Source organism: Pectinophora gossypiella, chromosome 23 (assembly GCF_024362695.1).
Source record: "Pectinophora gossypiella chromosome 23, ilPecGoss1.1, whole genome shotgun sequence".
Lineage (NCBI taxonomy): Eukaryota > Metazoa > Arthropoda > Insecta > Lepidoptera > Gelechiidae > Pectinophora > Pectinophora gossypiella.
The window spans coordinates 11,173,728-11,245,816 of record NC_065426.1 but is presented as its reverse complement, the minus strand read 5'-3'; the positions used below and the strand labels follow the sequence as shown (position 1 = coordinate 11,245,816).

General features: G+C 39.5%; 2 protein-coding genes and 1 long non-coding RNA gene across 5 annotated transcripts; all 3 read right to left on the bottom strand.

The window, feature by feature from the left end:
* Positions 1–3,244: 3,244 nt before the first annotated feature.
* Positions 3,245–3,830, bottom strand: LOC126377495 (uncharacterized). Of its 2 annotated transcripts, none has more exons than XR_007567865.1 (2): positions 3,746–3,830; positions 3,245–3,310 (listed from the first exon to the last, which is right to left on the bottom strand). It is a non-coding gene; the product is annotated as an uncharacterized LOC126377495 (long non-coding RNA). The 2 variants fall into 2 exon arrangements; XR_007567864.1 differs by having other exon boundaries at positions 3,245–3,467; positions 3,746–3,824.
* Positions 3,831–23,295: 19,465 nt separating this feature from the next.
* LOC126377486 (uncharacterized) lies at positions 23,296–28,465 on the bottom strand. Its single transcript, XM_050025218.1, has 4 exons — positions 28,408–28,465; positions 27,505–27,613; positions 23,855–24,063; positions 23,296–23,462 (listed from the first exon to the last, which is right to left on the bottom strand). Exons 1-4 carry the CDS (start codon positions 28,463–28,465, stop codon positions 23,296–23,298), a joined length of 543 nt encoding a protein of 180 aa, XP_049881175.1.
* Positions 28,466–50,461: 21,996 nt separating this feature from the next.
* Positions 50,462–71,382, bottom strand: LOC126377591 (retina and anterior neural fold homeobox protein 2). 2 transcript variants are annotated; one of them, XM_050025404.1, is made up of 6 exons: positions 70,876–71,382; positions 63,298–63,473; positions 62,446–62,586; positions 54,371–54,458; positions 52,125–52,323; positions 50,462–51,961 (listed from the first exon to the last, which is right to left on the bottom strand). In XM_050025404.1, the coding sequence occupies exons 1-6, from the start codon at positions 70,940–70,942 to the stop codon at positions 51,814–51,816; spliced, it is 819 nt and encodes a 272-aa protein (XP_049881361.1). In that variant the 5' UTR covers positions 70,943–71,382; the 3' UTR covers positions 50,462–51,813. The 2 variants fall into 2 exon arrangements, with proteins under 2 accessions (XP_049881361.1, XP_049881362.1); XM_050025405.1 differs by having other exon boundaries at positions 62,446–62,583.
* Positions 71,383–72,089: the final 707 nt, after the last annotated feature.

Here is a 72,089-nt window from a genome sequence, read left to right as displayed (position 1 = left end):
GTCACTCATGGTTAATACATTTACATAAATTTTATTTCCAAGTAGTAAGTTTGGCCTAAGAATGCTGTCGACTCCATCCACCAACCCTCATGAGTCGATGAAATATACAGTTTTCTAAGCGTTGCCACTCATGGTTAATACTTTTACATAAATTTTATTTCCAAGTAGTAAGTTTGGCCTAAGAATGCTGTCGACTCCTTCCACCAACCCTCATGAATCGATGAAATATATAGTTTTCTAAGCGTTGCCACTCATAGTCAATACATTTACATAAATTTTATTTCCAAGCAGTAAGTTTGGCCTAAGAATGCTGTCGACTCCTTCCACCAACCCTCATCAATCGATAAAAAATACAGTTTTCTAAGCGTTGCCACTCATAGTCAATACATTTACATAAATGTTATTTCGAAGCAGTAAGTTTGGCCTAAGAATGCTGTCGACTCCATCGACCAACCTTCATGAATCGATGTAATATACAGTTTTCTAAGCGTTGACACTCATGGTTAATACATTTGCATAAATTTTATCCCCAAGTAGTAAGTTTGGCCTAAGAATGCTGTCGACTCCTTCCACCAACCCTCATGAATCGATAAAATATACAGTTTTCTAAGCGTTGCCACTCATGGTTAATACTTTTACATACATTTTATTTCCAAGTAGTAAGTTTGGCCTAAGAATGCTGTCGACTCCTTCCACCAACCCTCATGAATCGATGAAATATACAGTTTTCTAAGCGTTGCCACTCATGGTTAATACATTTGCATAAATTTTATCCCCAAGTAGTAAGTTTGGCCTAAGAATGCTGTCGACTCCTTCCACCAACCCTCATGAATCGATGAAATATACAGTTTTCTAAGCGTTGCCACTCATGGTTAATACATTTGCATAATTTTTTTCCCCAAGTAGTAAGTTTGGCCTAAGAATGCTGTCGACTCCTTCCACCAACCCTCATGAATCGATGAAATATACAGTTTTCTAAGCGTTGCCACTCATAGTCAATACATTTACATAAATTTTATCCCCAAGTAGTAAGTTTGGCCTAAGAATGCTGTCGACTCCTTCCACCAACCTTCATGAATCGATGAAATATACAGTTTTCTAAGCGTTGCCATTCATGGTTAATACATTTGCATAAATTTTATCCCCAAGTAGTAAGTTTGGCCTAAGAATGCTGTCGACTCCTTCCACCAACCTTCATGAATCGTTGAAATATACAGTTTTCTAAGCGTTGCCATTCATGGTTAATACATTTGCATAAATTTTATTTCCAAGTAGTAAGTTTGGCCTAAGAATGCTGTCGACTCCTTCCACCAATCTTCATTGATCGATTAAATATACAGTTTTCTAAGCGTTGCCACTCATAGTCAATACATTTGCATTAATTGTACCCTTAAGTAGTAGGTTTGGCCTAAGAATGCTGTCGACTCCTTCGACCAACCTTCATGAATCGATGAAATATACAGTTTTCTAAGCGTTGCCACTCATAGTCAATACATTTGCATTAATTGTACCCCTAAGTAGTAGGTTTGGCCTAAGAATGCTGTCGACTCCTTCGAGCAACCTTCATGAATCGATGAAATATACAGTTTTCTAAGCGTTGCCACTCATAGTCAATACATTTGCATTAATTGTACCCCTAAGTAGTAGGTTTGGCCTAAGAATGCTGTCGACTCCTTCGACCAACCTTCATGAATCGATGAAATATACAGTTTTCTAAGCGTTGCCACTCATAGTCAATACATTTGCATTAATTGTACCCCTAAGTAGTAGGTTTGGCCTAAGAATGCTGTCGACTCCTTCGACCAACCTTCATGAATCGATGAAATATACAGTTTTCTAAGAGTTGCCTCCCAAAGTCAATAAATTTGCATAAATTTTATCCCCAAGTAGTAAGTTTGGTCTAAGAATGCTGTGGCCTAAGAAAGTTCGGTTGATATTCCCGTCTTTTCTTCAATGATTCACGTTACGAATGTTTACGCGATCGCTTGCAGTTTGTTGTTTTCCCTGCCGCCCGCTTCCCGCCCGCACGTCACCGAGCCGGCCAGCCGCTCATTATTGCGTCATCCGTGACACGAGTGAAATAATTAAAATACTCAAAAAAATATTAAAACAGTGCTGCATGTAAGAACAATGAGTGGGCGAAAAATATCAGGTGTTTGGACTTTCTTTTTAGAAGTAAATGAACCAAACAAAGTAAAATGTAGTTTGTATGCGAGTCACTAATATCTCGTGGTGGTAGTTATTCTGAGTTTTATTTAAATAATGCCATTGACTTTGAGTACCTACTCAAGAAAAAAATAATACCATAACACATTTACATAATTAATACATGAATAACTCTTTAATACATTTCACCTATCTAAACCTATAACCACTTGACAGTCCAGGCGCACTAGCAAATCTAGCCTCAACAGTCCAGGCATTTCGAACTTGCGCGGCGTTCGGTGGGCGATATCGTGGCGTGTTATAAATAGGCTTGTAACTCAAAAACTACTGTGGCTATAATAAAGAAAATTCAGAAACAGCAAGCCAGATGTGCAATGATTCTAATTAGATAAAAATAAAAAAGATCACATTATAAAATCTATCTCAAATCCAATTAGAATTGACAGAATCCGCTCATTTTTTCAGTTATCCCAGCCATGCCTGTTAATAGCATGTAAAGTATCATGTTCTAGGGACTGTAATAATTTTTATTTGAAAGCGCATTTCTTACACTTTTTACTAGTATTCAAATTATATTTTAATGTTATTTAGTTTAAACACAAGAAATATAAATATAACACCTGGTCACGACTTATTTGTAACACCGTATTCTTGCCAAGATGGCCGCCCTCGCTAAGTTTCTGTTCGCACTGAGCGTTTCTGCCTTTTTAAGTCGATGGTAACTATGGTTACCAATAACGGGTAAGATTAACATAGACATTTTGTGTGTGTGATTTCAGGAATTAAAGAAAACCAGTAGAAAAATTAAGGTTTATTAATATGAACTAAAACCAATTTATAATTGAATGCTTGTTTTATTTACATTTTTTACCAAGCACTTAACATTCGGACCTTAAAAATATATATTTTTTATTAGAATTTAAAATTACAGTCTTGCAATACAATATACTTGATTGCACAAAATGACGTACCAAACAAATAAATCGAGACACTAGAGACAAAAGGCGGCCTTATTGCTAAATCTAATTGCGCCTGCCGCTTTCTGTCCGTAAGCTCCTGTCGGACATCTACTGGCAGTTTAGTAATTCGTTTTTTTTTTTGTAATTACTCTCTGTGTCCTCTCTATAGCTGAACTATAGCATCTCTGAAAAAAAAGTCATTGTTTAGAACTGAAGTTAAAATAACGCTAGCGCTCCGTTTGTACGAACCCTTAAACCCAGATAAGTCGATGGTAGGTTTAGTTACCATGATGAAAGTTGACCAAATTTGGTGTACCGTGTAATCAATATCCTGGGCATCTGCTGAAATAATTGTTTATTTCGGTAAATAATGTGTTTCCACGAGTAACTAATAAGTAACGTGGTATATTTAAAACATTATAAAATATAATGCGTCGTGTAATATTCCGTAATTTGCCTCCATTTTAGTGTCAAGAGACGTTTTTTTTGATACGATATTTTTCTCTTAATGTTTTTGGAACAAAATCATGGCTTAAATGTTCAGGTTTTTGTAGAAAACGGTAGAGGATATATTCAAGATGTATGCTAATCAATAAAAATAATATATTTTATATACTTACGGCATATTTCTTGTCTAAAACACTCAATCGCAAACACAGTAGTTGACAGTAGACTCGACCAACACTCGTCTGACTTCGACAGTTGTTTTTTTAATGTTACCAACTCATAGGGAAGAGATGCAAATACCACCTAGTAAGGATTTTTATAGTACACAATACTAGTATAATTTTATAATCTATACTAGCTTGTAAAACTAGTTAATCCATAAAATTGGTCACCCTAACGGAACCCCGACTATTGGTAAGTATAGCTACCATCGACTCCTGAGGTGAATTTGGAATCGGTAGCTATAATTACCAACGACTGTAGAGTGGATAATCAAATTATGTAAATGAACATATTTATTTTTTATGAACGTCCTACCCTGCAAGGGATCTGGGCGTGACATGTATGAATGCTCGCTCGTCAACCTAATGACGAATTTCGGCCGAAGTTCAGTTTTGTGAACCGAATTTCGGCTTAATGACGAAATTCGGTTAAACCTGCCGAATTTCGGTTAAAACCGAATGTGAAACGAACTTCGGCCCATCCCTAATATTTATCAATTGATAAAAACAAAAAAATGCGCTTTTGAATGTGCATGTTGATGAAAAGTTCGCTCCTTTCATAATGGCATTAACAGCAAAAGCACATCCTTTTCCTAAATTCATGTTTGGAGAATCATTCAAAAGCACCTGCCCTTTATTGTGGTGGACTTCTGTGACTATAGAAGATGAAGAAAGATGGCCAGAAAAAGAAAGTTCATTAAATTATGTGAACAGTTATTAACCGCAACCGCTTCAACTGCGGCATTAGAAATTGTTTTTCAACATTCGGGCTAGTGCAGTCGAAGCTAAGGAACAGATCGGGCAATGAAAAGGCTGCAAAGCTTGTATTTTTGTTTAAATATTATAACCAAGACAACTAAACCAAGAAGCAAGATATAATTAAAGCACATAATAACGGGTTCTTACCGCGTTTAAATGGGGATACGAGACTCCCGATAAACTTAAAACAATGTATAAGCAAGATATAAGTTGGATTTTGGGAGAACAAATTAGTTGTACTTCAGCTACAGCAGTGCCCAGGCCAATGGAAATAGATTCATCAGCTATACTTAATGCATGTATGCATACAATAAAAAAATAATTGAATAATAATTATCAGATAATTATGATGATAATTTCGAACCCTGGTTGTATGTTAAGTTAATCCACATACCTACCACATAAAGACCGGCTGTTATGAGTTTTGATTACTTACTGATTTTTATATCGTACATGTACCTATGTATTCATTTAACTAAGAAGAGCGGTACCTACCTATATACATTTACACACATACCAATAGCTACAAAATGAAAAAAATTAATGGTAGGTAGGTACTTCTACTATTTGAGCTACATTCTTCCATTGTGACATAAGTTGGGTATTTTGTTTTGATAAAACAATTTAGAATAGATAAACTATTAAGCATAAGTAGTAGCACGGAAAGTTCAATCACCTTTGCATTTTTATTCCTCACATTTCGGCGGCGACGAAATCACTATTAGTTAACAAATAATGCGCAACCATTAATCCATCTATTTTAGGTAGATTATCCGATTGCCCTTTTTCGAATCCTTCATCCATTTTATTAATCGAATAATATTTACTATTATTAGGACGAAAACAACGAAATTCTGCGCAAACTTTTACACCTATTACTACCTATAACTGCTGGCGACTCTCGTTGACGTCACAAGCGGTCACGTGACAGATATTTTTCAAACTTTGAGTGACTATAAAATCAAAACTACTAAGTATTTTTGACTACAACAAAAACGAGTGTATTTCTATACATACAGGCTTTACTGAGACAATATTTCAAGCGATTTGCCATACCTAATAATATTCTTCGTTAGGTATTTAAGCGTTCATAATAGAATTTAATTATTTAAAAATTGCCAGTTTTTTATATTTTTCTTTGTATTTATCTAATTACCTATCTGCATACCAAATTTTAACTCTCTAGGTCATCTGGAACTGGGTTAGAGTTTTGATTTATAGGTCAGTCAGTCAATGATAAAAATGAGGATTTTTGGACATTAATATGAAACCCACATTCCCGAGAAATGCATTTTTTTCATACTCTTATTGTACATGTATCCCCAGCATCTCGTGTCGATGTTATCTCTGTCTACCCCGCTGGTAACAGTGTCCACTAACGTGGGAGAGATCACTATCTCCGGTGCTACTGCGGTTGTGTATCATACCATCTCATTTGCATGTAGATATAGCGATCAAAAAACATTTCATTCGTAACAATATTTATTTTTCTTTTTTATTAGAATTATAAGTAAGCTATCGTTTTATGTCTTACTGTATTTCATGAAATGTATTTTTTTTTAATATTAAAGTAATACAAAAAAATAATTTTAGTAGTGGCAAAAAGTCAAACAAACTAACATGAAAATTAAATAATGTATTTTTAACATAATATGATTCCACGCACAGATAAACAAATATATAAAAGCAAAGAATACCATAGGCGAGCTTATTGTAAGTATCAATCTCTTCCAGGCAACTATGATTATCAAACAAACCATTTCGATAAAATGCGATTCATTGCAGGTTTTAATTTCCTGATCCTCGTGATAAGGAACTAATTGCATCTAATTGGCGCAAGTAACACATTATACTTGGGGTCGTGACGTACCCGTTGGGACCAGGAGCGTGATGGACGCGTGCGGGTAGGGTTGAGAAAAATAAATACATACATACAATCACGCCTATTTCCCATTGGGGTAGGCAGAGACCACGGAATTCCACTTAGTACGATCCTGACACAACACTCGCACTTCGTTTGCGTTTTAAAAAAAATATTTTCGTTTTGTAGTTTTGAAAATGGCGGGAAATAAACCGCATGGACAATATTAAAAAAAAATAAGAGTTAACCTAGTGTCTTATGTAATTGCTTTCAATATTTAGCCTTCAAAAGTAATTTTCATTAAAAATGTAAAAATTGAGATACAGATATCTTGCTAATTGCATTTTCTAAAAAAGGTATTTTGGAATAATGCCGGATTAATTCAAATTAATTATACCAGCTTCGCATCTCTAGTAGTGCCGGTGCGTGCGGGATGCGTGCGGGACGCGTGCAGACGCGTGTGGTCGCGTGTCGGGCGCTATGCGCCGCACTAATTGACGATTTGCTGCCTATTGTGTGCACTCGTGGACAATTTGATGCGCCATTTTGTCACTGACTGCCAATAAATTGCCAAATTTGTAAACTAATTGAATTTTTACAATCGTATTTATTTAGGCTAGGTATTTCTTTCTCAACTATCGGCGAAGTGTTGCAATTTTACGCAACTGAAGAAAAATTATACCTGTTTGATTTAATTGTATCTCTTGTAATCTTCAGGTTAGGTAAGCGGACTTTGTTAAATAATGCGATAACGGTGATAACGCTCTTATTAACTCTAATATCGCGTAAAAGCAACATCACCCTCCGTAGCATGCTGTCCGCATAGTCCGCGGGCGCGATAATAATAATGTGGACGACTCTATTATCTACGCGATTATTTACCTACCGCCTGATCTGGCTACTACTGAAAACGACTACTGATAGTAATTAATGAATGAAAATAGCGCTTAATGTGTCTTGTACAGTGGTGACCCGCTCCCCGCTCCGCTCCCCGCCCCGCTGCCGCTCGTGCCGAGCAATGATAATACAATGTGTCCGCGTCGTCTGCGCCGCTAATTGTCATTGTTGCTCTTTTGATTTCACTCTCCCGGGCTACTGAGCGCATGACAGGCGAAAGACAAGTTCGTACTCGTATTATTAATAAATCTATAAAATAATTATATCTTAGTGTAGTCTATCGATATTATAAATAAATGTTGATGTATATTTTTTAATCTGACCCTCTCATGATGAACTATAATTATTTCATTTTTACCCGACCACAGCAAAGCAAAAAAGAGGATTAAGTGTTCGCCCGCAATGTAAAGTGTAATTTATGTCTGTTCCCAACAGCCCGACTACTCCTACGTAGAAATCGCGCTCTAAAAAGTGTGAATCAAGCAAAACTTTCTCCGAAATTCTTTCCTGCAAACAATAAATAATTTACAAATAATAAGTAGACAACTTATTATTTTTTATCTAAGTATTTTAATTACAATCTGTCCAAAGTTCGTTAACTACGGAATACGGCCGGCTATCATCAGATCCGAATATAGCTATATTCAATATTTATCTAAATTGACGCACGAACTTGGCTCTTTTTACTACCTAGTATTTTAATGGACCAGTTAGGATACTCACGAGATCATAAAGGGTGGCTTACACTAGCGAGGGGGAAGATATTAACTGCCGGATTGCTGGTGTACAAGGTTTATTAGCCCACTGCTGGCCGTGGGGGAGCCAATGTGTTTAATTTACTAATCATTATGGGATCGCTGTGATTTGCCAATTAAAATTAGGTATATTGTCGCTGCCGTTTGTAAGGTTGGTGATTGAATCACTGTTCGTAATATAAGTAACAATAGTTGTTACTGATTTGTAGGACTCTGTTGTCTACGTACATTAAGTATATCGATGTGCCCTCTCTAGTGGGGTCAATGACCGAATTCATCAACCCTGGTGTCAGCGTCAGGGTTGCTATTGAGCAGCCAATCAGTCGCTACCTATGAAACAATATTTGGCATAATACGTTGGACATCGTGACCACCTGTTACTTTTGACGTGACTTATTGTAGACTTGCTTCAGCTGGCATTAACTACTTGGCCGGACAAACGGATGCTTAGGGGTCTTCCCGGTACAAAAAAATAAAACAACAGGCCTGAGGTTGCCCAGCTGGGCGAAAATCTATGCTCAGAGAGGATTATATTTGAACGAATCAATTGACTCTAGTGGCCCGATAGCGATAAGCGCTTAATGAAGGAATTCGACGACCACGCCGGCGGGGTCGATATTGCGATCTCTATAGCTACATAGAACTACATGTCCCCTGCACAGGTTGAAATTGGTCTAGGTACTTCGATCAGCCTAATCGCGACTGGTACATCACTATGCTCACAACACTAGCTGTCGTACTTTGACAGATCAGACCTGTGTTTCACAAATAAATATTTTTGTATTTGTATTTGGACTAATTCTTACCGCGCATTGAAGCTATTGTAAAATGTTATATTTATTGAGATATAATCATTAATTGTGCTGAATTAATTTAACAGTAAAAAAAAAAGATTGTTGTTTAAAAGATTGACACAAAATCAGTTTCAATCAATCAATCAAGCCACACCTTAATAAAATGTTGTGGATTACATTCTGCACCGTATCCTCTACTTTTCTGGCGACAATTTTCTATTCTGTGGGTAAAAAAGTTACACTAATTTGATCCAACTGTAATTCCAACGCCCTAATACACGGTCGCTACTTATTAAGTAAACAAAGCATATAAATAACAATGAGTGACAGTTAATAAATGTGGATTAAATCAGCTGATCCCCCCTCCCCCCGCCCCTCGAGCTACAATAACATGACGTCATGTGGGAGTCGCCGACGACCAGAGAGTTTCAAATACTGGATAGCTTTTCTAAACTTTTATATAAGTAGTACATTCTTCTTAGGTTTTTGTTTTTATTTAAAATATTTTCTCGACTTTTACGACGGCATAATTGGAAATATTTGTTTTTAAACTACATAAGTTCATCCAAAAAAGTATATCACATTAGACAAAATGTGACCCATCAACATCCAACGTAGTATCACGTCTGTATTCCCGAAGCGGTTAGGCTGAGGTATAGAATAGTTCATACACTCCGCGTCAGCAACGTTTAAGTCCTAAAGGGCAAGCCTATTGTCATTAACCAGGCACAAATCCTGGAAACTACGTGATATTAATTAACATGAATTCAAACCCGTAACAACGACAAAAGTCACACGTTGTTTAATGGACATCTACAACGTATAACTTGCGCATCCAGTGCCAACAGCATGATAAACATCCTTGTACCCGGTCACAACAATCCGGGGACAACGTTTTGTTCCCGTGTTTACCTTCACATGGGATTTACTGCACTATGATTGTATCCGATCGACTGCATGTTGTCTGCCCTTATTGGATCTTACGTTATTCTTGTCTCAACGCGAGGAGACGTCGAAGATTAGACTTGATATAACATTCATACAAATATCGTAACAAGAAACATTTCAAATGTTACTTTATGTGGTCGTTGCATTCAAATACCAGCAAACAAGAACGCCACAATGCGATCACCAATAAAATATAAAGAAAATGTAAAAGTATATAATGTGTCAGAAGAACATAATATGCGTAATGCGTATATGTACATGCAGCGTAGTTCCCCGTATCGGCGCGTGCGCTCGCCGGCACAAATATTTCGCGCGCCTCCCACACGACACCAGCACATACCGCATACCGCGATCACACTCTCACCACATGTATAAGTATATTTGACAGGCTCTGTGACGAAAATACAAATATTTTCTTTCTCCAGGGTTTTCGTAATGGCCGTTGACCGCCTTCCATGATCCAGTTTCGTCAAATATACGAAGCAAAAAGGTATATTTCTGCCCTTACATCAGCCTCAAATGGCTTTCATTACTTGATCGCACTAATAAGGAGACTTACATAACATAACATAAACTCACGACTATATCCCAAATGGGGTAGTCGGAGGTACATCCATCGCAAAATGAACTATGTACCCACACCTCACCGAGCTTTCTGTTAGGCCAATGATAAGTGTAAGTAATGTAATGATCGAGCCAACTGTGTTAGTGACCGGCACTTAAGATAAATTAATAACTCATTCGGTGCAATTCCAGCGCTCCCCGACTGAGAGGCAAGCCGGTGAAACACACGACCTCACTCCGTCACTATCTTCTATTATTCTTCTAATTCTTGTCACTATAATGTATTACGTTTGATTATAACGCATCCATCGCAAAATGACCTAAGTGGAAGAAGTCGCAGCCGGTAAGAAATTGAAGACAACTTGTCAGTGTACATCACTACATAGTATAAAACAAAGTCGCTTTTTCTGTCCGTATATCCCTATGTAGGTACGCTTAAATCTTTAAAACTACGCAACGGATTTTAATGCGGTTTGTGATTCAAGAGGAAGGTTTATATGTATAATAACATACATGAAATAGTGAAGAAATACTGTTATTTTTGAGGTTTTTAATGTGATGTTGTAATTTCATTTTTCCTCAGCATTGCACCCGAGCGAAGCCGGGGCGGGTCGCTAGTAATATAATTAATAATAATATAATGAATCAGCGATACAGTGGGTAGGTATAGTATCTGTGTAATGTCCCGCGGCCGCGTGTGGGCGGCGACTTACTGACACACTGCTCCACGCCGGACACAAATATACTTTTTTTTTTTTTTTCAAATAATATAAACTCGCGTTTGCCCACAATTTCACCTGATGGTAAGTGACGATGTCGTCTAGGGTGGATCACGCTTACCTAACAATTGACTAAGTAAAAAATATATAAATAAATATGTAAGTACGTATACAATAAACCAGACACCAAATGAGAATGTTTTAAATCTCGGTGGACCTACTAGAATGTACTACTTTTAATATCAATGAGAATATTTGAAGCTCGTAGGCATTGCTTGCTTGCAGGGAAGAGAGGAAGGGGTAGACCTAGGATAACATTTATGAAACAAATAAAAGAGAAGGTGCAGGTCGTGTCGTATCGGGAGGTGAAGGTTTTGGCTACTCCACCGACAAGAGCGCAGCTCTTAAATAGAGAGAGAAAGGCATTGCTGGTGAAAATAATACAGGCAAAAGAAGTCAGACTCAATAGGTAGGTATTGTTATACTACAACAATGTAACTAGAGCACAGGTGACACAGGCGACAGGTGCTTATACCCTGTGACATACCGCACCAGGGTGGCACTCAGCGGGCCTGCCAACCGCCCGCCGCAAGGTGATTGGCACATTCTCTCGTGGCTATAATGTTTGTTATGGGTGTGGTGCTTCATTTAAACAATTGTTGTGTATGAGTCATGTCAGGGGCCTTTGGCGGCTCAATAGTAACCCACACGATAGAAGAAGATGCATTATTCTTAGGTAAGTCGGTTCGATCCCCGGTAAGGGTACTTTAAGATAAATTAAAAACACAGTTCAGTTTTACAAACGACGATACAAATACCTATCACTTCGATCTAATAAAGTTAAAGTACGAGTAGTTAGTTCATCATGCGATGGTTGACCTCTGCCTACTCCATTTGGGAATATAGTCGTGAGTTTCGTATATTGCAGGCATTTATAGTACACAGGTTGTCAGGTTAACAACCAGAAGTGGTATCACATCACATGCACCGTCTCTGCCAAATGCACGCCTCGACGGAACTCATCGAACACATTACACGAACACTAATGGGCAGTGACATTTGTCAACGACATTACGACACGATGTCGCGACACTCGTGACACTAGTGACGGAGGTGACGTGACACTTATTGTTGTGCATGCAGTTTATGACACTGGCAACATCGATGCCATCAACGTGTGGGTGATGAACGCAGGATGGACACGGTGATGAATCAGAGTACTGAAAAGGCTGTAATAATATATATAATTTAGGGTATAATTTATTTATAGGTCACTGTGTTTCAATGTATCACCGGCTAGCTTCTCAAACGCGCCAGTTGGAACCCCGGTACGGGACTTGCACCAATGAGTCATTATTTTATCTCGAGTGCAATTTTCGTTAACAGGTAGATAGCTCGGTATTATAGACGGCAATACGGCTCACCATCGATGAAGTTGGTCTAACAGAAAGCTCGGGAAGATGAACTAAGTGCCCACACTATATAATGCCGAGCTACCAGTTAGTGAAAATTGCACTAAAGATAAATGAATAACTCATAAACTCATTGGTGCAAGTCTGGCACCGGGCTTCGAACCGACGCGTTTGAGAAGCAAGCCGTCGCTCCTACTTTATTGACTTCCTTACTTTACTATATTTATTTTTCTACTTTATTACGTTATTGTGTTACCACAAAAGTGAAATCCACACATCAGTAATTTAAGAGCCACGCTCTTGTCGGTGTAGCATGATTGCTACTTTTTAGGGAAAAATAGGGCAGTGGTTCCCTCTTGCCTTCCGCCCAAAAAAAAAAAACAAGTCAATCCAAAGAACAATATTTTAACGACGAAGGAAGAACAAGAAACAATAGATTCCTGCTAAAATCTCGAAATCTTGAACATAATCTGTTATGTATACTTGCGGAGTATTGTCTGCAATACTCCGCAAGTAATAAGAGTGAAGTTCACGGCTGCGGACGGATTTAGAGGACGCGCAGCGTGTGCGCAGCGAGCGGACCATACCTTGCATTGTAGTACTCCATGTGGTGTACAATAAGCAGGCACGTGACGCAGTCAGTCCCGGCTACTATTTTACTTATTAAGTATGTAGTCGTTACATGAGCCACGTCAGGGGCCTTTGACGGCTCAATAGTAGCCGTGACCAGGGCTGATTGGGTCTCTTACTGACCTCACTACCCACACGAGAGAAGAAGAAGTCCGATATTATAGTATACCTAGGTTATTTATATTACGTTTCTAAGCAGTATTTTAGCAGGTGATAACTAGATAAAGCGAAATAGTGAAATTGGAAATTAGATCCAATGCGAATCGGTGATCTCCCATTGGATTGAATGGTTCTTCTCCCAATCCATTTATACTTCAAAATATTTTCCTGTTAAAGTTTAACTAGTAGAAAAATGTCTATATTAATGTTTTTGTTCGACTTTAATCCTTTTATCCCCTGTTAGGATGTAGGGCTCTAATGGCAGATTTCCACTCCTCGCGATCTTTTGCAGTCTCTGTAGCTTGCTCCCATGACATGCCAAGAGTTTTTAATTCCAGGTCAACCCGCGTCGCCAGGTCGCTTTGGGTCACCCCCTTCTGGGCTTTAGTTCTATATCTTAATTTTTGAAATTAGAAACATTGCAGAACTTGCCTCCAGCGTTCTCAGCAGTCACTATTTGACCAACCAAGTAGTGAATGTCGACACCTAAAACAAAATTCGCTGAAAGCATGTCCTAAGTATTTTAAAAGCGACCAGAAATAGCAGCCATAACTAAACCCTAATGTGACTCGATGCATCAGCTTGGCAGCCACGATCTGGGTCTACAACCAATCATTGTCTGTCTGCTAATGATGAATAGAATACATTATAAAATACCTTTCATTTGAATCATACTTAGTTTCTTATAATACCACGGATAGCAGAGACGACTAACGCCCTTGTTTGAAAAGAGTAGAACCACAATATACGGTCACACTTGGTATTGAAGATAAGTGAGAAGTTAAGAGTCCATCATCCATAAGAAAAGCAAAGTATCCCACCTATAGATACACTCAGTCCAATACAAAAATCCAGTTAACAAAGATCTTCAACAACAACATGAGGAGCCATAATCTCAACATGACGAATTGAAAGTTCCTACGTAAATAGTTATATTACCAGCCAAACCATCTTTCTAATTCTGGACAACATGCCAACAAGTGAAGTGACCAAAATAGTTCATATTCTATTCTCAGCCCTGCATCACAGAAGGTTGGAACTATTCTCACGTCGATGCAAAAAAACTAGTGTTTACAATCGTATAGGCGATGTAGAGGCTAAAGTGCCAAAACCGGTGACTCCACGGGTGAGGTATGTGATGTATGCTGTCGTCACCACAGCGGCCATACAAGATCTCACGTAAACTCTTACACAACCCGCAATATTTAGCATTGACTTAAACTGGACACGTGCTACCAACCACACTGCCAGACAGAGACGACTATACTTTACTACCAGCAACTGTTCAAGTGTGAGTGGGACACCACGAATGCATCGCACCACCATTTCTGGCGAAACTCCCGCCCGCACAACATTCAAAACAACACAACTCAATAACAAACCCACGTTGCAATATCTCCAATAATAACGCGACATAAGAACCACATTCGAACGCACGCGATCTGAAGAGTTATTCCTGGATTTACACAGAGTGGCAGAACAAATTTCATTTCAACGGTTAAAAGTTTAGAGTGCAATTTAAATATTGCGGCTGAGTCGGCGTAGCGAGCGGCGAACACAATTTAGACTGACTCCGTCGCGACGTACAGCAGAACATTCCCATACAAAACCTGACACGGTGTCCGGAATGTACGTAGAGCTACGGCATTGTTGGAAAACGCCAGTAGGCCTATGAGAAGCAATTTATAATAACAAGACAGGTAAAATAGAAGATCGAGGCGTGAACAGCTGTGGGCAGAGAGCTTTATTGTGGCGACATAGGGTTGAATGTCGCGTGGTCGGGGAGGATATTAATAGAGAGTTGCAGAATGCGCGGTCCCGGCTTATTTGGTGAGCGCGCGCGGCTGGCTCGCGGTGCGGTGTGGGAGCAACGAAGCAATATTAACTTTGATAATAGCAAGATTATTATACCAAAAACACATACATACATAAACTCACGCCCGTAATCCCTAATGGGGTGGGCAGAGCCACAAGTAATCAAAGACAACTTGCAGGCCACTGTTGATACGATGTCGTAAGCTGGATATGATGAACCTTATGGTGATAAGGGATTATACCAAAAAACTATTATGATGTTTATATAACTTAAGGACCATAAAGTATTACTTCGAACATACACGTCGATACAAAGGGCGACAAGCTGAAGGCCCGACCGATTATGCCGATTAAGTATAACTACCCGGTATTATTTACTTTAATGTACAACTATACAATACTACAGTAAGTACTACGATGACGTCAAGTGTAAGAGGGTGCTCCTAGCAATGTTCAGGTCACCACGGCTGAATAATAATGCTCACTCGTTTGTTGCTGATTTAATCAATTATGATTTTGTTCTGTTTTCATCTACATTCGATCTTTTCCGTGACGTAGGCTATCTTCATTTCTTCCTGTTTTGGGCAGTAAGTATCCAGATGCTGCCTTTTTGAACCTATTTCGCTCTACACCAAGACAAGTTATGACTATATACAGAGTTGACCCATTCCCACCTAAGCTTTATTGCCTTTTTATAGTATAAGAAATTATAATCATTTATTCAACGTAATTATCATGGATAAACCTTATTCAATCTACGTCATTTCGCAACGCTCAGGAATAATCAATATACTCTCGACTTTGCGCGACATCCGGCTAATCCCTCCAACAAGCATTGAGATCGTCACACCATCTTTTACGCGGTCTGCCTCGACTTCTATGCCCGCCTTGAGGTGCCCATTTTAGGTAAGAATTATTTATTTTACATAAAATTTGCTTATTATTATCGTTAATACTATAATTATAATAATTATTATTTTATTAAGTATACAGGGTGTTAGTGACATCGTAACGAATACTCAGGGGGATGATTCAGACCATGATTCTGAGTTAATATCAAGTGGAATTTTTCACACACACACACACAGGTACATACGGTAGCCATACCAGTAGGTATGGGTGTTAGTGACTCCGTAACTAATACTGAGGGGGATGGTTCAGACCATGATTCTGAGTTGATATCAAGTGGAAATTTCAGTCTGAATATTCCTGAAAATTTTTGTTTTTTTTTTAATTATTTTCAATTCCATACTTTTGCGACGGAAAATTCCACTTGATATCATCTCAGAATCATGGCCTCAATCACCCCTCAAAGTTTTCGTTACGATGTCACTAACACCCTGTATGTAATACCACAAAATATTACACCACAATTTTTTACCTTATACATATTGTACTTGGTTTATAACATTTTGAGCGGTTACTGCGTTAATTTTCGCTGTGGTCTTTTTAGGCCGCCATTGGCTATGTAGCTGTGAGATTTTCGCGACCGCACCGTTTGGCCTCGTAGATGCCATGCCAGTGTAAATCCTTTACTTGGACTTCCTCAGAATACCAAAAACGCATGCTACGGTCTTCCGTGGTTGAGATAAACGTCCGGGCCTCCATAGGCCCGAGATATGAAAAAGACATACAATAATAATAATAATAAAAAAGTTTATTAAGGTAAAATCTACGACACACATAAAATTGCAAGTTTAAAAAAAAACAGTTTAGTTTGTTTGTTTAGTTTAGTTTATTACTTTAACTTTTAATTGTTACTCCTTAACCAGACCGCGAGCCACTAAATCTCGTCGCTGATCGCTAAATAAGGCGCGTACGCTTCGCTACTACGACCACAACATCCGGTATATGCTGGTCTGCGATCCGGCACCAGCACTACTAGAAGACAGGTCAACTGATAGTGGTACTTTATTTGGCTCGTGAACACAACTACCAGAGAACGCTGATCTCTGATCCTGTAGAGATAATGTCGAAGCTCAGCTCAACTATATTGGTCAAATGTTTGGCTGTTAAACGCTACCAACGCGTGTGGGAGAGCCCCTGTAAAGCCGGTTGCACTGAAATCTATGAAAATTATTGGAGATTCTTGCGCTGTCTCTTATCTGCATCTGGATGTTCCGAAGCGGTAGCAAGTATTATGGTTGTAAAATAGAACAAAATGAAATACGAGAAATCTTCTACTCTAATAACCACAAGAAAAAAGATTACGTCTGTAGAGATGACATTCATCTTTATCTACTTAAAGAAGACTTTTTTCCATTCAAATAGGTTACTAATGGTAACTGAAGAGTGGTACACGGTGGTCTATTCTAACACTCTAGTTTTAGGAATCATTAAATTTCGATTTTAGGATGTAAAGAGATGAGAAACAGACTGCGGCAAGTCGTTCCAGTAGCCTGATAAGAATCCAACTAGAGTTAGGAAGTTAATCATCGTCGCTGCTACTGGGCCGCCGCCGCGGGCGCCGCTGCAGTGAGGCCGCGGCCGGCCGCCGCCAGTGCCGCCCCGGCCGCGCCGGCGCACGCCGCCATCTTTGTCTTTTCTTTACATCTTCCTCTGCTGCTCCTGAACAGCTCTTTTAAGGAGCCTGTGTATTGTTATTCTCGTCTAAATCATTGATGTATTTTCGTCTGAAGTCTGAAGGTTTTCTATTGTTTCTACGCGTAGAATTATTGGAACAAATGTTTAACTTGTATTAGTTCCTATGTGATTTTTGATAATATTAGATTTGATGGAGTTATCAGTTTCGTAGTAATCGTTAGATGTGGTTGAAACACACCTCGATATTTAGATCAGTGTCCGTGGGCAGATTTTGCGAGAGTCAGTTTAAGATATGAGCTGTTCTTAATCGTCATGTATTGTGGTTTCGTCGATAAACTAAAATGGTGAAGTAAGCATGGCTGAAGTGGAAGATTTGAGCTCTACGTATAGTGGGATGTACTGGTTTTATTCGATTTGTGCGTTACATTAAAGCTACCCGGTCATAGTTTAAGAGTTCCATCGTATTAGTGACATCTGCTTTACATTCATCTGTATTCATTACAGCATCAGTGTAGTTCAGGTTTACAGCTCATTAATTCGTTGCTGGGCCTGTGTGTTGTCAATCTGCCAGTAACCGCGGCGTGGCTGCTATGTGTGGCGTGTTGTGTCGTCAGGCGCTACATTTAGACACGTGTGTGAAAGGAATACGTTCTTGAATGGGTTCGGAATGTTTACGTTCGTGGATTGGAGTATTGTTCGTCATTGTTCTTATTTTGACGTGACCTATTGTAGATATGCACTAACCCGCTACTACTATTACATTTGTACAAAATGTTCCTGTACCTAAAGGTTGGCTGGAAGAAATTGCTGCATGAGCAATAAGGCCGCCTGTTATGCCTTTCTGTATCTGTTGTCCTTATTTCTGAATCTTGTGTTCATTGTGCTCGATAAAGTTAAAATACTTTATCTATATGCGTCGAAAGGCATTCAGAAACTCACTTCCGCATATAACGTGAGTGTAAGACTGAATCCATCGCCTAGCTATCTTTTGAAATTATTCAGTTTGTTTTTTTAGAAGTTTAAGGGATATTATTAACGTAATAAACGATATTTTATAGGCAATGACCAGTTTATTTACTTATTTTATAAGCTAATATATATTATAATATTTCTTAAACAGATGTGTAGTACCTATATCTTTGAGTTTCTTGATTACATACCTAAGTACGTCATCACACTAAACTTTCGCTATTTTGATCTCAGTTATTCTGATCAAGCGGACAACAAATTGTGTAAACAACACACCACCTAACTGTCCGTCTTCCTATCACCTACAGAGACACCACACCACACATGTCGAAATTGTCAGTACAAAGTGATCATTGCACCGCAAAAAGAGCAAGTTTAAATTCATTGAGCCCGCAAGCATCAATGGTGACAGAAAAACTGTCGTCGAGTAACTCGATACCACCAATATCAGTCAGATAATCTCCTTTTTGACGAATTGTGTCGTTTTTGCGATTTCCGATTCGTTTGCGAGTGTGTCCGTCGCAGCGGGCGACATCGATACACGTTCTTGCTCCACTTTTTTGTCTTCCCGTGTGAATGCGGTTTCTAGGTTATTTAGACTTAAAGTTTTTTCATCGTCTCCGTCAGCTGTATGTATCGCAACTCAATTGATGTGAATTTGATAATGTCCTTTTGTAAGTGCATTGGGAGTTGTTGAAGCGTGTTTATGAATCTCAAATTGAGGTCGATCAGTTTTCCATTTGTGATCTTCATTTTGTTGTGTCTATTCATAGAGTGCATGTGTTGGTTGTATAGCATTCATACAACTTTATTAAATGTTCTTTTGTCGGTCTCTGCGGAAATCATTATAAGATACTTTTTCAATTTGAACTATTACGTTATTGGTGTCGTTGTAAAAAATATGGGTACGAATGTGATGAATAATACCTCCCTATTAATGTTATAATATGAGGATAGTTATTTTAATACTAAGATGCGAGGAGAAAATTATGAATTAGGAATCCAAAAATAAACAATTTAACCTAGATGTTAACATAGACAATCCATGAAAATAATCATGGTTATAAAAATATAGGTAAGTAAGTTTGTGACTTTGCAATAAATTAATATGAATTAGAATAATTAATTCCTACTCTATAGAAGCAGCAGTTCCTTCTCATCAAAAGACAACTTGAAGCTAATGCCAACATTTGTTCACCTATATTTTTTATAATAATGAATATTTTCATGGATTGCCTATTCACCTAATTACTTATTTACTTTATTATCTTTATAGGTGTTCTTTTCGACATAGTTAATCCATTTTCCCGCAAGTTGTTCGCGTCATCAGACAATCAAGTATCAAGAAGGGAGACTTTCTAATGAACTTTTGAATACAATCAGTAGCAGCCACTCAAGACCCTTTCTTCGCCACATCGTTGAGAACCCATGCTCTATACAATAAGCATTTCATAATATTTTGGCTCGATCCCTTTGATGATCATCCGATAAAAAATATTAAATAATAGTGTAAATAAATATTACTCTTTAAGAGCTATGATTAGTAACGGGTTGCAGAACACAGCCGGTCCCACAGAGGGCGCCGAGTGTTGCATCAAAAGCGATGGTTTGTTATAACATTGTTGTGAGCTGCAACAACAATGGCGGCCCCCCCGCGCCCCGCGGCGCCGCTCGCATTATCCGTGCTCATACTGTGTACATTATGGCTATTTATCTCGAATGGGCGGTTATTAGCGGTTGTTACCGGTTATTACGCGGCTCCTCGGCAACCGCGCGCTAATGACTTGTAGGGTGGCCAGGGAGGAGCGAGACGGTGGATAATGTTGAAGATTTACTAACAGAGGTTTATACAAATGTGATTATGTCTTGAATAAGTAGTTTGTATGCATAAAATAATTTAATAAGCGTGTATATGTGTAACGTGTGAAATTCGCACTGTAAATTTATAGAGAGCTACCAAATGAATAGAGAAAGTGTTTTTATTTAATTTATTTCATATATGTTTGTTATGGTCAATAAACAACCCCAGTTAATTTCCATGGTATTAGGTACAATATTTTGGCGTTAAGTATTGTTTGTCCTATTTACAGTAATGTTAATATGGATCGTCGCGAGTATCACGCGCAGGCGCGGAGCGCAGCGGGCGGTACAGTATGGCATAGTGTACAATGGACAATATCCACAATGTTTGAGTATGATCCTGCGCAGGGCTTGCTGTTGTGCGCGGCCATTATGCGGGGGTTTAAATTATTTATGCAACCAGACAGACACTACACACGTCCGTGTAGGTATACATTAGTGGGCAGTGACACGTACGTATCATACGGTCACGACTACTAATATGTATACACTTTGAAACCATGTCATATTAACTTTTTTGACAAATGAAACCGTAAGTCTCATTAAATGTCAAATATGATAGTGCGACAGGGTTCTAAAGTGGGTGCATAATGTTGCTCATGCCTGTACGTATAATATACTCTCCTCGCCAGCTATAAGTATTTATGTATAATGTAATAACCGCGCACAAGTTCTAAAAACCACGTGATATCAATAGCTATGATCTAAACATGACTTCGAACTCATAAAGGCGAATTTAATGGGTTAAAGAACCAGGATTTGAACCCATGACACTACGATGGAGTTTATAATGATCGAAATAATCATCCTTTTCTGTTTTGTGGCTGGGCGTGACCCTTGTCGATGTTAATGTCACCCCCGGCAACTGGTGTTCTTCTTCTTCTATCGTGTGGGTTGTGAGGTGGAGTACCAGCCTCATCAACTCTGGTGTCAGGTTACTATTGAGCCGCCAAAGGCCCCTGACATGACTCATGTAACGACTACGTACTTACATCAGTAAGTAGTAACCGGGAACAACGGCTTAACGGCGGATAGGGGTGGTAATCTATTATAATTAAAATCAAGATTTTCTGCTCATTGTAGATAAGTGTGTTCCTAATGCTGTAACACCTTATACATTTGATATCAATACCAAAAGTGGCTGCAATTTGAAACACCCTCGGAAGACCGGCATTACCAGACACATCAGTAAAACAATATGCATTTTAAAAGGACAGCCTTACGACAAAAAGCATTTTTAACCGTGTTTTAAAGGATTATCCGTAGTTCATCTATCGACATTAAATACGCTACCGACTCCCACGGAAGCTAAACCATTTTTTTTCCTCAATTATAACTAAATAGTTTGCCACCCGCGTCGCTTTCACTTTGCTAATCCTCGTCGGTAAAATAACTCTAAATGTAGAGGTTATAAAGGCTAAGGATATAGGCAGGATATCCGAATGAGTGCGCCTATAATGCCAATGGTGTCAATATTTGCATCAAAGAGATGCGTGGTCCCGCGGTTCCGTGTCCGCAACACAATACTTCTTACTACAATAGTAACCAATACTACACACCAACTGACGATACTATTTATATTTTAAAAATATTTTGAAAGGTTTGTGTCCACTGATCTAAAATAGTTAACTTACTTATTTATAGGCTGAAACACTGTTACCAACTAGGATCCCGGTACCGACCCCGCCGAAAGCCTTCAACGCTCCCCATTTGTCTGGCCAAGTAGTTAATGCCATCTGCGGCAAATCTACAATAAGTCACGTCAAAAAAAAATTACCAATTCAATATACAGTTTGTAAGGGTGACTACAAGGCTTATAAAGAAAATGGAGATTTGGCGGGGAAACACGCAGACCCGAGTATAGCCAAAATAGTCCGTTTCCTGAATAGACACATCGGCCCCGGGACCTCTAGAGTTTACAAAGTTCTGTAGTTTAATGCTCAAAGTGTTATTATATATTTCACTGTAAAGTAATAATTTAAAACTAAAGCGTCATAAGTAGTATTTTATTATATTTTTATTTCCTTGTAACATTGTCGTAAGGCTTTACTAACAAACTGATCTGTTTTGTTTCCGAATAAAATGTTTTTATTTATTTACATAATTCATCGTGCAATGTGCGTATCAGTGGACGCGTACCTTTAGCTTTATTTCTCCATGCTATTGTGTTTGGTCGGGTAATATTAAAAGGCTTAAAGTAACCCGGAAGTGGTTCAGGTTGCGGCATCACAAACGGGCGCAAATAACAACCAGCCAATTAAAATAACATTTATTTCCTGACAATTTGTGGCTTACGAGCTAATTGTGTTGGTGGAGTTGAAAGACTGTAAAGTAAGTGACAATTTTACAAGCGTTTAGGATAAAAATGTGAGAAAAGGTCCGCCTGGGACGAATTCGTAACTATTACTAACAGTCAAGGTAGTGCCTGGGATGTTTTCAATAGAAACACGTGTATTTTAGTAGCGTAGTAGAACTGTCCATGTGATGGACAGAGTTTCTTATAGAACTCTCAGTCGGAGGTAAGTGTTTTCATACAATAGTGGCTTGTTTCGTCCAATTATTGCTTAGTGCAGACTCCTGAGAGTACGATTTATTAGCAATAGCGTGTTTAATAAATTATCTTGACGGAAATGAAATAAGTAGCAGTACGTTGTCACAATATTGATGCACTACCCTGAGAGTACGATATTATTATTACTATATTAATAAACTCTCTATCATTGTCGAAGATAAGTAGCAATATTGTGTCGTAGTCGAAGTATTAGTTACAATATTGATGCACTACCCTGAGAGTACAGTATACTATTATTAGGTGTCTAGTAAAACTCTCCGTCGGAGAGTTTGAGAGCGTAGATATGCAGCGAGCGGAACTCGCAGAACTGGTTGGTGCACCACCCTGAGTGGCCATCGGTGCAGCGGCACGAGTCGCACTCGTCCATGTACTTCTCTCCGGGGATACACTTGAAGAACGGGTTCTTTATCACTGCAATGCATACACGAAGGTTAATATTTATTAATAAATGAGAAGTGTGGGAAGTGAATGTGAAGTAGAGAGAAGCCTCTCCAAATGACGTATTAATTATTGCAATCTGCATAAGTTCGGCAAAATCTTGAGTCCTGCAATGATATCCCACCTAGATGTGGCTATAAACCTTTATTTACAATAGCCTTTATAACAAGCTGTACGTATTTATTATTCCAAAAAATGCCAGTAACTATGTCCACGGCTTGAGCCTATCAATACCTACACTCAATAGTGCGCTCTCATAGTGGACTTGCAATAGTCTCATGAAGACATGGCTCCTGAGTCTGCTACGAGAATAAGTAGCCGGCCTCGCAGATAATAAGTATAACAATAAACTTGTAAACACTCACCGGTACACCTCAAACATGGAGTACTTCGCTCACACAGCGCAGTCACAGTGGGCTCACAGTATACACAGGAGGGCATGGCCCGACACGCGCCTGAGTCCTGAGGCTCGCACAGCAGACAGTTCTTGTTCTCAGGGACAAGCGTCAGGGAGGTCTCTTCCTCCCAGTGCTGGTGCGGGGGCTTTGGATGTACGAACTGGGACACTACGTAGCTGGAGGGAAAATATTACATAGTGATAAACTTCATTCACGTACGTCTTATGGACCTAGGGAGAGATTGGTGACAGAAGTGATAGTGACACACGAGTTAACATGCGATAGAAACAGGTTGAGATGTAGGCCTAATAAACCCGCCAAGTATTGGGAATATTTACGGACTGTAAACACAAATATACAAATCAGAAATCAGAATCATTTATTCAACGTAATTATCATGGATAAACTTGTTGAAGGTCAATGTAACATTTTTGAATTTACGTCATTTCGCAAGGTGTTATGGCTGAGGAGAAGAAATGACAAGAAACTGCAACAGCAACACATCTTTTAAAAACCAATGAGGATATACATTACAAGTTATTTAATAACTAGAGGAACACATTCAATACCAGACATTTTTATCATTTAGGTAGTCATTAATCTTATAATAAGCTTTTTTACATAAAGTAAGCTTCACGTGAGCTTTAAATTTATTTTCTGACAAATTTAAAATATTATCTGGTATTTTATTGTAAAAACGTATACATAACCCCAAAAAAGATGAATTTAATTTACTTAATCTAGAATTTTGAATAGCAATTTTATGTTTATTTCTTGTATCATAAGTATGCCTTTCACAGTTTCTCGGAAGGAGAGATAAGTTTTTACGTACATACATAATGTTTTCATATATATATTGACTTGCGACCGTCAGTATATTTATTTCTTTAAACAGCTCCCTCAAAGAGTCCCGACAACGCAGCTTATAAATAGCGCGAACTGCTCTTTTTTGAATGATGAAAATAGTTTCTACATCAGCGGCTCGACCCCACAGCAAAATACCGTAAGACATTATGCTGTGGAAGTAGCTGAAGTAGACAAGTCTAGCAGTGGGTACATCTGTGAGTTGTCGGATCCTTCTGACGGCATATGCTGCTGAACTTAGCTTGCCCGCTAGTGATACAATATGTGGGCCCCATTGAAGTTTTGAATCTACAGTAATTCCTAAGAAAACTGTGTGTTCAACAAAATCTAGTTTCTCATCGTTAATTTTAATGTTATTATTTACTTTCTTTACGTTTGGTAGAACAAATTTAATACACTTCGTTTTCTTACCATTTAGAACTAGGTTATTTACTGTAAACCAACTTAGAACCTGCGACACAGCGCTGTTTGCTTCGTCAAATTCCTCTAACTTTCTGTCGATTTTAAATATAAGAGAAGTGTCATCCGCGAACAGCACAATGTCAGCTTGGTTCTGTACTACATAAGGTAAATCATTTATGTACACTAAAAAAAGAAACGGACCCAAAATGGATCCTTGAGGAACTCCCATTTGAACATGAGAGCCCGAAGAAGTTGTACTATTGATTTGTACCTTTTGTATCCTACCACCTAGATATGAATTTAACAAACTGAGAGCTCCATTATTTAGTCCATAGTGCCTCAATTTCAAAAGCAAGGTCTCGTGATCCACGCAGTCGAACGCCTTAGACAAGTCACAGAATACTCCTACGGCAATCCCCTGGTAGTTGCGGCTTCCGAATACATCCCGCTTAGGGACGGTACTGAAAAGTATCGGCGTCCGAAGGACGTAATATACGATCCCGACGACCCGATTACTCTAGCCATAGAGGCAGCCAATCAGCTCGCGACACCAAACACTTCAGGACCCCGATACCGACCCCGCCGGCGTGGTCGACGATTTCCCTCATTCAGCACTTATCGCTATCGACCCACTAGGGTCGATTAATTCCTTCAAATATTTTTCCTCTCAGACGACGCCCTGAGCCGAGGTTCGCGCCCAACTGGGCACCCTCAGGCCTGTTGTCTTAAACGTTGTACCGGGTGAGAGCCTTCAGCGCTCCCCATTTGTCCGGCCAAGTAGTTAATGCCATCTGCGGCAAATCTACAATAAGTCACGTCAAAAAAAAAAAAAAAAAAAAAAAAAAACTCCTACGGCATTCTGCGACTTCTCCCAAGCATCGAAAATGTGTCGAACAAATGTCACACTCGCGTCTGTTGTAGACCGACCCTTAGTAAAACCAAACTGCTGGCTGTGGAGTAAGTTATTTAAATTAAAATGACATAGCAGTTGGTCGAGAATAATTTTCTCGAAAATTTTACTAAGTACTGGTAGAATAGAAACCGGTCTATAATTCGTGGGGTCTGATTTTGTGCCCGATTTAAAAAGAGGAATAACTTTACTGATTTTCATTAAATTTGGAAAAGTGCCATTTTCAACACTCATATTAAAAATGTAAGCTAGATATGGTGCTAAGATATCAATAACAGAGCTCATCAATTTGACAGACAATCCCCATAAATCTTTCGAGGTTTTAAGTTTCAGCTTTTTGAATACTTTAACAATACTACTCGGATCAACGCGTTTAAAATCAAATAATTCAGTGCAAGCAGTAACATTACTTTTAATAATATATCAGCTTGAACAGGAGAGGACCTGAGAGATTCTGTAGTTTTTACAGATAAGCATGCATTCAAATAAGGTAACAGTTACATTTAAGTAGGTATGTTTCGGGACATTAATGTTATTTTACGGTTTCTGAAGCATTAATAAATTTATTTCTGCGCCTACCATATTATGCGTAGCAATGTTACCTACTCAACACACATAATCTATTAATAACAAAATTATGCGGCGGAGTGAATACGTTGTTTCGAAACGCCTGTTACATTATTTATAGCAACGCGCTACAGTTATTCTTACTAGGTAACCGAAGAATAATGGAAAAACAGCCTAGTACGTGTTTTACTTGCATAGCCAGAGATCTGTACATAATCATAAAATCAGTTAGATTTTCTGAAAGTAACACGAATGAGGACTACGGGAAGATATCCCTACTTAAACAACAAAAAAATAATTAACTGATTTTGATGAAAGGTACAGAGGCAGACTTTGTGAAAGGATATAAGATCATTTTTTTATTGAGGGGTAGAATAAAATTGCCGCGCGCGATAAACAAAATCCATGCGGACGGAGTCGCGAGCGGGAGCTTGTATGACCTTATTTCCGGTTAGCTGTTATAAAAACAGGGATAATAAGGTCGATTCTAAAGTCATCGGCCTCTGTGGTCCAGTGGTTGAGCGTTGGACTCACGATCCGGAGGCCCCGGGTTCGAATCCCGGTGGGGACATATCACAAAAATCACTTTGTGATCCCTAGTTTGGTTAGGACATTACAGGCTGATCACCTGATTGTACCAAAAGTAAGATGATCCGTGTTTCGGAAGGCACGTTAAGCTGTTGGTCCCAGTTACTATTTACTGATGTAAGTGAGTAATCGTTACATGAGCCATGTCAGGGGCCTTTGGCGGCTCAATCATAACCCTGACACCAGGGTTGATTGAGGCTGGTATTCCATCTCACAATCCACACGATAAGAAGATAATGTCGATAATGTCGACATGGTGTGCATAGTGCAAGTAGTGTGTACTCACGCCTGCGAGCCGGGCCGGTACACCGGCGGCGCCTCCTCGCCCTGGCCGCCCACCGAGCTGAGGGTGCCCGACATCGGGGCGCCGCGCATGCGCGACATGCGGGACGCGTCTGCGCAACATTCACATCAAGTTTATTACTACCAATTAAGGTAGATACACCCATCGCAAAATGAACTAAGTACCCACACTGAGTTTTCTGTTACTCCAACGTGATAGGTGGTGAGTTGAAAAACTTTAACAAGTTTATAAAAATAAATAAAGGTAACTATATTCCCAATTGGGGTAGTTAGATGTACAGCCATCGCATGATGAACCAAGTACTTACCTGCGTGCCAGCGGCCTTTGTTAGGCTGTTTATTTTGGGTAAATCTTTGGAAGTGCTTCTAAGTAAAGTTTAGTTTTTACACGTTTTCTCAAGTGTTCCACAGGGTCCGTTTACCTAACATGAAGACTCGACAGGTTTGTTTGTTTTTTACAGAAGCGACTGCCTGTGTGACCTTCCAACCCGACAATATGCTGGTTACCCTATTGTATGAACAACACAAAGTAATATTCGGTTCATCGTATCCAGCTCGGGACAAGAATCAGGTGTGGCTGCGGGTTATCTTAGTGTCTGCCCACCCCGATAAGGACGTTGTGCATGTACATATATATATTAAATATCTCCTCTATACAAAGGTTCTTCTCCTCAGTCATAACACCTTGCAAAATGACAAAATGAGTGCAAAATGATAAATTGACCTTCAAAGGGCGTTGAATAAATGATTCTGATTTATGTTGCCTGGAAAAGAGTGCTACTTAGCAATAAGGCCGTTTAATGTCCTCTCTATTTCTCTTTTGTTTTTGTATCTTGTTTTACCAGTGTGTGCAATGAAGTATTTGTTATGTGATTCATGGACTTACCATCGCCGTAAGCGCAGGCGATGACCCCGGCACACAGTGTAAGCAACAGCCGCAACATGTCTGCCCCGCAGGTGGTCAGGCGTGAAGTGCCGCCGGCCGCTTGATTGGCCGCCAATTACCGCCCAGTAGTTAGTCGCTGCAAATATATGTACAGGGAGCGACAGGTAGATAAATAATCAGTACTTGACCGGACAAATGGGGAGCGCTGGGGCTCTCACCCGGTATAATGATTGTGTGGCTGGAACCCACTGAACTAGGCATCAGGATTGTTTCTGTAGTACAGACTCCAATACGAAGAGTGGACGAAAGTTCCTTTCAGTAATTTGTGGCTCTGCCCACTCCGATAGGAATAACGGGCGTGAGTCATGTCTGTGGTTGATATTGTAGGTAAGTATTGTAGATTTTCCGTAGATGACACTAGTAGACTGGACCGGAATGGTGTAGCGAAGTCCAGTACAGTTAGTCTAACAGGCTACATTAAATCAATTTATCTAAAAAACAACATTGCAATTTGTCATTTGCGCATATGCGAATAAAAACAATGTCAACAAAACGTCAAAAAGCAATATTGCTTTAATAGAGAAATCGCTTCAATGAGGTCTTTAAAGCCTTATTGTGTAATTGCCCTGTCGTCATCACATTAGCTTTAGTACAGGGCTTGTAAGTTGAACTTCAGCTACATGAAAGTACAACTCCGATTAATAAATAGGATGTACGTACATAACCTGTTGTAAGCGAATCACTCTGTAGTGCACGGCGGTCAATTACGCGGTATCGGCTCGTTAGCGGCGCGACGAAATTGACGCGTAACGAGCTCTGTTACGCCTGCGGGGGCTGCACGGTTACGATGTCGCGCGCGACGCGACTAATATTACATACATCATCCTATTTGCCATTCAACGTTCGACTATTGGTCGAAACCCGCGGTATTATACATACATACATCTCAGGCACGTTGTAAAAACCGACAGCAGAATTGGGTAGTTTCCTAGATCAAGGTAATTTATGAAGTTCTGGTTACTAAATAAAAACAGATCTAAAGGTGACAAAAAACGTTTTATTTTTTCTATTTAACTTGAAAATTTAATGTAATATGATAAGTGCGACATTTTGTCACGTTTTTAAAGTTGCTTTTTCATACAAATTCCATGGTAATTTCGTGTTTTGAGGTTTAGTAAAAAGTAACTGATTTGACTAGTTGGAAACCACCCTATTGTATCCTTTCCAAGAAGATGGACTATACAGACAATGAGATATTACCTGTCATCATACCATTCATCATGTCCATCTTAGGACTTCGTAGGTATGCGAAATTTCTGCATGTATTGAAACCTCTGTCTACCCCTTCGGGTATATAGGTATGATGCTGTGTTATGTCGTTACTAAACAAGACAATGTTTTTCGTACCAAGTTATAACAAGCCACTATGTTTCCTGGTATCCGTTTCAATCCACATCTATTCCCGGTATCTTCATTAAAATGGTATTTAAAATACAAGTACCCATTAAAATACCATTCGGATATATTTTTCAATAGAAGAAGGACAATAAAAAAAGATAATCTCTGCGCTAATCGTTGCTGATCTATTTGAATGGGTGTTGCACGGGGCGTGGTGACGTCACCGCGCACCACCACAGCATGTTACATTATCGCACACATACAGTCATGAGTCATGAGCAATATAATGTACCCACTTTAGGACTCTGTCGCACTAACATTATTTGACATTTAGTGAGACTTACAGTTCAATTTGTCAAAAAAGTTAATGTGACATGGTACCAAAGTCTATACATATTAATGATCGTGACCGTGCGGGAGGCACACATACATAGATTTTTAATTTATTTATACATGAAAGACGTAAATGTACCATAAAAATATAAATATCCAACATCTATACCCAAAGGTTGCCTGGAAAAAATAGCTACCTAGGTGGCCTATTTTGTTACCATTTACCTACTTCATCAAATAGAGAAATAAAAACAAAAGAGTAATAGAAAGAGTACAATAGGTGGTCTTATTGCTAGTCAGCGATCTTTTCCAGGCAACCTTTGCGTATAATTGATCAGCCCATCGTTGGAATAGGTAGCCTATAATTTTGAGAAGGATATTTGTAACCACACTTTAACACTTAGAGTATCTACTTGTATGTACCACCCACGGTAGCCGAGGTACTCGTGATCTATATTAGTTGTTAATATAATTAACCTAGATAATATAACCATAGCTCAGCCATCGAGGGATGAAACACCTGAAACAACTACAGTTATCTCTAGTTATTGGAGTTGTGACCGATTGTATCGATAGCGTCGTTATATGTCGATTATACGTCGATAACGATCGCTAATAGTGGACACAGAGCATGGAATGTTACGCCCAGCCGATGCTAGAGGCGAAAGATGTAAAAAAAAATGTTGTAATAATTGTAAAACTACAACTTTAAACTTAAGCTTTGAAGAGTATTCGAATTATGACAAATTACTTTTATTTATTTTTTGCGTTTCACCACATTCTCAATTCGTCGCAAGTGAAGATGTGGCTTAAAATTTTGTGGCTAAATTCACCCTGTTTGAAGAAGAATGAATAGGCAGGGAAAAAGCAGTGGGGTGAGATATTACTTAAGAAGTCAGCCAAGCAATGAGTACACCAGGGCACTGGCATCGGCACCCATGCATAGTACAACTGCCCGGAACTCTTCCTCATAACAGCTTCTGAAAACATCACGAGTGTCGATCCGCGGGATGGGTTTATCTAGAGGGGGGTAACCAGCTACGACCAAAGCCTACCATCCGTAAACGTGTCGCATGATTAGCACCACCCAGAGGATAGGTAAGGTCTTGAGGGTATACTTACTGACGACAGCGACTCCAACCCCCACCTTGATCAACGCTCTTGATGATTCCGTACTTCGGAAGGCATGTTAAGCCATTAGTCCCGTTTACCATTTACTAAAGTATCTAAGCACATAGTCGATACGTTACTATCCTAACTTCAACGGTCGGATATGGCAGTGACTTTTGTAAAAAGGAGACGTGTCAAATTTTCAAGTTAGGTAAGTGGATCACGAAACAAAAGCGGGATAAAATGCTAGAGGGATGAAGTCTTTAATGTAACTGTTTCTCAGAAAGGCGCTTCTAGTAGTGGCTGAGCGTTTTTGTATTCCTTGCTCTATGTGTGTCGATTACCAGCTCCACGTAGTGTGGGGCGCGAAGGTAATCCATTTTGCATGATAATGTGAATGTAATAATGTGCAGTTTTGGCAATAAATTTGAATGATGAGCTGATAGCACAATTACGGTGCTGTCCTGGTTATTACTATCATTATCTCGTTAAGAATGACATATGTACAGTTAATTACATCCAAGATCTACTCGTTGAGACTTCTGAAATTTATTCAATAGAATATTAGAGGTGGAATCACCTGATTTTCCTAAAAAGTATGATGATTCCGTGCTTCGGAAAACTAAATCGTTGGTCCCAGTTGCGAGTCGAAACACCTCCACCGACTCGCAGTGGAGCAGCGTGGTGGAGTATGCTCCATACCCCCTCTTGAGAGGATAACCCTTGGATTGAGGAGGCCTGTGCCTAGCAGCGGGACGTATATTTTATAGGCTGTTTATGCATGTTTATTTATCCATGAGTGTAATTACAGATAGGTCAGGTGTTACAAACATTATTATCAATACATTTATTACATTATTATCACAATCCATCACCTGCTCGCTCACACAGAGCTTTATGATATTCAATATTGTGGGTAATCTTTATTTAATAGAAGTTTTATTGGCTCTATTGTTCAATATTGGTGTTTGTTCAGTCCAACCCCGTGGATACGGCGGGCTCGGTGAAGGGTGTGCTGTGGTGGAGCCAGTCAGCTGTGAGGTGTGCGCACAATATTGTGCATAATATTATTTAGTAGGTAGTGGAAGCACCGCGTGGGAACGTGGTTCGCGACGACTGAGTACCCTACTCACATACCTACACGCCCGTTATCCCTAACAGGGTGAGCAGAGCCACCAGTAACCAGAAGTTAATAATGTACTCTGTCATGTATCTATGTTTGTGTATTTAATTTTTATAAGCATGTACGAACGAAGATTCGAAACAAAGGTTGCCTGGAAGAGATTGCTACTTAGCAATAAGGCCGCCTATTGTTCTCTTCTATTTCTCTTTTGTTTGTAATTTTGTATTTCCTGTGTGCAATAAAGTAGGTATTTGTTATGTTATGTTTTTGAATTTTGAATTTTAAAGTTCTCAAGACGAATGACTTTTAAATATGCGTGTGGTTATTTAAATTAATTGAATTTGCCACCTGAGTGGTTGCGGGGTATTGACTTTACAAAACGAGTGCAGTGTAATTAAACAAATATAATGCAGTTAATTGCACTAACATAGCAGTTGCCATTAAATTGTTTTCGCACGACGAGCGCTCGCCGTTCTCACGAGACTGATGTTCACCCGGCTGGCACTGATGCAGCAGACTGCCAGGAGAGTTGCTTACCAGCATTTTGGAAACACACCCCTTAGGACCCGACGTACACACTAGGACACCATAACTGCGACAGCGGGGAATTATTCGTGGCATAGTTCCGTGGCAATGGCATTAACTACTTGGCCGGACAAAAGGGGAGCGCTGAAGGCTCTCACCCGGTACAAAAATTAAGATAACAGGCCTGAGGGTGCCTAGTTGGGCGCGAATTTGTGTAGCTACAAGCGCTGAATGAGGGAAATCGTTTGTTTGAAATGTTTGGTGTCGCGAGCTGATTGGCTGCCTCTATGGCTAGAGTAATCGGGTCGTCGGGATCGTATATTACGTTCTTCGGACGCTGATACTTTTCAGTACCGTCCCTAAGCGGGATGTATTCGGAAGCCGCAACTACCAGGGGATTTGAAACGACTTTCTTGCGTAACCTTAGCCAAGTTAGGGTTGACATGCCGCCTTAAGTCACCTCTCATTTTTGTCACTGACGATTGTCAACACCGTTTGGAACTTGGCTAAGGCCTCGAGGTGAGGTACACTTCATACAACTGTATACACTTTGTCGGTGGCGGGACTGTAGTGTCCTGGCTTTGAAAGGTAAATATCACGCGTATAAATAGTTAGTACATACATAAACTCACACCTATTGTATTCTGTCCGCTACGATCCGAATATACTTTATTCATCAATAGTTTCATACACGCGCGTCTATATACTAGCGCGTCTTGTCAGAATATATCATACTACACCCTGTTTTGGACATCCCCACATCTATAAATGTGCAATAAAAATAAAACACAACTCCTTAATGAAAGTTATTTTGCCGAGAATCGCTACAAAAGTAAATATTCGATTAGTGGTTGAATCATCGTCCGTCGGCAAACATCGAGCAAGTATGGCCGCCGGCGGCTGAGCGGCGGGATTTAATCAACTGACTTCCGTGTGTTTGCAGCCGAGCAATAATTTCGTCAAGCCATTATGTGGCGCGGGGGCGACAAATACGGTAAGTAATCCGGCCCGCGGGGGCGCCAGCGGGGGGGGGGGTTGCAGCGGGGGCGGCAATTGACCCAATAATAATGTTCGATGAAAGAAGATTCGGGCGACGCACACTGGGCGACGAGTTGCTTGTTTCAACTGAGTAATTGGGTTGACAACTGAGTCAAAGATAAATTGTAAAATGCTAATCCTCAGGCCTCCTAAAACCTCTATTCATTTTTGTATTTTCATTCGAATTCGAAAAAGGATTGTGACATTTTGTAAAAAGTAGATTATCATCTACCCTATGTCTTTTTTATAATTTGCAACAGGAAATAGCTGATTTCCACGCGTTATAAGAGTAACTATGCCGTTGTTTGCTTCCAACAAATTTACATAGTAGTCCAAGGAATCCTGCAGCTAATTCGTGTGGGTGAGTGTATTTGTCTGCAACAAGTTTACTGCTTTTCATAACATATTGAATTTCAACTTTTCCCAAAAGTACTTTAATCCGTCCGGGAGTGTGCGTCGGCGCCGCGGCGCGGGACGGTGTAAAGAAGGGTACAAATCGCTGTATAAACTTAATATCGGCACTCGCGGACCACCGGGGGGGAGGGGAGTGGTTCACGAGCGGGGGGGGGGGTTACAAACATCTGCCGGTGGCTGGTCGCGTATTGATTCCGATCATAACCTGTCCCTACACCAGATAGTGACACTGATTAAATTGCACTTTTGTAAGACTTAATACATTAAATTACCCCTTTATAGCGCCTTTACACCTCTAATTATAAAAACTGAAAGATAGAAGCTGAACGCATTCATTCGTTCACAGTCTAGCACAAGACATATCCCATTTGCAGAGAGAGTTATATCTTCAATACACCCCTTTAATAAACTTCAAAAACATTAACAATTATTTGAAGCTTCATTTAAGAGCGCGCTCAACAAATACGATTTCTTTATAATTAGAATCAAATTTCAAAAGCGTGTAAACAATAGTTGAGGGGCTGGTAATGAAGGTGTAGACTCGGAGACAATGCGGGAGTGCCGGTGACAGCGCTGCACGAGCCGCGGTGTACCGGCGGGGGAGCAGCAGGCTGGTATTACTTGTGGTTGCTCTTCACCATAGTATCAAGAGTAGCTGCAACATGTCTTCTGAATACTTGTTGACTACAAGAGTGAGTTTGTGTATATAGTGTGGTGTATTCATAGCATGGATACTGTAGTATATTTATTGTATGTGAAGGTACTGGTGAAATAAATCAGTCTGTATCGAGCTATCTGGTTGTTTACTTCATGGTGACCGCGGTGCGCGTATTTAATTGCTAAATCGTGGTAATTTCGAGACAATCAAGAGTAAAAGTGATCAGTGTTGTTCAATAAAGTGTTGTTTACAATGGAACGTGCACGCCAGCAGAGCTGGTTTTGGAAGGCGGACCGGCCAGTAGGGCCGATGCGTGGCGAAAAAGGTTACGTCAATTCCAAGTGTGTGTGTATGTGTGTGTGTGTGTGTGTGTGTGTGTGTACTTTATAACTAATTTATTTAGTTGTTTCCCGCCATTAAGTAAGTCAGCGGAATGCAAAAAAGCTCCTTTTTGGTGTTTTGGGCAATGTTCTATTTGGATTGTACGCTGATTATGTCAGTGGATCAATCCATCAGTAATTTTCTTTTAAGTATTTTATTCAGTAAACACTTATGTCATTTTTATTATAGAATAGAATCATTTATTTTAGGTATAAGTAGGTATTGGTACACAGTAGGACTGACAAAGTAATTAAAAACTTATTTCTAAAAAGGGACGTCAGCTCAGCCATATGTTGTGACACTCCGACATTGAGGGAGTGCCACAACGCTGATTTTCAGCTGTGCCCCAAAAACACTAAAACAAAATAATATAAATGCTTAAATCTAGATAATAATCAGAACAAATTTAAAATTAATGAACTGTGTTAATAAAGTGTGCAAGTAGAGGGTATATTTGCGTGTGTTTGTTAGGATGTGTGTTGTGTGCGTATGTTCGTTAAGAGGGTGTGTAAAAGTAAGTGTGTGTTTGTGTGAATAGGGTGTGTGTCAGTATGTGAAACGTATGGCCCGGATAGTTAGGATAACTATAGGTAAATTTTGGTCGCTTAAATAAATTGTTGCTGGTTGTCATACAATTATGAAACCAGTTAAATATAAAGATAAGGTTTTGCGTATACAGAGTAGGAGGTAAAATAACAATTAAAATTAAAATTAGAAGATAAGGGTATTTTTGGCAGAATGTTGAAACTGTATATTAATTACAAATGTCTTAATTTTATTTTTAAACGAGATAATAGATTTAGCGGTACGTAAGGGTGGAGGTAGGTTATTCCAAATTTTGGCTGCGGCATATTTGAAACTACCTCTGAAGGAATTGGACTTGTGTCTACCAATATGAAGGTTGTGTAGTCGCATTCGATTTGACCAATTAAGTTTTTTGTATAAATAATTTGGATTATGTGTTTTAATAACTCCAAAAAGTAGAGTAGCGAGATGAATGTGGCGTCTACTCGACATTTTGAGGATCTTTGAGGAATTATAGTACGGGGTTACGTGACTCCGTGGTGGAATTTTATAACAGAATCTCATGCAAGCATTTTGGACACGTTGAATTATTTTTTTAGTCTTCTCTAATAGCCGTGGACCATAAACTGTATCGCCATAATTAAACCTGGACAGTATTAAAGATTCTACGAGCCGTATACGAAGTTGTACATTAAGGAGGTCACGAATTTTGTATAAAATTTTTAAGCGATAGAAACAATTCCGTGCAATGTCTTTTATATGGGTTTCAAATCGAAGTAGAGCATCAAACGTTAGTCCTAAATTCCGCGTTTCCTCTGTGCGACAAATCAGGTTACCCTGCAACATTATAGTAGGTTTACTAGAGATAATTTTATCAACTTGCTGACGAGTTCCTAATACCATGAATTTCGACTTATCAGGGTTCAATACGAGGCAGTTACGTTGAGACCAATCGGATATACGTTCTAAATCTTCGTTAATATTTTTAACTGCTACATCAACGTCTTGAGGATGAAAATTTAAATATAATTGTAAGTCATCAGCGTATATGTGAAAGTTGCACTTTTTGATGTTTTTAGTTATATCCGCACTATAAAGAATGTAAAGAAGAGGACCTAGAATCGAACCTTGTGGCACACCTCTTCTAATAGTTTCAGGAGAAGAAGATGAAACTGAACCATCTGCTCTGTGGATCTCTACATATTGACGCCGTTCCATTAAATAACTTTCAAACCATTTTATTGTGGCTGCACTAAATCCATAATAAGCCATCTTAGCTAAAAGCAGTGTTAGATTCAGACAATCAAATGCACGGGAGAAGTCTAAAAGTACAAGAATAGTGCCCATACCTTTGTCCTGGGCTTCTAGGATATTACCTGTTACGTCTAAGAGAGCTGTGGATGTGCTGCGCCCCTTTCGGAAGCCAGATTGCAAGTCGGGAAGAATATTATTGTTCTCTAAGAAATCAACTAGTTGCAAATAAACAACTTTTTCGAGGATCTTTGAAAGACAAGGTAAGATGCTAATGGGTCTAAGATCTTTATGGGTTTGTGGGCTATCCTTGTTTGGGACAGGGTTAATTTTAGCAATCTTCCATGTATTGGGAAAGACAGAAGTAGAAATAGATCTATTTATTATTGAAAGAATAGAATTTAGTGTACAAGGTAGAGTCATAGTAATCATATCCAAACATATACTGTCATTACCAAGTGCATTTGATTTGAGAGATGAAATAATTTTACGTATATCATTACTAGTTGTACATTCAATATGAAACGTAGCTGTGCCAAATCTATTTGATAAATAATGAGACAAATCAAGATTGTTTACAAAGTTAGAACCGGGTAAAGTCAAAAACTGGTTATTAATTTCCACAGGATTTGATAGGTGGCTAGGAATTTCAAATTCGATCTTAGGAGGTAGAACATATTTTTTTAAGTTTTTCCAGAGGGATTTTGGGTCCCTAATGTGTTGATTAATATTTAAATTAAAATATGCAGCTTTTTCTTTGAAAAGAGCTTTGTGGGAACAAGGAAGACCGCACTGCACCCGATAAAAGGCTGAGGGAAACTACGCCACCGGACAAAAGTAAGAACGCTAAAAAGTTCATCCCCAACCCTAGGGTGGCGAGCCCATCACCGGGGACGCCAATAAGGAATCAGTTCAGTGTACTAACCGTTGACGATGATACCCCTGAACCTTTTCAAAATGCCACCAAAAGGAAGAAAGAAAATAATACTCCACCCATAATAATAGAAATGTCAGATAGTTGGACCCTTCAAAAGATAAAGGACAGTCTAGAAAAATATGCGAAGAACTTCCATATGACATGCAGAGGGCACAAACTAGTCCGCGTCCAGTGTTACTCCACAAAGAGCCATCAGCAAATGAGGGATGGGCTTCTCAAAGAAAACATCGCTTTTCATACGTTTACCAGAAGAGACGAAAAGCTTCCGAAGTCCGTAATTAAAGGGCTACCCAGGTTTGCAATCGAAAGCATCCCCGAAGAACTTAATACGCTAGGTTTTCCGGGAGCCACCGTAAACGAAATGAAGACTCTTCGACCATCCGAGTGTCCACCTGTACTCGTCCAATTACCAAGCGGTACCGATATGGGTAAATTTAAGCTACTTAAATATCTGTCCAATTGCAGCGTACGAGTTGAGCGTTTCAAGCCCTCTAGGAAACCAGGCACGCAGTGCTTCAGGTGTCAAGGCTTTGGTCACGCCTCCCGGAATTGTAACAGGCCTCCACGCTGCGTTAAGTGTGCACTGTCCCATCCCACCTGGGAATGTACCAAGAAGGACAAAGATACTCCCGCTAAATGCTGTAATTGCAACCAGGACCACCCAGCCAATTACATGCAGTGTAATGAACGCCTAAAGTACATCGACCGAATTGAGTCTAGGCGCGAAAAGTTAAGGAAGACCGCATCTCGTGAACTAACGCGCACCAATACAGACGACACCACAAAAACTTGGGCGCAGATAGCTAATTCCAAGACCCAAGTCCTGCCAGAAGTACCAAAGGCTAGCAGTTTGAAGTGGCCTGCCCAGCTGCCCAAAACACCCACGATACCCCCCGTCCAGAAACTAGTCCAGCCAAGCCATTATCCTGGTGCAGCAGCCCCTAAAACCTCTCACGACTCGAACACCATCGAGATATTGGAGATCCTTTCTACGATCCAAACTATAAAGCAAGAATTTTCCAAATGCAATTCATTCATGGAAAAAGTAATACTTATAATTAATCATCTTGGACATTATGTGTAGCTCCAGTGGTTTGCGCTTAATTTATTGGAACGCTGATGGCGTCTCCAGGAAACAGCAGGAGCTTGCCGATTTCCGAACGTAGATATTATTGCATTATGCGAAACTCGACTTACCAACAGACTTACATTACATATCCCCGTGTAACGCCTGCCGCGTTTTACTACTGAGTGTAATTGCTCTTGTTTTTCTGTTAGGAACTATCAAAAAGTTATCATTGAAAACACTTAAAAACTACTGCTTAAAACTAAAATATTATTACATAAATAAACTTATACTAATTAATTTAACAAAACATAGCTATTTACAAAATAATTCCGTTAATATTGTACGACTTTAATAATTATCACATTGCGTAGGTAGCCGTACCTACATTCCACAGCCGAGCCGCTACTCTTCCGATCGGATGTTCGACACAATCCTTCTGCCTTTGTAGCGAGAACACCTCGATTACTCGTATATTTTTTAAATAGGTACTTTTTTTTACTAATTTTGTCTACGATATAATAATTTATAGTGTTGTGTTATCCCCATTAATTGGGGTTCACCCTTCGAGTTCAGCAACCGCAGGACCCACTACCGGTCCTGTACTTACCTGCACCGTTTCACCCTTCGAGTTCTACAACCGCAGGACCCACTACCGGTCCTGTACTTACCTCTACCGCTTCACCTTTCGGGTTCTACAACCCGCTGGATCCACTTTCGGTCCTATACTTACCCCACCGCTTCTGCTGCCCTGCTGCGCGCGCCGGTGTACCCCGTGTCGTCGTGGGAAGAGTTACAGGGAAGTGGTAGTTTTCCTACTGCACCAAGGGTGCTCAGCCAGTATCAAATTACCTGCGACCCAGAGATCCGATCTATGTACTTGCTAGGAATTTAATGTCAATAAACTTGGTTTTATTTCTATATACCGTTTTATTTACCCTAGTAAGTACAACCTATTTGATTCGCGTGATAAGAACGTGACTATGGCGCCCAACTAAGGAAATACTGAGCTGAGTATCCTTTTTGCTGGTTTTAGCATTTTTGGTCATCTTTGGTGTTGGTCTGATTATTTTGTCTAGCTTTAAGTGAATTGTAACTACAACTTTTGTGTGCTGTGGTTGCTTTGTGGGAATACCTTACTATTTCTCTTTCAAGGTGATTGCATACAATTAAAAACTCAAAATCGAACCTACCACATCGCACAGAAGGAAAACTTTGATTTTGCACTGCCAACCTCTGTCTATCCCTGTGTTTTAATTGTTGTGTACTTTTGATAGTAGCATTTGTTTTCTTGTTATTTTCCTTCTGCCGTTTGTTGTGTTTTAGTTATTAAGACTTCAGGTACTTGCAACACTTACTCAAAAAATAACTATTCAATTAAACTAATTACAATTAAAACATAAAGTAATAGAGATGTCTCGTCCAATCAAATATTTATCACTTCAGAAAGATGAACTCCTTTATGAAGAGGTACATGGCATGTCAAGGATATTAAACTTACAAACTATTCTAAATAATTATATCTAAACTTTTACCTAACTAAAATAAAACTTTCTATATTTACAAAACTTCCTTGCTGGGATGGAAGTGAGAGAAAAACATAGAATCCTCCAGCTGCTTACTAATTCTCGAGCAGACTGTAAGAGTCAGTCAAGAGATTGATGTGTAATACCATCTAACGCCTTAGGCCTGCCAAGAACTTAAATCTTGAGCATGGCATGCGTCTTCTAATATCTTCTAATATTCTCTAAAAATACCTTAAATACTACTTTATAAAAAAAAAAAACAAAAACTACACTTACTAAAACTACCAAAACTTATACTAAAAAATCCAAAACTAGCCTAAAACAATGTCTTACTTACTAAAACTACCTACCGTCTTAAATATATTTACTTATATATAGTATTTCTAATTTTTCTTTTTTACAAAAAAAAATATTGAATCTCCAGGCCCTACCCCTAGGACATTCTAATTATTTTATCTTCGGCCCTACCCCGAAGATAAGAAAATTATACTATAAAAAGAAAAAAACGGTTACCTTAAATCTCCTATTGATTACGTGTGAGTACTAAGCTGCGGTTAAAAGTCTAGTACTCTTTTTGGAAAGGACGCAGTCACTTAAAACGAAATAAGATAACCGTTTGTGTGTGAAAGGGATGAAAGAAAGTAGGGGGGTGAATGGAAGGGTTGAAATGAATGTGTACCACGTAATTTTTAGAATGGTCAATAGTAAGAAGGACAGACTAGCTTACATTTTAGTCAGCGGATTTTCTTAGCGAAAATCCTACCCAAAAAAGGGGGGTATGTAACGCCTGCCGCGTTTTACTACTGAGTGTAATTGCTCTTGTTTTTCTGTTAGGAACTATCAAAAAGTTATCATTGAAAACACTTAAAAACTACTGCTTAAAACTAAAATATTATTACATAAATAAACTTATACTAATTAATTTAACAAAACATAGCTATTTACAAAATAATTCCGTTAATATTGTACGACTTTAATAATTATCACATTGCGTAGGTAGCCGTACCTACATTCCACAGCCGAGCCGCTACTCTTCCGATCGGATGTTCGACACAATCCTTCTGCCTTTGTAGCGAGAACACCTCGATTACTCGTATATTTTTTAAATAGGTACTTTTTTTTACTAATTTTGTCTACGATATAATAATTTATAGTATTGTGTTATCCCCATTAATTGGGTAAGTGTAGCAATTACTATTTTTATTAGTTTAAATATCAACGTAGACTAGTACATGCTTTCTTTGTTCATTGCATGACTGTCATTTTTCATAATCATCGGGTAAATGTATTTTCACGCTTTAGTGCTTATTTTATATCATAATTAGCAATCTTTTATGTTCAAAACAACATTTAAATTGTCAATTTTTCTAAATTAATTCTACTTAACCAACGTAAAGTTATCTTTGTACCTAAGTACTTTCCTTGTTTAAATAATTCTTAAATGGAACAATAATAATGTACAAAATACGTTTAATATCGTTACTATTAAAATTATTCAGCTTAAAATATTCAATTTTACTATTTTGTTAGATAGTTTTTTAAAAACAACTACCTACCATAAATTTATCTTGTTCTTTGTTCTTTTTCTAAATTTATTTTGCTAAATTCACTTTTATTGTGTGTAATTTGCTGACAGCCACATCTTAGATTGCTAAGCTTGCTTGCTATCCACTTCCCATCTTCAATCAAGCTAAGGAATCGGCATGTGGCAGTCAGACGGGGAATTCGGACAATTCTTGAAATGACTAATTCCGGGTTCCAGGGTTCACCCTTCGAGTTCTACAACCGCAGGACCCACTACCGGTCCTGTACTTACCTCTACCGCTTCACCTTTCGGGTTCTACAACCCGCTGGATCCACTTTCGGTCCTGTACTTACCCCACCGTTTCTGCTGCCCTGCTGCGCGCGCCGGTGTACCCCGTGTCGTCGTGGGAAGAGTTACAGGGAAGTGGTAGTTTTCCTACTGCACCAAGGGTGCTCAGCCAGTATCAAATTACCTGCGACCCAGAGATCCGATCTATGTACTTGCTAGGGATTTAATGTCAATAAACTTGGTTTTATTTCTATATACCGTTTTATTTACCCTAGTAAGTACAACCTATTTGATTCGCGTGATAAGAACGTGACACCCGGATTTGTGTGCTACCGCAAGGACAGGCTTCGTGATGGTGACGGACAGGGCGTAGCTATCCTTGTTCGAACTGACCTTCCACATAATCTCCTTCCAGCCCTGGATACTCACAATTTAGAAGGTATCGGTATTACAGTCCCGCTTGCTAACGACAGCATTACGATATACTCCGTGTATCAGTCCCCCAACCTCCCGCTTAGGCTTAGCGACATCGAGAAAATCATGAACTCCGGCCCCAAAGTAATTGCAATGGGCGACTTTAACGCAAAACATCCTCTTTGGTCTCCTGGTCCCAGCAATACACACGGTAAGAGCCTTTACGAGCACATGTTTGATAACGGATATGTCGTTCATGCACCTAGAGATGTCACACTGGTTCATTACTGCGCTTACTATTCCCCATCGATTCCTGACCTGGTACTGAACAAAAACTTTCACCCTCCTCTAAGTATAGAAACAATCCAAGCCTTATCGTCTAACCATTTCCCAGTTTTTGTCACATTTCGCACTAAAATTACGAGAACACCAATTTTTAAATTTAACTTTGCCAAAGCAGACTGGTTGAAGTACCGTAAGTGCATCAATTCTAATCTCAAACTTACTTCCCAAGTCTACACTTCTCCGCAAGATATTGACACTGCTATTTCTCACTTGCAGCGCCTTCTGCTAGATGCCAGAGACCTGGCTGTGCCAACTTCATTGCTAAAACCATGGACCAGTAGCTCATTACCAAGGCGCATCAGGCGTATAATAAACGTCAAGAATCGTTTGCGCAGGTATGCTTCAAATGAAAGTAATTTGTTCTTACGCAAATTTCTTAATAGCAAAGTTAACCAACTGAAAAGTGTAATTAGCCTTCTTATTAACTTACATAAAGACCAAGTATGGAATTGCAAATTAAACAAGGTTGATAACCCCGGAAATGATCTCTGGCGACTCGTTAAAACCTTGCGCCCAGCAGCAGGGGCTATGCCCGCTCTGCGCTCGTCCGATGGTTCCCTAAGTACTGATCAGCAATCTCAATGCGACACCTTAGCTAATGCTTTCCTAAGCAACATGCTTCTTACCCACGAATGGCAAAGTAATGAGCAACCTTCTGTTGACCTCTCCGTAGCAAGTCTCAAAGACTCCCCAACCTTCAATGAAAGCATTAGCTTAGTTCATCCCCGTGAAATCCAAAAATACATCGCTGACCTGAGACCTCGAAAAGCCCCGGGCATTGATGATATCACTAACATCCTAATTAAGAACATTCCTCGTAAAGGGTTAGTATTCCTTGCAAAAATTTTCAATGCTTGTCTACTCCAACATTATTTTCCAAGCAAGTGGAAAGTTGCAAAAGTTATCGCGATCCATAAGCCTGGCAAGGACCCAGCTGACCCTACTAGTTACAGACCGATCAGCTTACTTCCATGCCTAGCAAAACTTTTTGAAAAAATTATATATCGACGGTTGTTAAGTGCATCCGATCATCTTTTGATAAATGAGCAGTTCGGTTTCCGGCAAGGGCACTCAACGGTTCAGCAGCTAGCTAGGGTAGCCGAAATTGCGTCGCATAACCTTAATCTTAAGCACTCGACAGGGATGTTCTTGCTCGATATTGAAAAGGCTTTCGATACGGTTTGGCACGATGCGCTTCTTCATAAGTTGATTTCCATAAAATTGCCTATGCCACTAGTCAAAATCGTAGACTCCTATCTAAAAAATCGCAGCTTTATTGTTCACGTCAACGGTCACTTATCTCAGCCCATGCCCGTGCCTGCAGGAGTTCCCCAAGGTTCAATTTTGGGACCTTACCTGTTTTTACTGTACCTGAACGACATTCCAGTGCAACCACGCACCAGTATAGCTTGCTTTGCAGACGACACGGCCTCGCTCACTTCTTCCGCAGACATTGATTTAATCATTGGTCGCCTACAATTATCCCTAGAACTCTTGCTTAACTATTTCCAAAAGTGGAAACTGAAAATTAACGCTTCTAAAACAGAAGCCATCATGTTTACCACGAAAAGAAAGCTCCCTTCTCGAAAATTAAAAATTAACGACTACTCTATACCCTGGAGTCGCTCTTTGAAATACTTGGGGTCAACTCTCGATGCTAAGCTCAACTGGACAGAAAATACTTTAAGACTCTCCATCAAAGGGGCTAAAGCACTAAACGCCCTGAACCCGCTCTTAAACAGACGATCATGTCTTAGTAGCCACACAAAACTTCGCTTATACCGAACTTTGGTTCGCCCCTGCATCACGTATGCATGTCCCGTGTGGAGCAGCACTTGCAAGTCGAACATAAATAAACTGCAAGTTATACAAAATAAAGCACTAAAGTATGCTTTCAATACTCCCTTTCGGACAAACTTGCATCATCTGCATCGAAAAATAGGGCTGCCTAAAATTGACGTATTCATCTATAAATTATCTGAAAAGTTCTATTTACATTCTGTTCCCAACAACAAAAACATTTTAATTAAAAACATATGCCAAACTAAAATTAAAGATATTACCTATATCGATAGTTATAATCGATACAAATTGCCCCATCACTTGTTCTTAGCGCGCGATGCATAGGTTGAGTCATTCGCACACCGACCGGCTAGCTCGTACGTTGTGGCGGGCGCCCGCGCGACTTTCGCCCGTATTACCACTAGGTATCGGGTTGGACTCGCGTGGGCGCACGTCGCTGCGGCTCGCTGCGGCTCCCGTGAGCTCGTGTGATTGAAGGTATTTTGATGTGTTTGTGCTGTTTCCTGGCGATTTCTATTACACGGTATTTGTATATCATTGTCCGACTGTCGCCAGGTTTTCGTAACTCATTGTAATCACTACTTTACAAATGTAATGGTACATCTGTTCCCACCTACATAATGTCGCAAATCCTGATGTTAATTTGACTAGCATACAGGCTAAATCCTTCCATTTCCACTAATAAATATGATCCCGGCTAAAAGTTTTTGAAGAGTGTACGTACTCATTAAACGATGTTAACTTTCTTTGTATAGTACTACTAGGACCTTAATTTTATTTACACTGGTATTGTACTATGTATATTAATTATGCCAATAAAGATATTTTGAAATTGAATTGAAATTTTGTGGGCTACAGTTTTTAATTCTTTAAAATACTCGCGATCACTGTCCTTTTTAGTATTTAAATATTTCAAATGAGCTGCATTCTTTTTACTCGTTATTGTCTTTATAGTATCTGTGAACCATGGATGCGAAAGACGTCTAATGACGATGGATTTAATAGGAGCATGCAAATCAAATAAAGTCAATAACGAACAATTAAAAACAGACACCATATCATTAACGTCATCTAGAGTCGAGATTTGGCACCAGGGTATTGAGCTTACATCATCATTGAATTGTTGCGGTAAAATGTCCTTGAGAGGTCTATAAGTTAGACGTTTAGGTGGGAGCTTTGGAGGTTTAAAATTGAACTGACAGCAGATAAATGCATGATTCGACTTTTTATTTCCGATAACTTCGATATCTACTTGACGCACGCGAGCGTCGGTACAAACAACGTCAAGTAAAGTTGAGCTGTGATCAGTAAAATGTGTAGCAGATGTTACAACCTGCTGTAAACTATAAATATCTAAAAATTCCTTAAGTTTTTTTACGTCTGCAGCATCTTTATTAAGCATATTTATATTAAAATCGCCTAGCAATATTAAATTGTCACATTGTGAGAAGACATTAACATATTCATAAAGTGCATCAATAAAAGTTTGAACGTTAAAATCAGGGGGCCGGTATGCTGTTCCAATTATAATTTTAGTCTTATTTATATTCAATTTAATCCAGAATTGTTCTACATTTTGAGATATTGGATGTTGACACATTTTCACGACAAGTCCTTTTTTTATATAAAATCCAACACCGCCTCCCTTAGTTTTCCCGGTAGTAGAAGGGCGCGGAGCTAGCCGAAAGTTATATCCTGGTATAGAAGGAGCTCTCCCTTCTTCACCAGATTTCAACCACGCTTCATTAATTGCTAGAATATCTATACATTTCTGGGTGACAGACAATATAATTTCGTCATGGTGCTTCCCTAGTGTGCCAGGATTAAACAGACCAACTTTTAAATATTTGTTACGCGTCATTGTATATAACAAAACGAGTATTTGTAAAATATAGTAAACATATAGATTATGCTGGCTATCACAAAAACTATCACAATATTTAGATGCAAAATTAAAAATAGATAGATTTATAAATTGAATATGCATAATCTCATTTCAAAAATACTTGAAAATGATTTGTATTAAATATGTTCCTCTAGTTATCAAAACATTGATTTAAAAGATGTGTTGCTGTTGCAGTTTCTTGTCATTTCTTCTCCTCAGCTCCATAACACCTTGCGAATGACGTGGATTCCAGCCATTCAGCAAGTTTATCCATGACGATTACCTGGAATAAATCTGATTTTAAAAATACTCTTGTCACCACACAAATACTGAGTACTTATCTACGCATTCATCCCAGCCCTAGTAGCTCGGTCTGAGCGGTCATTGTCTCAGCAATCAGCTGCCGGCTCATTACCAGCTCTTTGTTGGGAACCTCGTTATATCAGCTACACCTCATATTGGAATTATCATTTGTTTTGCCTTTAAACTCATCTCTCGACTACCTTCAGGATTTGACCCGGATTAGACACATAAGTGGCTTATGAATTGAAATTAATTACTACTTACATACACAACATCACACCTATTCACATCCCCGACGAGTGAGGATAGATGTAGGCAAAGGGTATATGGTACTCCCACTCCTCGTCAGCTATTTCTAAGTCCCATGTAATAGGGGACGAGACTATTGCCTTTAACCGGGCACAAATCCTAGAAAACCACGTGATATCAAACATTGATTCAAACTCATATATTATATTCAGTGGTTAAGAGCTCACTTACAAATACAACATAATATCATAAATAAACATAATGCATTCGAGTGCTGTTATCATCCCGGGTATGTCGCAAGTCACCTGAGGGTTTGTAAGTTTAAAAAGAGGTTGATGATATCTGTTATTCGCCGTCACATTATACTTCATCGTATCCATATCTGGTGGGACCCTTGAGTGGGAGTTGTCTTTTTTATAAGAGCAGTTAAACTCTCCGTAACCAGCTACGCTAACCCGTCTGATGAATCATGTACACTTCCAACCAGCTCGCAAACAAGAACTGACCCCCCCCCCCATCCGCCCCCCATCGTCCCCGCGTCCCCCGGTGGGCGGGTCCCCCGGGGAACAATAAGTAACAGTTTAAGGGGATTACGGAGGCGCGGGCGGATGAGTGAGATGTAAGGAGTTGCAATAGATCTTGTGCAGCGGTTAATGCGCTCTTCACAGCTTGTAGGTAGCTGTCTATTACGCGTGCAGCTATTACTTTTACCTTGTTTTTTATTTCTTTACTTCTTTTTTATTCTGTCATCTACCATTTATGATTGATTGAAGGGAGGCCTTCGCAGCAGTGGGGCGTATTTGGTTGTAAATATTATGTTATTTTTTTACGAATCAACAATCTGGGAGTTAAAATGACCACATCGAAGCAATTCATCTAAAACAGTAACATTGCTATTTGACATTTTGTTGCCATTGCGCACTTATTTTTATATGCACAAATGTCAAATAGTAAGTAAGTAGTATGTTTAGTATTATTTATTTGGTTTCAGTTTCTATTATTTATTGGTTGTTGCGTATGGCAGACAAATATCCTGCTTGGATCAAATATCCAGCTTGGTTGTTTATTATTATCTGAGTTGTTTGGTTTCTAATTTTAACATGATTACTTCGTCTAATAACTATTTTTGGACAGACTTTACATTTGACACTACAAGTAGTACGAGTAATACTGAATGGTAATAATGTCTATCAAGCACGTTCTTTTGTTCGGCGGTTCATTAAAAATGTACAAAATAATTATAAAGAATTTAACCCACTTGTAAATATTGATTACTGCGGCTCCGCACTTTTAATCCTACTTACGTTCTGGAACTCAATTATGAAGTACCGCGATATGAGTATGGAGGGGGCGGGGGTGGAGGAGAGGGGCGCCCAAATTTTTTCCAAATTAATCTTTCTTCAAACACTCCAGTCTTTGTGCGGAGTTAATCTTGCCGCGAGCAGTGTTGCCAGGTGGATAGAATATAGATAACTTTTGTCTTTCTTGAGTGGTGCACAACTTAATTTTATAGAAATCAAGGATTTAATGCAGTCGACAGAACTACAAACATTCAGTAGAGTTATTATATATTAGACTTGAATGTTCTAAAAAAAATGATTGTGATCAAATAAATAGTGACACATACATAATATGTATTATTAATTTATCTTATATGCAGTTTTCACCAACACTGTTGGCTCGACCATTATAGACGGCGATACGGTACTTAATACACCCTGCGATGGATATACCTCCTAATTCTAGAATACCCCAATTAAGATATAGTCGTGAGCTCATGTGATGTAGGTATATTATTTTACATTTAGGTACATATTTTTGAAGGGAGGCCTGTGCCCATTAGTGGGACGTATATAGGCTATTTACGTTATGTTTACATATTTTTGTAAAAACAGTTAATGCATCGTTTTTTTACCTTTGATTTGGTTTGGTGTTTACTTCCAAATGACTACCGTACAAATTGTTATGTAGTTACATGTGGCTCTGCCCATCCCATTAGGAATTGCAGGCGTTACTTTATGTAAGTTTGTATTTACTTTCAAACTGCATTTTATTGCGTCCACGTCTGGCCACACCGGTCGCGAGACAGATGTGTGCACGGGAGGGAATTTCGCTGGCGGGTGTGAAAAATTGCGATCGATTTGATGAATCTGACCACTCACTGCCGAGATTGAACCCTTCACAAGTTCACATGGAGAACACGGCACGAAGTTAGATTGTTAACTTTTTATTGCTCGTGTCACTATACAAATATTTAGGTATAGTCAGTCCCCTCACTGTTAGGGTAAGTGGTTGCATATTGTCGATAGTAAAATCCACGTAAACGAAACTTATTGAATAATCACTCGATGTATGTCAATGTATTCCATTCCGGGTACAAAATGGGACCACAAATTTAGACCTGGATTGAAACACATCCGAATGTGATTAAAAAAAACGTTCACTTAGTTATCACTATAGGGGGACGATATGCTAGCGTACTGACCGTACTTGTAAAGTTCTTCCGAAGTTATGTAATGGCACGCATAATGCACCATAAAATGGTTTGTCCCACCGTGCTCCTCAGCCACTAACATTCCAAAGCGATAGCAACTGATAGAATTTTGGGATAAAACTAAAATAGAATTTTAAGTTGATTGATCAATTACAGTTTACGATGTTCCTTTATTGACTCTCTCTCTCTATTTAAGAGCTGCGCTCTTGTCGGTGGAGTAATTGCCATTCCTCTCTTCTTCCCGCCAAAACCTTCACCTCCCGATACGACACGACCTGCACCTTCTCTTTTATTTGTTTCATAAATGTGTCCTTTATTGACAATTGGTCATAATAATAAAAAATAAGAAGAAGAGTTTGCTACTTAGCTGCTTACTTTTGTTTGTAATCTAGTATTTCCTGTGTGTAATATAAAGTATTTATGTTATTATAAGAAATTAGAACAGAAAAAATTAAACAAGTAATAAATTATCAATTAATGTATTTATTATTATGTTGTTCTACACGTATATTATTGCAAACTGTCTACACTACGCGCTAATAAATAACTCCTACTTACACCTACCGTACTCTACTCCAATATGTTACAATATATACAAATACACATAGTATTTACAACGACTCATGTGTTTACAAACTGATACATTTCGTGTGACTTACCTACTAAAACACTTTGATTGTGGTCAAATGAATAGACAGGCCTTACCACTTCACAATAAACGTACCAAATTCAAAACAGGCAATATAAAAAATATCTGAAAATACAAAGTTAATTCAACAAAAGATTATGACAATTTTTTTGCAATGCGTTTACTAATAGCTTAATATTTAAATAAAGAGCCCGTCCATTAATTTTATATTTCTTGCATGTTAACAATATTATTTTAAACTATCACAATTCACAGTCGAAACTATTAAAAGGTTTACAGAATAGAATTGCGCAACTGAGGCCATAGTCACTTATGATCATTACCCGTCACTTATGATCGCGACTTGTCACTAGTGATCATGACCCGTCAGTTGTGAGCACGCCCCGTCACGATTAACCGTGGACCTTTTAATATTATTTTGTGAATCTAAACCTAAAGCTACGTTATTTGAGATCGTCGAGGGATGTCCAGACCGATCGACAGATAAACGTTGGAAACATCGAACTTTAAGGCACACGTCCGTTACTACATACAAACTCCCTGTTTACTCGTTTTTACACAGACTAGAAATAAAACTGGAACGAAAGTAGTTTAGAGTAACTATGACCATGCAATTTTACAGAATATTGATAATCTGTGACACATTTTATTCCAATGACCAATTATTTGGAAAGTATTCAAGATGGCGGAACGATGTTAGAATCTTCAAACTCCTTTATGAAGTCTTTTGACGCTTCCTTCTATTGTTCTGCTTCATTTCATCGTTTTACTTCATTGACCAACACCGGCCTATCTATTTCGTGAAGTTTATAAATTATTATTTAATTAAGGTACTTAGGTACATTTTTTTTATAAGTATTTATTAAATATAGATTCTGTCTCAAAATGCGACATGATTTCTTACCGATCAGATATGTTGTGTAGAACTTGTTGCTACCTTTGTAATTCAAATTACCTGTTGCAATTAGTTCTTATATAACTTTTAATTTATTGAATCGAATTTTGATCATACTAACAACTTTCAGACAAGCAACAGAATGCTTTATTTACGAAAGCTTTTTTTACAAGAGATAACAGTATAGTGGACACTAACGATAATTGGACCAAGTGTAATTAGATATTTTATGTAACATGTCGTCTGTCAATACGAGGTGACGTGAGGCTTGCTATGTGTGGAGCGGCGGGTCGGTGCGCAGACGCAGCGATGAGGGCGGCGAGTGAGCCGGAGGGGGTCGCGGTGCCGCTGGGGGGGAGCGCGGGGGACTCGCCGGGGGGGCCGGGGGGGAGCGCACGTGGGGTAGCGCCAGCACGTACCTGCAACAACGGCACCTAGTTAGTTATACGTACCTGATAAAAATAGAACAGTCCAATAAACCCTCCCATAAAGAAATCAGGCGGGGGCGCAATATCAAACTATTCGAGTCATCTGGAATAAATAATTTGTCTTTACGTGTTTGTCAGTTATGTATCCACCCACCTATGCAAGAGCGCCCGGAAGGCAGCAGCCGGCTCGGCGTCAGGCCAGAGCGGCGCGAGGGCAGGTATAGGCAACGCCCCACTCCCTCCCCCCACTCCAGCGCCCAGCTGCAACGCGCCCACGCCACCCGCGCCCAGTCCGGCGCCCACGCCCAGCGCCCACCACTCGCCGCCCAGCGGAGATGACCACTCGCCTACCACTGTGAAATAATATTGCATGTTTATGGAGGTTCGTTTATGACGCGACGTGTTGTACTCGAGATTCAATCAAGTTTTTATGCAGTCGTTCGTATGACGATGACATAAGAGTTAATTAACAAACATGCAAATTTGTAGTCGATTTACATAATTTGTAATATTCCAGAGACTGGGTGCAGAGAGCGCTCGTAATGGCCGATGAAATTATTTCTAAGTACCTAGATGCTAAAAATACTTCATGTGTTTACCACCAATAACCCGACAGATAGTAGATATTATGAACTGAATATTGTAACCTTTTTATGATCTCTAATCTATTTACTGATAATAAACCGATATGATTCGATTATGAAGCAATAACACCCAGCAGGTGTGCGGTCGCACGCGCAGCGATAGTTGTGTATACACCCTTACGATAGCGAACAATGATCGCGTTGTGATTGTGACTCGCCACCTGCCGCCAGTGTGCGTACACCTTTACACAGCCAACGAACGTAGGTAGGTACTAGGCACAACAGTTTATGATCACAGAGATAGCAAACCAAACAAACAAAGCTTTAAACCGTTATTTAAACTGATTTCACACATTATCGATATATCATCCCCAACAAAATGTTGTAAGGAAAATAAATAACGATTTCCGAAACCGGTAATTTGGCTCGAATCACGATAGGATCTAATTATCGGTAAATAACACAAATTTCCCATAAATAATACTCCAATTAGCGAGGTGGCGCTGCTAACGACGCGGACACTGATGTGATAGCGATCGTAAACGATCGGTAATGATCGGTAAACATCGGATAGGTTTCCGTATTTATTACGGCGGCCCTCGACGCGCGGCGGCGGGCGAGGATGTTGTCAAATTGTCACTGACGCGCGGCGCCAGTGAACGCGATGTGGCGTAGCGATAAGTGACTATTGTGTTAGGCGATAGTCGATAAAATATGTAAAAATAATATATAACGAAGCTACGATATCAAATACATAAACAAGCGGCAAAGAAAGAGGGTAGACAAACATGTCTGCCCGTAGAAAATTATGGATCTACCTACTCCACTCCAATCTCATCAGTCATCCCGTGATCATGGCACTTGCAATAGTGTCGAAATATCGGGAGTCTCATATCCCTGCTTTAAACGCGGTAAGAAACCGTTATTATGTGTTTTAATTATAACGAAGTCACTTCCGGCCAGGTTTCTCTTGGCAACGATGTATTGACCACGTGGTATTTTAAATCACATTTTTTTCTACGTTCATTTTTTCCGACAGGATCATATAATAAGTAGATTACTATAATCACTCACTGTCGCGACAATAGTTTGACACTGGACAACATTTTTTTTATTTTAGTTCTAAATCTCTTAAAATAGTGTCGCCCTTTGCTTATGAAAAAGTTCTCACAACTGCCACGCTAACAGAACAGTCCTAACCGGCACGATCCCATGCTCGCTGGCCGCCCGCCGCCCGCAGTGGCACCACACGCGCCACTGCATGTAACACGCGTCATTACGCTCACCCCCGCATTAAAAACAAATCACGAATAAATCACCACAATTATCACCCGCCCGTAATGAATGTTGCTTTAAAACGGTTTAGTGGCAATCAATTTCCGCTCTAAATATTTTAACGTACAAAATATATAAGTAATAAATAAGCCGCTCAACTACAGAAACATAATATTTATGTACATACGACCAAGTACGGCATTCCCGGCGGGGTTCGGCGTGCTCTCCGGTTGATTGAGAGGAGGCCTGTGCCCAGCAGTGGGACGTATATAGGCTATTTATGTTTGTGTTATGTTGTGAAGATTTTCGAATTTGTTTTCGAATTCATGTTGGATCAAAAATGATTATACGTGCTCAGCGGTGAAGGAAAACATCGTGACGAAACCCACATTCCCGAGAAATGCGATTCGAAGGTATGTGATCCAAACTATATTGGACTGGTTTTCCCTTCGCGGGTTGGAAGGTTAGGTAAGCTGAGCCCGTGAGAAATGCAATAACGCTAGGGAGACGATGAGTGTGACAGCCGTGGGGCGGTACCCACCGTGCTCATGATGCAGGAAGGGCGCGTGGTCGCGGCCCAGGGCCTTCTCCCGCTTGCGCCACTTGGCGCGCCGGTTCTGGAACCACACCTGGAAACGACACATAGTTAGAGTACACTTCATATTTACCCGTTGACTAATAGCTAATTTGTTATTGTAGAGGTTGAAGTAGGTGATTACTGCGCGCTGCTTGAAAATTAGTTAATGTCTAAAATGATTCAATTCCCAAAATTAATTTTAAAAATATCATTAATATAAATTTCACAACCATTACACATAACAAAAGAATATTTACTACTTATGTTTTAATAATCTTATTGTGTCTATTATAACAGCGATTGTATTCCAACGAATTTGTGTTAAATTGTGTGAAATTAAATACTCAATCTCGTATAGAAAGTGCTAATCTCGTTAACTTAAAAAGCTAGAGATGGGGAGATGAAAATTGTAGGCATTAAAGTGCAATTTTCTCCTATTGGATGCAATCACCCGCTCGAGTCGAGCTGTTTCCGCACGTCTGCGGCGGAGCTTTAATTTTTTTATTGTGTAATTGTTGGCAATTTGACAACCCCCCCCCCGTCACCCCCACTCCCCCTTTTACCCCCCGCTCGCCCCCAGTACAATGGCCGCAAATGAAAAGCAATTACGCATACGTGTCCTCCTCGCGGCGACAAAAGACATTGTCAAACCGAAAAAAATGTGTAATTTCATAAATCCGAGTCACAGAGTACAGAAAAGACCTAGTTATCTTTATAAGCTGCATTAGCAGTCGTTATTAACCACCAATCCACATTGGGCCCGCGTGATGGTTTAAGGCCCGATCTCTCCATCCATAGGGAAGGCCCGTGCTCCAGCAGTGGGGACGTTAATGAGCTGATGATCATGATCTTCATAAGAGTGATACGCCGGTAGCAAACTCACATACCTGTACCTACATTATAAATATAATGTACTATGGAAGGAGGTTTCCAATTTTTTTTTTTTACCTTTTTCCTCGCCTTATGGTTGTCTGGAAGAAATCGCTTTAAGCGATAAGGCCGCCATTTGCCATGTACTTAGTTAAGAGACTTTTTGTAATTATTTCTTTTTATTTTGGTGGTGGTGATTTTGGTTTTTGTTTTTGTATTGTATTGAGGTTATATACAGGGTGTTAGTGACACCGTAACGAATACTGAGAGGGATGATTCAGACCATGATTCTGAGTAGATATCAAATGGAATTGTCAGTCGGAAAATTCATGAAAAGTTTTGTTTTTTTAAATTATTTTCATTTCCATACTTTTGCGACGGAAAATTACACGGACAGTTACGATGTCACCAACATCCTGTATACGTTAGTCTACATCCATAATTTGATTTTGACGAGACTAACTTTCTAATATAGATTCGCAATTCTTTACCTGTAGGCCTAAAGCACTTTTAGAATATAAATCTCATTGTTTAACATTTTTTTCTGAAAATGGCTGGGCCTTGGGAAGTTCGATTTTCAACGGAAGCGACAGCTTAAGTTATGCCACCGTTCTTTCTGTTCTACATCTACATAGTCGTATTACCCCCCCCCCCCCCCCCGCGCCCCCGCGGCTCACTTCACTCGCATTACACGTATTAGTGACAAGTGCCCAGTCCATCTACACTGTAGAGCTCTTCAATCACAAAGCAACTCTTTGATTGCTCTAATAGCTGCAGTTACACCACTACACACGCACGTACAGCGTGTTAAACGATGCCGCGCCGTTTTATACATTCTTATTTTATTAACGGGTGATAATTTGCTATTGGTTTTCAAATCCATTATTGTAAAAAAATATGGATTTTTGCTTATAATTGCTTGTCTTCTTATGGAACATTTTTTTGTAAGGCAGCGGAAAGCTCAGTGAAGTGTAGGTACTCCGTTACTTGTCCAATTGGGAATAAAGCCATGTAGTTATTTACATCATTAATTATACAGAGAATAAGCGAATAATTTCTCGCCATGCGCTTCATCATATAACCACCTTTGTGTCTGCAAGTTATTTTAATCTTGGTAGTGGTGAAGAAAGATTTGTGATGTAAAGGTGTATGAACCGTGTGATCAGCCCAATATCGTCCATATTATGATAAACTAAAAAGTAAAAGGGACACAATCCTTCTGTTGATTTTTATTAAATACTTGAGAAGAAGAGAAGACAAGCAGTTGAACGTGTTCTAAATTTTTCATTTGCTCCCAGTCCAGAGTAGCAGCCGAACCCAAGTAAATGTGGTCGATTCAGGAAGAACGCTGGCTCCGGAAGATTTATTTCTTTCTTCCCCATAAAAATACATCACAACCAATCTTCAGGACCACGTGTCCATATTAATTACAGGCGACTATTAAATCGCCCGCGAAGTGCAAATAAAGAAATAAAGGCTCTCGATGACGTCACAGAGCTCTTGTGCCGTCACAGCGGCACTTGTGACGTCAGAGAGCTCTCGGCCGCGTGTCGCGCTCTATTGAGCTCTAATGCATTCTAAATATCCACTCGTAACCGACACCCTGAAACGAACCCTAACGTCTACCACACTAGGTCGCGGGTCCATCACGTCGCTCGTGGGATCCTCTTGAGAGGATTACAAGCAATTTGCGCCCTCCTCCGTCGAGAGCTGTCGTGAATTAAAACTATGAATAAAAAGTATGAGGTTCGATTACCCGTCGGTCAGTTTAATAAAGCGAGTTCCATAGAATTGGTTGGTTATTGGTACGTTACGTTCCGGTTAAAAACGATAACAACCCAGGCTGTAAAATTCGCGTAAAAGTTGAATAGTAGAAGATTGTTGGAAATGACGCCCTTTACGGGCTGATAGCCATAGCACTACTCAGATTATACATTATTTTATCTTTAAATAGTTTGTGAACAAAAACGCGTCCATTAAATACGAACTATATGCATGGCTATCGACACGAATATGACGGAGAAATCATCTTTCAATGCATCATTAAGAATATTCCTAACAGCCATCATACATTAATGATACAACATCGGTTTCGCAGTGGCAGAGTCGGGAAAGGATGGCCGACCATACCGCGATCATTTCACGATATTCTAAAGGAAAGCCACGTCAAGAGTACTATAAATCAGCGAACATGTTTGAAATTGTGAAGTTAAGATCATTGTACTTAATAAGGTGGTACCCCAATTTTAAATTATATTTTTTTTTTTTTTGAGTATGCTCCATACCTCCTCCGGTTGATTGAGGGGAGGCCTGTGCCCAGCAGTGGGACGTATATAGGCTGTTTATGTTATGTTATTTTATCCAACATCTACACCGTTTCTCACTTGCTACTATTACCAAGAAGCTTCCCCAGCCAGTGGTGTATGCCCCCGCCCCCGCCCGCTGCAGTAATCACCAAATTGCCGGCACTTGCGGCCGCGGAGTGCTCGCTTAATTAGCCCATTGTGCCGCGCGGCGCGAGCCACTCACGCGCGCCACATCACCGCACACATTGCAAGTAATTCCGCTCTTTAGCTGTAATTAACTTACTGCTGATTAAGTCAATCACTGACTTGTAAAACGCATTTTAGATACCCAATTTTTCTCACCAGATTACTTCATCTTGTTGCTGAACTGTTAACTAATTTAATCCGGTCATTTATCGCGTGTCAAATAAAGTTAGTTTGTTTATCGCGTCGCGTAGGATACGCGCGCAGCATACTACGGCTACAGCTCGTAGATGGCTAGTGCGTCCGCTTTGTGGTATACCACTATATTACTATAGCAGATATATCTACTGATAAGGACAAATACTGATTTATCAAACGACTGATAATTATAATATATTACTGTAATAGATTTTGTTGTAGATCTGACTGTTTTGTTACACTGCAGTACGTAGTATTATTCCTTATTATATGACTGTAGCCTGCATGGTGGAAGAAATCGCTTCCTGCGAAAGTATCTACTTTAGTTTTTGTGAATATCAGTGCAATGAAATATTTAAGTATTCAATCATTTTATGATTCCAAGCGACTAATAGCACAGGCAATCCTAATGTCATGTGCTTGATTTAAATCGCCATTGTGTCGACTGCCAACTATTAAAGGATTATAAACAATCGGTGCAATTTTGGGGGAGTTATTACTTGAGATGCACGAAGCCGGCTAAATGAGCAAATGATTTTTTGTGATGAAGCACTCAACGTTTAATTAGAGCTGCATGAATGCGCGCTGATGACCTCCTTACTACGCGAATTACCTGAGACATTCCGTGAGAGGGATCATAGGGGGGGTTCGGCGGTGATGTAGTTGACGATTAGTGGGAAACATTCCCTAAATGTTCACCGGGGTAAGCAGATATATCTGAGGAAATATTAAATATGACAGGAAAATCTACCTTGTGATCGGTAAAAATGCGCGCCCGCATACACAGATAGGTGGATAGGTGGCGGGAGATAGGCAGAGACATATCTCCAGCTGCGGGATATTGTACACAATGTGGAATGGTTGCCAATAGCTCTTGGCCTACTTCTAAGTAATAAAATAAACAGCTCCACTTATTTGCAATATGGCGTAATTAAAGCGCTCAAGTTTAGGATCATGATTGAAAACATAGTTGAATCGTCAAATCCGTCGAAATCTGAATTTATTAATTTAAAATGTAATTCAATTTAAAATGTAATGTAATTTTAATTGTAATGTAGTGGCTCACGATCTGGAGGTCCGGGTTCGATTCCCGATGGGGACATTGTCGAAATCACTTTGTGAGACTGTCCTTTGTTTGGTAAGGACTTTTCAGGCTTGAATCACCTGATTGTCCGAAAAAGTAAGATGATTCCGTGCTTCGCCGTTAAGCCGTTGGTCCCGGCTATTAGCCGTAAAAAACACCTCCACCAACCCGCATTGGAGCAGCGTGGTGGAGTATGCTCCATACCCCCTCCGGTTGATTGAGGGGAGGCCTGTGCCCAGCAGTGGGACGAATATAGGCTGTTTATGTATGTATGTAAAATGTAATTAATAATATTCGATCACAAATTGAAGTCACAACTCCTAGAACAAAAGCCGTCCACTGCACCGAACTGTCGCCTATTAAACCGATACCGGCCTGTGAACATTTCAATACGTTTCAAACATGAAAGTTCATAATAATAGTGAAAGTTCAGAACACAATGCGATAGAATTTCTATTGAATGTGATTGTCGCCGATGAAGCGGGCAGGTGGGGGGAGTTGGGGGCGAGAGGGGGATGCAGTGGGGGGGAGGGCGAGTCCAGTTGGCTACAATTTGCGTGCATTGTGCGGGTGAGAATAGAACTAATTTTAATTACGTCGCGCTCGCGATACAGCGCGCAAATTACCACTCACTACACTACACTATTCAGTCGCACTGTTCCCTCGTTCACTTTTCTTTGCCAGTCTTTTATAAAATTCTGCTGCAGATTTTTTAAATAACCCTTTTTTATAGCTGTATTTTTGTCCATTGATGTAAGTTTTTGTACATTTGCCTGAACTTTTATATAGGGGATTAAAATGGTGCATTAGAAATTTAATGGAAAGTGAGATTTAATTGCAAGCTGGTAATATTTATATTATCAAAGTGTATAGTTTTTAATTTAATTATTTTGCGTTGTTCACTAGGCAATCTAAGGGATCTTAGGTAATAATTATAACTTAAATTATTCCGCGGTGACACGATATTGCCGACAATTATTATTCCCGCCGAATACAATAATTACCACGACATAATTATCGTGATAGAAATAACTATAACCGAACAAATTAAATCAAACCTTAAATTGAAAATTAATTATTTATAAATGGTGACATTAACTGAACATCAAATATTTCAGGTTAAAGATTTATTTCTCAAAAGAATTACAAATTCACTTAATATGAGAAACATTAAGACAGTATATATTAGCTTATAGTTATCCAAGAGTTTATACAAACATGCTATTACTACTTAACTAAAAGAAAAAAAAGAAAATAATACAAAAATAGGTATATATGTAATCCTCTAGTTAATAAAACTTTAATTTTTTACGTATATATTATGGTATATATTATGTTACGTTGCTGCTATATAGGTTTTAAGTTTGTTCTTAAAAGAAGTCATGGTTTCAGTATTTTTAATTTCTTTTGGCAAGCTGTTATAAATCTGCGCTCCCTCATATAATATATTTTTAATGCCATAAGTTTTAGTTCTAGGTCCACGTAATACAATATTATCTTTGTTCCTTGTATTATGCTTGTGGGTCTTTTTGGTGAAAGTGATGTCTGAGTGAATGGTTTTATGTAAAATTTTCCTTACCAGTATGCATGTGTTATATTTATATAATTGCGATAAATTAAAGTATTTTGTTTTATTATAAATTATTTCAGTTGGTGTTAAGTAATCTATGCGATACAGGACCTTTATTAGCTTATTTTGTGAGGTTTGGAGTTTCTTAAGATTGGTTTTAGCGGCAGAGCCCCAAATTTGTACCAAATATTCCAAATGTGGTTTGACTAAAGAATTGTAGATAGTGTCTCTTAAGTTATATGGTATACAATGAGACATTCTGTGCATAGCACCTGTAAGTGCTACTATTTTAGATCGAATGTATTTAATGTGGGCTGCCCATGTCAGTTTATCATCAAGTACTAGGCCAAGGTATTTTTCTTGATGTGATTGATTGATTTTAATGTTGTTTATGGTAAGTGGATCATGATAAGGGATTTTTTTATTTTTAGCAGAGAAAATCATGTATGAGGTTTTCTTGGTATTAATTGTTAATAGATTGCATTGGAACCATATATTAAGAATATTAAGATCATTTTGTGCCTGTTTTATTATTTCGTGGATGGAGTGGGCAAAGTAAAAAAGACACGTGTCGTCAGCATATAGGCTGATATGTCCTGTTAGACCTGCTGTATTGATGTTGTTTATATAGATCAGAAAGAGTAGTGGCCCTAGTATGGATCCTTGAGGGATTCCGCAAGTTATTTTTGCCCGGCTGCTTTGATGGTTTCCTATTTTAACTATTTGACACCTATCTGTAAGATAAGATTTTAAGATTTTATATGCTAGATCAGTTATACCGATATTATGTAACTTTTGCAATAAGAGTGTGTGACTAACTGTATCAAAAGCTTTTTGTAGATCTATAAATATACCTAATGCTATGTGTTTGTTATCTATATTGGTTTTAATTTTGGTGATTAAGTCAGTGCAAGCTGAGAGGGTATTAGATTTAGTCCTAAAACCGTACTGGTGTTCGGAAAGGAAATTTAATTTGTTAAGATATTCGTCAAGTTGTAAGTATAAAACCTTTTCAAATATTTTTGAAATCACAGGTAGGACTGAGATGGGCCGATAGTTACCAGGGTCCGTTTTAGTTCCCGATTTATAAATGGGACTAACTTTTGCAATCTTTAAGTTATCTGGGAAAGTACCCGAGGAAAAACATTCATTAATGCAACTGCATAGATCCTTAGCTACCACATTTTTAATGCATTTTAGAGACTTAGTATTTATTCCGTCGAAGCCTGTACTAGTATTGGCATCTAGATTGTCAATGATTCTAATTATTTCATGTACAGAACATTCTTTGAATTTTGATAGATTGTTATTATTTTTGCTTGTGGTGGTATAGCTTAAAGTATGCGTTAAATTATTATGATATTTTTTTGGAATTGTGTTTGCTAGTACTGCTCCAATTTTTACTGCTCCAAAAATATTTAATAATATAATTAATAAAATATGGAATTCGTAAGTTAAATTAAATTGGATGGTGCGTGTGATCTCAACCACACTATAATGTGAACACTATTGTGGCGCAATTTTGTGGCTCACCTCGGTAGTAACAAGAGCGTGAAGTATGTCAGTGAGATATTTGAAGGTAAATCCAAATAAAGGAACTAAGCCTTTTAACACACTTTCACAGGACAATCACAAAAAGTCTAATCATAAAATAAAATTACAAATATCTAATATAATAATGATGTGAATAGTGTGATGTGTGTATTTTTGTGTACCTGTCATACGTAAGTGTGAGCCTGTGCATGTTCGTTCGTGCGAGGGTGAGTGGTACTGTGTGTATGTGTGTGTATGTGTATGTGAGGGTGGGTGGTGCTGTGTGCGTGTGTACCTGCACGCGCGCCTCGCTGAGGTCCAGCCTGAGCGCGAGCTCCTCGCGCGTGAACACGTCCGGGTACTGCGTCTTGTCGAAGGCGCGCTCCAGCTCGTGCAGCTGGTACGTCGTGAACGTCGTGCGGCTGCGCCTCACCTGCTTCAACATACACAGAGCTGTTCTCATCTCTACACTGGACATTGTCATATCTTCTACATTATGGTTGCCTCTCTCGCGGTATGGTTAACTCTGTCTGCCTCTGTCACGTCTTCACACCGATAGATCGGATGAGAGTAACAGGACGAACATACAGTCTTTGCAAGAAAGAAGTGTTCTTCTTCTATCGTGTGGGTTGTGAGGCGGATTACCAACCTCATCAACCTTGGTGTCAGGGTTACTATTGAGCCGCCAAAGGTCCCTGACATGACTCATGTAACGACTACGTACTTACATCAGTATGTAGTAACCGGGACCAACGGCTTAACGTGCCTTCCGAAGCACGGATTTTCTTAATTTCGGACAAAAAAAGAACAAGAAATATTTATCTTACGTAGTAGAGCTACTAACTGCAATTTACCTGCTATTGCTCCAGACAGGACCCTATTGTTGAACCAACCTGTCTGTCCGACCGTCCGTGCTTAAAGAACTTAACTTACTAAGGTCAATTGGGTGATATAAGAGCCCCCAAAACAAGGCTGTTTACTTATTATTTAACTCACTGTAGCAGTCTTCGTAGCCGAAAACGGCACGCTAGTGGCAAGCGCGCCGTTATAACGCGTCAGCGTTTCATCAGCGCGCTCACAGTTTCTTATCAGCGTAGTTCGGCCACACCGACGCGCGCGTCAGCAACAAGCAGTATAAGCAAGTTACCTTACGAGGTCTGCCGGCGTCCAGCTGCTCCAGCGCGTCAGCGTGCTCGCCCGCGTCGCTCGCGTGCTCGTGCTCGTGCTCAGTCTCGTGTTCGTGCTCGTGCGCCGCGTGCTCGCCCGGCTCCACTTCGTGCTCCGAGTCGGAGTGCGTGCTCTCGCTCTTCAGCTCGATGCGATCTGGGACAATAAATATTGCACGTATTTAGTACTTTCTTTTCATCCATCTCCCTAGCATTATTCCGTTTTTCACAGGGTCCGCTTACCTAACTTGAAGATTTGACAGGTCCAATTTTTTTACAAAAGCGACTGCCTGTCGGACCTTTCAAACCGGGAAAGGAAAACCAGACCAATACAGGTTCTACTAGATACTAATAAGGTTAAGGTTCTGTTGTTTCTAACCACTGTTTGACGTTTTTGGGGCTTCGATGCTATTTTACTCTGTAAGCTGAGATAAAATCTTGACTTTGAATAAAATTTCTATCATAATCCTATTCTGATAAAATAATAAACAAAATTGATTTAAAACGGACGTCGCGACACAAATTCAAATCAATAAATTATAACCGAATGAGAACCCTCGACGCTGCCCATTAGTCCGGCCAAGTAGTTACAATAAGTCACGTTAAAAATGATGTTAGTATATTACATCACTACTCCTTTCCGCCCTACACCCTCACGAATGAATGCATCTACCCTCTTACTGCATTACCAAAACTACAACATTATAATAACATTAATAACTATTAAAGTACGTTTCCATTTGTTGTTTGTACTTAACATTATAACAACAGTGATTGTTCATAAGTCGTTTTGTATTTGTAAGCCTTTATGATAATTGTAATCGCAAGGGTACTTGCCTTATTCAAATAAGATTTTTTACAAATGTTAATATAAAAAAAGTACTGTGATACTCTCGACAGTAATCCCTATTGAAACGACAGATTCTCGAGATTATCTGTAAAAGATACATACGTCCAAACATCAAAGCACACTCGGCTGTATTTGTTCTGTGACATACACATACATACTTCATCACTTTCACCCCAGCGGTATCCAGTTCTTCACTGAAGATATATCAGGTCCAGTTTTTTTACAGTAGCGACTGCCTGTCTGACCTTCCAACCCGCGAAGGGAAAACCATCCCAATACAGGTTTAAGTCAAATACCATCAAAAAAGCATTTCTCGGGAATGTGGATTTCGTCGCGATGTTTTTCTTCACCGCTGAGCACATTGTGATCGAAATTGTGCAGGCCTGTGCTGGGATTCGGACCTACGAACTCACATTGAGAGTCAACCGTTCCTCCAACTGGGCTATCACGGCTCTCCAGACATACCTACTTCATTCTATTCTATGGTATTGACTCTGCTGACAGATTGCTAGCACCTCGCCCATACCAAGTAGTTTATCAAGACATGACACGCAATATCCGGGAGTACGTCCAAATGTTATTAATGACATTTGGACGTACTCTACGACCACTTCAGAAAGTGTTCTCTGTTCCTACATTGACAATAAACTATTTTTGAATATCATTGAAACACACCACCTCAAGTCTCAAGTGACTGGTGAGATTTGAATGGAGGAGGTACATCCATAGTTTCTCTCAGGGCAAATATATCTGTCTGCGCTCCTTCGTGGTTTGTTTGCACTTTTAATGTCGGAATGTTAGAAAGTGCCGGAATGTCGTGTCTCATGGTCCTGACATGCGGCGGTATGACCCCGATGTTATGTTGCAATAATGTTAGTTATCGAGTAAACCTCAAACAACGTATCTTTGAATATTACGACCAGCTACCAGTCCCCCCGCGCCGCCCGCCGCCCAGCATCATCACAGACATGTTCCCACCGGCCCAGGGTAATCCCGCCACACTAATTGCACCATCCACACAAACCATTTCCCACCCTCTCACACAGGCAATAAGGCTGTACGTCGCGTGTGTGTTACACCCAGCCGACCCCAACGGTATACTCTTTTTATTCGCCACTTAACGTCACTTGATGTTATTCGTTCCACTATTTATTTATACTAATTCTATTTTTATACCTTTGTTATAATTGTTGCGAGTATTAGCCGTACAAAGCGAGGAGCACAATACAAGCGCATGTTTATTGTGCGCCTGCGCCGCGGGGTCGGCCCGCCTGTCTCCCTTGCTACGGCACTTCACGTCACACGCCATGTTAACTAGGGCCGTATTATAATCTCCTCAACTGAGTTACTAAGTCACGGGAACAAAACTTCCTCCTCTATACAGATTTGAATGAACAATAAATCTTTAGTGAGTCGGGGATTATTTCGCAAGTTTTGAAATGAAGTATTTAGGTGACCTATTGAATACCTATATCATCTCTCTTCTCCATATCTTAGTCTACGAATACTGTTGAAAGATCGTAGCATGCTTGAAAATGTATTCATATGACGTGACTCCCAGGAATTGTTATGGCAATAGGCTCGCCCCCTATTACATTGGACTTAGACACGACTGGCGAGGAGTGGGGGGTGTACTGTACAGGCGTGATGTTATGTTGTTTATTTTTTTATTCTTTTTTTTAAGGGATGTTATCTTCCAAAGCGTGTTACTAACATAACATAATATAACAAATACTTTATTGCACAAACAGGAAAAAATCAAAATACAAAACAAAAGAGAAATAGAATTAGTACAATAGGCGGCCTTACTACTGACTTTGCTGAACTGAACTTTCTCTTTGTAGATACAAATCACCAGTGAATGACTTGTAATACAAGGTGATAGTGAGCTCGTACCGAATACTGAGGGGGATGATTTCGACCATGATTCTGAGTTAGTATCAAGTGGAATTTCCCGTCGCAAAACTCATGTCTTTTTTATTATTTTTTTCAAATATTTTCAATTCTATATTTTTGTAATGGAAAATTCCACTTAATATTAACTCAGAATCATGGTCTGAATCATCCCCCTCAGTAACGAATACTGAGATATCTGAATCATTTCTTAATGTTTTCGTTACGATATCACTAACACCCTGTATATAATGACCTTAGATCATTTGATGCTGGGTCTATTGTCGTGTTGGTCTACAGGGGATGTCCAGCACAAACACCCGAGCAGCTGAGTGGATGAAGTGATATTATTGCTAAGTAGCAATCTCTTCCAAGCAGGGTTTAATGGCTCCAAGTCGTGATTCTGCCTATTCCAATAGTGATTGAAGGCGTGAGTGTAAATCAATATGTTTGCATTATTTGTAAGAAAAATGTTAAAAGCTTCCGTAATAAGTACGGAAATAAATCTGATAACAGTATCCTACGGTAAGCCTCTTACAACACAGAGTAGCGCGAGCTGCACGCTGCGCGCGACGGCAATTATAAAAACATTCGCGTATCAAAGCCCGGTGACTGGGGCGTACGACACACCACTCGGGTATCGTCAAACTAATGTACTGCAGAGAGAGTACAGTAGCGAGTGAGTTGTGCGGAGCGGCGTACAGCGTAATCCCTTCAAATTGGCCCTCGTTACATCGCATCAATCTGTCCCGAGTGCAGTTTAAAGGTCGAACAGATTTGTATCATTTGTTTTATTAATCGTTTTGTGATGGGAAACGTACTTGGAGTGCGAGCTGACGGCGGAATTAAAATGGAATTAAATGTTAACACAAGCAATGACATTGATCAGCTGGGTTGATGCTGTACTGCTACAACATCACACCACACAATGTGACATAATAATAATATTTAATAATTATTATTATTCTCGCGGACGTGAGCAAAAAAGCTGCAAAATTAAAGTGGAAGTGGGCCGGTCATGTTTGCCAAATGCAACATGATAGGTGGGCAAAAGTTGTCACGGAGTAGACACCTCCTGGACGCAGAGGCAGAGGCAGACCCAGGAAGCGATGGAGAGACGACCTGGACGCGTTTCAGACGGTTGGAGAGAGATCGCTCAGGACAAGCAGAAATGGAAGCTCAGAGGGGAGGCCTTTGCCCTGCAGTGGGACAATCCAGGCTAACTAAAATTATTATTATTTATCTTAATTATTTTAACTCAGAAACTACAAGTGGTAGAAGTCTTAAATTTTACATGGGAGTTCTTTTTTTGGACGTAGTGATCACTAAGACTAAGGATTTTGGGAAATTCAACCCCTAAGGGGTGGCAAAGTTTATTTGAATCTTGTATAATTTTATTAGTAGGGTTTTACGCGAAGTCTCGGGTAACAGCTAGTCATTAATAACTGATGCGGCTGTACGGTCCTTGATGTGGCCGTAATATCTTTAACTTGATTGATTTAAAATGATAAAATTACTGAATTGTTCGGAAAGGAGTGGAAATGAGTACACGCGGCGCTTGTTATACGTGAGCTGATTTATTGTAATATGTCAGCGTAAATTGATATAATAAGTACAAATTATAACGATGTGCGGTATAAACCGTACAGCGGCATTTTGCGAAATTGAACCCCTGAGTATAAAGGGGATATAAAAGTGTGTATTAAACTATGCACTGATCAAAACACTCACGGCTCACAAAATTTACACGCGAACGAAGTCGCGGCTAACAGCCAGTAATGTAACAAAAGAGACCTCATTACTGTTGTGGGCCAACATCCCGCGGCGTGCTTGGATCTCCGCTGGTCTCTATTGTTATTATATTTTTCATTAAAAATAATCCAAACATAAGAATGGTAATCTGTACAAGTTGCAGCAGCTGGTGTAATGAGGTCGGAGTGTGGCGGCGCCGGGCGCGGCGGGCGGCCGGCCCCGCCGCCGGCGCCGGGCCTGCACGGGGGCACGGGACCACACCACAAGTGGCCAACTGGATTCACGAAAGACCACTTGGAATACAAGAAGTCCGCCTCGAAAAAGAACTATTTTTAAAATGACATTCATCCAGCACCACGCGTTTACTATGGTTACAAATACGGACACTAGATTTTCCGGTCCTGGAAAGTATTTTATTTACTTTACACCCCTGACAATATGCGCGCGTTTTTCATTTTTCGGACTTTTACCGGCACGCAACTGGTTCATTTTCATTTTAATAAATTCCAATACCTCGGACAAGGCTCGTGATGATTATTCCTACGACATCGACAGTTCAATAGTATCTTAGGACTAACCGTCCTTTGGGTTTTCACAGTAACATCCCTATTTTGGTTACACATTACAGGCTGATCACCTGATTGTCCGAAAAGAAGATGATTCCATGCTTCGAAAGGCACGTTAAGCCGTTGGTCCCTACTATTTACTGATGTAGAAGTACGTAGTCGTTACTGACACCAGGGTTAATGAGGTTTGTAATCCTCCTCACAACCCACACGATACATGATGATGAACGCAAACGAATAAACTCACTTTTGCCTTTTAATTTAAAAGAAGATTACCTTTAAGTCGAATAGAATATTAGATCCTGTATACGTAGTTGATTAACGTATTACTTGATGCCTGAAGCGCCGCACTATTATAGGTGACGGACTGAGTTGATATACGGTCACTATACACAATATTTAATCCAAGACACATGAGGTCACGACTGTACTCCCGATTGGGCTAACCAGAGGTACATCCATCGCAAGTTGAACTACCTAAGTACCCACGCCTCACCGAGCTTTCTATTAGCCCAACGTGATAGGAGGTGAGCCGTATCGCCGTCTGTAATTTGACACTCAATCTAAAAGTGCCTACAAGTTACAAGTACATAAAGCATCGTCATCGTTCACAATCAACAATATCGTATTTAAAACGTTGTGAAATTCTAAGCTAATATTTTAGTTCTGGTTTATTCCTAAATACAATCACGTCCGCGTCACCTTCGGGGTGGGCAGGGCCATGAGTCGTCAAAATAACAATTCGAAGATAGCCAGGCACCGCGAAGTGACATCCTGTCCGCTACTTGTCTAAAGGATGTCCCGTCACTTGCCACTTGCTGTGCGTGTTGTGTGTGAGACACTCCTGGGCAACACGGAATGACAGTCACAACCCGCTACCGCGTGGTTAATTTAACAAAGAGGCACTTAATAACACGTCCTCCCACAACAGTCAATTACGCATTACTCTATTAATTATATCATATTAAAATCATAATTAAATAATAATCAGTTCATTAACTAATAAAGAAAGTATTTTACTAATAAATTTAACCATTAGTGGGCATTAATTGTATTTTTATTATTTATTATTAATTTATTGTGTTTTTAATTTATATTATTCACTAAAATGTAATTTTATTTTTTTAATGTTGCTTTATTTTTAAATAATAATATTGAATATAAGCGCCCTTGCTGAAAATTTGATCTAAGAAAATAATTGCTATTTGACATTAATTTGTTTGATATGACATAGTTAGTTGACTCTCAATATTACTTTTTTAGATAAAATGCTTTACCCGCCTGCTGCTTACCTTCACTGGCGTATATAATAAGACTCAGAACATCAATAAAAACGGTAACACATACATACATAAGCCATTATAGTGAATAGTCTAAAATAAAATTGAAAATAATAAAACGGTTATAGTCGGACTCGCAATAATTCAAACTGAATAAAAAAAATCTATAATATGTAACACAAATATACGTTGCTTGAGTCCGACACGCACTTGGCCGGTTTTTCATGTTCTAAAATGATCTATCGCCGGGCGTAGTGCGTTCAAGTCTTTTGTAGGCGTGGCGTAGCGGCCGCGTAGCGAGACGTAGCGACGTAGTGCTACGGTTAGTTTAGAACAATGTTTATTGTATAATACGATTTTCTAGTGATGTACCCACCTATGGGGATATGTGTAGGTTATCCTCGGATGGTATTTACCACTCGAGCGTTCAAAATCACAAGGATCGGAACATAATCGCAACTTTTTTGTAAAAAATAAACTTGTCTTCTATTTTATTACATAACTTAAGAATATGTAAATAATAATTATTGAAATTTCTATTTTGGTAGACTGTTATTTGTATTGTTTACCTTTACGATAGTTTTTTTTTTATTATTTAATCTGTAGCGTTGTGCTGGAAATATGATACTTGTTGTTCAAGCTCGCCTTCGTTCCTGCTTGGAATCACTGGATGATGATTTCGTTACCTACTTACAATAAATTTATAAAAAGAAGCGTCTTCTCGGTTGACTTTAGTTTGAGTTGATTTTGCTTACATCGTTTATAGATCCAAATATACGGTTCATACGTTCATTAATGCAATACGTTTTGCAGAAAAATAATTGGTAAATTTTCACTTCGCAAACAAAAAAAGTGATCCTATAAGGGTTCCGTTATTTCTTTTGTGGTTCGGAACCCTAAATATAAATAAGAAGTTTATACAAGTTTAGGCGGCTCAAGTTGTTTTTTATTTAATTGTGGGTCTGCCTACTGTAAGGTCTAAAAACTTTTTTCTATATTAGGTACTTATTGCTTACGAAGCTACTATAATCTAATATATTAATTTATTGAAATAAATGCGCATTCTTTCGTCATTACTCGAGTCGTTTACTTGTCTCCCCGTTCCCTCCTCACACCACCCCGTGAGGATTCACAAGTGTGGGTTTTTTTTTTTGTAATGATCTTTTTTCTCACGATAAAACCGCTAGACTGATTGGGATAAAAATGTGTGTAACTCACGGTGCGCGGGCTCTGCTCGGCCCAGGATGTGGTCGATGGTGTACATGGCGCCGCGCCGCGCGGACATCACATGCAGCAGGGTGACGTCACCAGCCGACCACCGTCACCGTCGGTCACCACCGGTCACCACCAGTCACCACCGGCTAGACTAGTACTACCACCGCCCCTCACTCAACGACTGATAACTGTGAGATTAGTTTGGAAAGCAAAGCTTGAATATTTTTTAGTTTAGAAACGCACTTCAGAATGTCACTTGTTAACGTGTCGGTCGGTCACATAAATATGTACCCTATATGTACGGCAGCCGGCGAGTGTACAGCCCACTGAGACACTTTACATTATTTATTTATTGATTTGACGCGGTTTCTCGTTGATTACCAGTGATAATGGAAATTAATTTAAAAATAATTTAATTTTAAATTTATGTTTTCTTCAATTATTTTGCAATTACGATACGGTCTGTAAAATAATTATAGTAATTGATTGAAAAATTAATTGAATATAACTAATAAGTAATTGTAATCGTACGTATTTTTGTTATATTGGCCCCGCGTCTGCCCGCGTCGCGCGTTTCGTAATGACTGGTGCACCTCACCTGCGAGCGACAGCCTACAGCTGTATGACGTCTCGCTCGCTCTCTAGCAGTCCTCTATCGCTCCGTCGCACTCTCACGCCCCGCCCTCCACTGTGATTGGTCGCGCGCTAACCTGTGGCGCGCGGCTCTGCCCGTGAACCAACTTTATTTGTAACCAACACACAGTTCACAAACTTGTTACAATTTTGGCAACTTAACTTACATGAATTGGTTGTGAGGAGTAAGGTATTTTTTCAATTAATTTGTGATAAAGATAAATTAGTGATATTACGTTAGTGACAATAACACCTATACCTCGACTTATAATATACGTTACAACTACTCGTATTTTGTCTCCCTATCTAGGTCCTAGGTATATTATAGGCTGTTACATTTGTTATGTCAGATATTGAGCACTGACCAGTCTTAGCTTAATCAAAGTAGCCTCATTATCTTCTAATCAAGTATCTACTTAGATCGTACTTATTGTCTGGGGATTATGACGGGCGTCGCCGCCAGGCAACCTTCGAGTCATCCTCTTACCTCGTACCGTGAAGTGCGGTAATCCAGGGACAAATCCTCCTTATCATCGAGACTCGTGCCTATTCAATTAAATATTGTTGGCTGCGGGCGGGTTATC

Excerpts from the sequence above, each read along its gene's own strand:
- LOC126377486 (XM_050025218.1), bottom strand. The coding sequence starts at position 28,465 with ATGTTGCGGCTGTTGCTTACACTGTGTGCCGGGGTCATCGCCTGCGCT. Across the intron at positions 24,064-27,504 it reads TACCGGCCCGGCTCGCAGGC|CTACGTAGTGTCCCAGTTCG; the intron begins GTGAGTACACAC and ends TTTTCCCTCCAG. Across the intron at positions 23,463-23,854 it reads TCCATGTTTGAGGTGTACCG|TGATAAAGAACCCGTTCTTC; the intron begins GTGAGTGTTTAC and ends TATGCATTGCAG.
- LOC126377591 (XM_050025404.1), bottom strand. The coding sequence starts at position 70,942 with ATGTCCGCGCGGCGCGGCGCCATGTACACCATCGACCACATCCTGGGC. Across the intron at positions 52,324-54,370 it reads CTTCCTGCATCATGAGCACG|TGGTAGGCGAGTGGTCATCT; the intron begins GTGGGTACCGCC and ends ATTATTTCACAG. Across the intron at positions 51,962-52,124 it reads TTCCGGGCGCTCTTGCATAG|GTACGTGCTGGCGCTACCCC; the intron begins GTGGGTGGATAC and ends CCGTTGTTGCAG.